This window comes from Rhagoletis zephyria, unplaced genomic scaffold (assembly GCF_001687245.7).
Source record: "Rhagoletis zephyria isolate East Lansing unplaced genomic scaffold, Rhagoletis_zephyria_1.1 Rzeph_scaffold_00510, whole genome shotgun sequence".
Lineage (NCBI taxonomy): Eukaryota > Metazoa > Arthropoda > Insecta > Diptera > Tephritidae > Rhagoletis > Rhagoletis zephyria.
This window is the reverse complement of record NW_016157594.1, coordinates 48165-120253: the sequence shown is the minus strand read 5'-3', so window position 1 is coordinate 120253 and position 72089 is coordinate 48165. Positions and strand designations below refer to the sequence as shown.

The following is a 72089-nucleotide window of genomic DNA, read 5'->3' as shown; positions in this document are numbered from 1 at the left end:
TTTCAGCGACTTTGGCGCCTTCTGTAGAGCTGCCACATCCTGTGATAATAACTCTGTAATTATAAGATAGTCAATGTCATTTCTAAGCATTACACACACCCTGGGCCTCTCAGTCGAGAGGTCCCATATTACCTTATTTCTGCTATAGTTGAGGACCCTTACCTGGCCTTGGTAGGTCTATGACTCTTGTGTCAGTACCGTGTTCAAGTCGTCCGTGGCAAACCTGCTGGCGATGACTGCAGATACAGGCACCGCGTGATGCAAGTTGACCTTGGCTGCTGCCAAACGCCGTGCTGTCATCGTTCGGCTCGTCTAGTTCGGAGAGCCTTAGATTGCTATCGCTCCTTTCCAGTCGCATTATGTCTAGCCCTTCTAATAGCTCCTTCGTGGAGGACCCGTACTCCGTCATACTTGCGTTACCTTGGTCAACCTGGATTTCCTGCGACTCTTCCGTCTTATTGCCCGTTGACTTCAGCCGCCATGGCCTAATCGTAACGAAGCTGAACCTATAGTTAATATTAAACCCTACCCTCTTGATACTGCGGTAGGATTCCTGATCTATGCATAAGTTTAACCTTGGGCCCGTTCCCTGACACTATTCGAGACTACTCGTTCTGCGCCTTGAGCAGCCGCAAAGCGTATTCTGCCGACTTGTCAGCACTCCTTGGTAGGAACACCGTGATGTTGTGCAACGGAGGAATTCCATCCCCCTTCTTGGCACACAACGAGGGTCCCTTCCAAACAATCAATCTTAGGTTTAACCCTTGTAAGCCGTTGCAAGTCACTTCTCCGCCGGTCGGCGGGGTGTGGGCTGGTGGTGTTTTCTGCTTGCTCTGCTACAGTGTGTCTTGCTCTTCCGCCCTTCGCCGGCTGCGATTTTTCATCTTGTGGCTCTGTTCTCCGGCCTGACTTCAGCCTTTCGCCGGCAAGAGTTCGATCTACATCTGGCATCTGGCCCTGCTAATGGTAGCGGATATACCATTTGGCTCTGAAACCAGTCAATCCAGTTCGGTTCTGGTTATCCCATGCACTTGGATGACCGAATGAAGACAGTGAGGAAGGTTTCGCCTTAATGTGCTTCCTGCGTGCTGTCTGCCGAACGACGCCCACTGGTGCTACTGCTGGAGGGCTGCCTGCCCTCTAAGCCGCGCTGACTACCAGAACGCTCATTCTCATGGTGTCTGTAAGTACAGACATAGTTAAATGGATTAGTGCCTTTACCTTGGTTGCTGCTTCCGCAGAAGGCTACGATCTGTCGCTGGTGTTACTGTTCCTGTTGTTGTTGCTTTTATTATTGTTGTTGTAGGCTCTGTGGTCGTTACTGCTGGGGTTTTGTGTTTTGTTTTTGGTTGCTGCTTATCTTGATTATACGACATCCTGCTCGTTGGGGCGATCACAGTGGTCTAAGGGGATCTCAAACGTCCGCCGCACCAGCTCCATATGTCGCAGTAAGGCCGCCGTTACTCCTCGAGGCGGCCCAGTATCGGGATGGCGCCGTTCTAATACAGCCGGTTTATACTCGCCTGGCTGCAAACCGCCCGATAGACACGGTGTCGCGTGACACCTTGGATTAGGTGGTGGCAGTTCGTGGTCGCTGTTCTCCAGCAGCTGTAAGCTAGAATGAGGGTAGCGAACGAACTGAAAGAGCGACTGCGTTGCCGATCAGCTAAGCCCGCGCACCAACGAGAGGTCTCCTGCCCTAGCGAGGTACATTTCTCCTTTACTCAGCATTGTTTCCATTTTTCGACGGCAAGGTTTCTTATGCGACATGCTCAGGCACTTCCAAGACTACTCGATATGTTTCTGTGTCGCGGCTCTGATACAAGGTTTGACTGGAACGGAGTACGCATTCTACTTTAATACAGTTCGATTGAATACAGGGTTAACTGAGGTGATATACGTATGTTTTTAAGCATCCACACTTTTCTCTGGATTTATATTTACTTAAGTTATCGAGAATAAAATATGTGAACATACATGCATATGTATGTATGCACACAAGTATATAGTAATCTTATTTGTGTATGGAAATGTATGCATAATGTTCACTAAATTTCTATTGTCAATGTTGCTTTTATTGTTGACGTCTCTTGAGAGCGAATAATAGAAGTGAAGGAGTGCAGTGATTTGCAAATGCAGCATGTGCGCTTAGTGGCAAACATACATACACATATGTACATATGTAAATTGTACTGAGGCGAATGCATGACATGGGGCTGCATGTATTATGTGTATTGATCAGATAATCGCATGTGTGTTTAGTGTTTGGGAATTTCAGCCGACTAACCAAAATTTTGTTGGTCGTCTTGTTAGAGTGTTCATCTGCTTTTTCAAGCTGCAACAAGGCAATCAAAAGATTTGCGAAGACCTTTCGATTTTTTTCTTCTCGAAATGTGCCAACAAATGTAGGAAGATATATGGACATATGTATATGTAGTACCATATGTAATTCTCTATATTTCAATCGACGCGCGCATATGTATGTCAGAGTGGCGACGTTAAAAATTTGCTCATAAGGAACATTTAAAAACCAAACAAGTTTCTGAAAGCCAGGGAGTGTTCGCCAGCCTGTTGATAAAGGAATACCATACGGTGGCAACTATGTATAATAAGCGCATCTGTGACTCGTGCCAACCCTCATACAACACGGTCACTACCACAGATATGACAGGATATTTTGTATAGGTACGAGTACTTTTTAATGTTTTTTTTTTCCACATTTTTTAAAGCAGACATCCTTTTTTGCTTAATTTTTCTTTTTCGGTATTTTTATTGACGTATGCCGCGCCTAGCGCATTTGAAGTTTTCATATTTGCATCTGTTTGTGTATATAAATATTAATGTTCACACATATGGGCAGAAAAAAGGATGAACTTGAATAAGAAAAAGCTATGAACATCGCTTATACCTACTTACATACAAGGATACATTTGTGTTTTCAAATATTGTATCGTTAAAAAATATCAGCAGCAGTTGAACTCCGTGTCCACTAAAGGTTCTCTGAATACATGGGCACCATGACAACGGCAATGTCGGGAAAGGGTTTTGGCCCAATCCCGAAAGCAAAATGGCGTGGTCCCGCGGCTAGCTTTTAACCATGGAAGCTGACAAGAAGCTTTTTTTTGGATTCTTGCGAGCCAGGATAAAAAATCAATTTTGGAAAGAGCATCCAGATATTTAAGCAAGTCCACCATTGTCTTAAGTGAGGCATTTGGAACTTCTTCTCGTGTACATTAAAGTGTTCAATGAATATGTTTTTAGTCAGCTGAATTTAAGAAAATTTGGTTAATGTACATAATTAATCGAGCAGCTGCGGAGGTACTAACGCATCCATCAACTCTTACATTTACATTGCACCTATACATAGATATGTAGTGTGGATGTAGATCTGTGCGCATGCGTGTATGCAATATTTCGGGACGCACCAACTTTCTTAATATCCAAAGTGTCAATGCCCTTTCTTCTCAGGGATCTCCTTTCAACGCTCACACATACGAACGGATATTAGTAAACAAAACCAAATGACAGGAAAACCAAACATTTCTGTGTCATTGACCTTTAAAAGGCTATCCCGCCAATGACCGCTGACGGTTTGTTTTCCTTGAAAGGCGAACAACGACCGAGAATCTACTAAAATTTCAATTGCGGTCACAGGCAACTCAGCAACAGGAGAGTTAGAATTTGTGATGTGAATCTAAATCTCATTGTTGATTCAGGTAAAAACAGTTGGCTAAATGGTCTCTATTGGAATAAACAAACATAGCAACAAAACGAAAGAGAGCAACGTTGATTTCATATTTTTTTATTTTATTTTTTCAATAGTCCATTAGGAGCTCAAGCCTCAATGAAAAAGGTTGCCTACCTTGGTTGGTCTTCGCATAGTGGCACGGATGCGGCTGCGACTGCGGGATAGAAAGAGCGGCTGCAACTGCCTGTTGCCCGTTGCCCGTTTCCAGGGTATGCACATCCCAGCCGCGTTGAGTTCAATCTAGCCAGGTGCGTGATGCGATTTGTTTAGCGGCTCTGCAATAAAAACTACGCAGATGCACTTCATGAGTGTGAATACCTGCATACTGCATAGGGATATATGGTTAGAGTAGATCATTGATGTCTCTGGGTCAGGAGTATAAATGAAGGGATGAAAGTGGCGCTAAAGTCAGCAAACTAATGGAAAATTTACAACCAAGTGCACAGCTGTTCCGAGGAACAAGACAACAAAAATTGTATAGACGAACAACGATGCCTCTTAGAAAATGTGCATTAGTTGTAACGATACATTAGGAGACATATGAAACGTCATTTAAAGCGCAATTCACAAAGGAACCCCGTGAAAGATGGTCAAACACTAAAAATGATAATTTTATGAATAATAATAGTCAGGGAACTAGAAATCGCACTAAAGGTATACAAAAGGCAGGAAAAAGTGAAAAATTGGCAAAAAGAGCTTCTTATTTTAAGAATGATTATTTTAAAAGAGAAACATAAAAAAATTATAAATTAATTTTATAACACCACAGTCAGTTTTACACACACAAAATCCATATATTCGCAAAATATCGTAAAACTGCGTTTTTAGTTATTCAATTTGATGTCATTATTTTTTTCAAAAGGAATAATTTTTGATTAATTCGAAAAATTTTGTAAAAAATTCAGTGCCATGTAAATATGGGTATCAAATAAAAGAGAAAATTCTGCAGAATTAAAAACAGATTATTATTATTTTTTATTCAAGGACGTATATGTATTGAAATGTCCATTTAAAATTTTAGCCTCGGATGCCCACGAAAACTTGCAACATTTATCTTTGAAAAATGATATGTTTACTACTAAATTCTGCTAATTTCCATTCAAATATTACACTTCTTATTTATGTACACTCTTTAGAAAAAAGTTGAGGGCGCAGTTTTTTAACCCATTAAATTTTTGTATAACAATGTGCAAGTCTGAGGTAACTAGAACTTACCATTGACTTTTGGCAATTTTTTTGTTGAAGGTGTCGCCATTTTCTCCATATAAAAGAATTTTCGATAATTTTTTATGTGGAAAAAATGAGCGACATCTATAACAAAAAAAATTGCCAGAAATCAATGGTAATTCATAGCTTGCTCAGACGTGCACTTTATTGCACTAAAATTGAATGGGCTAAAAGATTCATACTCAACCTTTTTCTAAAGAGTGTAAATAATAAGTGCAATATTTGAATGAAAATTATCAGAATTTTCCTCAATTTCGCACAAGGTTTGGAATTCTGATTTTTGGTGTTTTCATTGTAGATTTAACCATATTTTTATAAAAAGTTTGCGAAAAACAAAATATTTACTAAACAGTTGCCCATATTGTAAATGTACTTAAACTTCATAAGGATTCATATTCGAAAACTCCACTCTGCCACTCGACATCGATTTTTCGTTGGTATCGTCATTCATTTAGCAGTTTAATTTAACTAATCAGCTGTTAAACATTCGATTCCACTAAGCAACGCATTTTTTGCTTGTTGCACGACACCTGGCTTCACGTACTATTATTCTTTCACCCTTTTTTTTTGTTTATACGGGTAAATATATAGCTTAAGTGTTTTTTCCTGCAAATGACCAGGCGTTTCGTTGACTAAGAAAAAAAAACATGACACATTTTCAATATTTCACCACCCAACCGAAAATTGTGCTTCGTTTCTTTTATCATTTCAGAATGTCCTGCTGTGTACTTTCGGTGCAGGAAACGTAATTATGGAGTGGTTTCAATGTTTCTTTATTTTTCAGTTCCGTTAAAGGCAGCTTTCCATGGCGCACGCAACTTTTGTAGCGGCCTCTAACAGTAGTCGAATTGTGGATGTTTGTAAGTACATATGTTCATTACGGTGGTCCAAAATGCATGTGGAAAAGTTAGGTCGGAATTTGTTTGCTCTCAAAAATGCTAAATGCTGCTATAAATGCTGCTAAAAATGCGGAAAAATAATAAATCCTTGGTATTAAAAAATTGTTAAATAAACAATTAGGTATTGTTATTGGAAGTCTCCGGAAGAGACCGAAAAATAATTAGGGGATTCACAAGACGTGTTAACCGTCGTAAAATCTTAAGGTTAACATCTTTTTTAATTAAAATGGTTTTAGGGGATTTCTAACTAAACCGAAATTCTTTTAAACTGATAAAGAATATATAATTAGCCAACCCCCCAACCATTTTAACCGCTATTTTACATAAACAAGTGTTAAGCTTAAGATTTTACGACGGTTAACACGTCTTGTGAATCCCCTAATTGATTTTCAAGAATTCTATACCATTTATTCGAAAAGTTGGTTTCACCCATATAAAATACATAGAAAATTTTGAGCGCTGTGATTTCGAAGTAAAAAATAGGGGTACATTTTTTCGATATAGAACAATCTTAGGGGGTGAGAGCATTAAAATTCCGACTTTCCTTATTTTGGGCCACCCTAATGTACATACATACATGTATGTATGTATTTATGGACATATTTCCAGCCGGCTACTTAGGGGATGTGAAAGGTAAATAAATATAGGCGGTAATAAACTTAGATTACTAATGACGAAACCTGAGTCTTCAGCGAAGTGAATAATAACAATACCGTTATTAAGTAATAGAATTTCAACAACTTCCAACTGCACGAAACACACTATCTAAAAGCCATTAAAAGATAAAGTTTATGCTTTGTTTTATGTACTTGTACTTTATATCAAATCTAATTTTGTTAAATAAAATTCAAATATAAATAGATAAGCCCTTTAATGCAAAGTAAAGGCTGTTTTCATAGACAACTAATTACAGGCCTATTTTGCTTGTTGTGAACATTTTGACACCGGAAAATTTTGTTACCAAAAAATAACACCACTTCTTGTAACCGCAATTTTAAGTACCTTGCTAACAATTTAATCTATTCAGCTATGAAGTCTTGTATAAATTCTGGTGTTGCATACTTCACGTACAAATATTTTGTTACCTGTTTACGGCAAAAAGAGAGTAGGCTTCGGTGGAACCACCTCGACTTATTCGGTTTAAGGGCTAACTAAAGTCAGCATCACAGCACGTAAAATTCGGAAAAAGACACTCGATATGTAAATCGGCAAACACCATCTTTTTGTCGATTCTAAATTTTTTTGATAGCGTGAAGAGAGCTGTCTGCACGACGCTGTGTCTAAATTTGGGATCCCCGCAAAACTAATACGGCTATGTAGAGTGACGTTGAGCACAACTTTCAGCTCCGTCCAAATTTGGGAGGACTTCTCATGCGTTTCTTTTTTGTTCAAACTGATGCTGGAAAGCGTCATAAGAGCTGGCAATCTGAATCGCAGCGTCACCATATATAGCAAAAACACGATGCTGCTAGTAAAAAAGTGGTGGATTCAAAGGGGGGTGGGGGGTTGATTGGGGGGGTTAATTTCGGAAATCATCTAGAAGCGTTAAATTTTGAAAGACTTAGTGGGTAAATCTTAGAAAAACATTATTTAAAGAAATAATATCAATGGATTTTATTTCGCTTTTGAAAAGATAATAATGTCAATTGACTTTATTCCGCACCAGTATGCGAAATAGTGTCAATAGACCTTATTGCCGTTGATCTCGTTTCCTGTCACCAAAAGATTAAGTATGTTTAGTCTAGCAACTCGTACCAGTTTTACATTATGTTCCAAAAGAGCATAATAGGTGTTAACGTATTTTTTAAAGGAGAGTGCGAGTGAGCCTAATAACGCAAAACTGCGTGGTACTTGGAGGTAATGATGTGCCTCCTATGATACAACATTAAAAATTGAACTATCTGGCATAATTATGTCAGCGTCACGTCCCGTAGACATTACTGCGCTGCTGTCATTTAGGCGTCATTCTGAAAGTTGTTGTACACAGTCGCTCCCACGATGTCTCCTGCCACGTGCCACCATCATGGTTTGCGGGTGCAGGCATTTGCTGCCGCGGTAGTTTTGTGTTTTAGTTCACAACAACAGCACTTAACGAAAGGTGCAAAACTGGCAACAACAATAATGAGCCTACGAATTTAAAATGGAATATCGAAAACGCGAACCAAATTATAACGGCCTGGTTCCGTTTAAAGTTTATCCACAGTCTTAAGCATTCGATGTTGACGTCAAATGCTTTGGGGCTGCTGTAACGGCTGTTTTTGGCAACAATTGTGTCACGTAGTTGCCACAAATGCAGTACCTATTAATGGCGCTGATTGTTGTTTGTAAGTCGTGATTTCTCTGGGTTGTGGCAGCCACGGAAGAGACTACGAATGCAAGAGTTTCATCACAACGGCCAAAGGAGGAAAGGGCGCTGTAGCAAAACGAGATGCTACACACGTGCATACTTCCCACAATCTCGATTTTGAAACCATGAAATCTTAGGCGTTTAGCCAAATTTCTGAAACTTGCAACACGTCGCATAAGCCTATGGAATACAAAAAGCGTGCGAAAATTGCGGTTACGTTACTTTGAAGGATTAAATAGTAAAGAGATTTGCTATGCGAATCGCTTCCCACCGCCAAATCATACACAGATAATGCAGCAGACGCTAAAAGATACAGCTCAAATCCGCTTTACGGTTATATTTAGAGGTGACGCGCGACACTCCATCGCTGATAATTGTTTAACTAAATCGCCTTACGATATCCCCTCGGACTGATAACGAAACTAATGTTGCATAATGTAAAAGTCAACGTGATGCCGTTAAACGGCGGCATGCTGCATTCGGTCGTTTATCGCAGCACCCAGCAGCAACAAGCTAAGCTCTCACACCAATGCGCATAATCGTTCCGAACGAATTCGTTGTACATACATACATAGACACCCCTTATGGCCATAAGCTAATTTCGAAATCCCAATAAACAATTTGAGATGCATTTGAGAATCAGCTCTTTTCTCAAATCTCAAACGTTAGTTCTCAAATGCATCGGAAATAACCGTTGATAGCGTTCTCAAACTACAAACAGATTTTTACAAAGGAATTTTACTTTATTTTCAAACGGAGATATATTGAATTTTAAACTTTTTCTAAAATGTGAGAGGAGCGGAACGAAATGAAATCCAGTTACTCTCATTGAAATATTTGTATAGTGTTGCCAATGATTCATGTAAAAGAAACATAGAGTTTTTACAGAAAAAAAAATTTGTTGTTAGATTTATTGCATTTTTAATAGACAATAAGGGTTAGAATCATGGAGGTGGATAATTTCAGTTTGAAAAAGTTTTTAATCCATAATTGCAGTAAATTTACAATTTTATCTCACTTGCCGATTGATTTTTTTCCTTCGGGTTTAAGTTTTAATGGCCAGTCAGTAGCTTATGACGATCAATCACAAAATTATATAATCAACAAATTTTCACTCTAATCAAAAAATTTATTTTATTGCATTTGGCATTTCAATTCACTAGAACGAGCTAGAGCTTTTCCGTCCGACAAATTGCGAATAACAGCGGCCGCGTGATCGAGGAGCCATTTTGCGACTGATGTAGCAGACTACCAATAGACTTCGACATCTCTGCATTGTTGACACAGATGGAACCGCCCATCGACCAATTGCAAAATCACCTGTGTTACGGCACTCAAATTTTACAGAAGAGGAAAAACCACGGGTTTTATTTGAAGGCTTTGCCTTGAGAGGCGGCATTTTCTCTAGCTATTATTTTACATATATGTTGTATTAATAACGAATTTTATGCATAAATCTCGATGCCTGGAGTTCAGGATTACCAAATATCATTTTTTCTTTAAAGGCGGTTTTGCACCCGGACAGGAACCGTACCAGTTACAACTTTTATGACAAAAATCGTTCTTTAACAGTTTTTTTTTTACTTTTATTTAACTACTCCTTAAATAACAGTTATTTCTGATTTTTATTTTATAAATCCAAAATAACAATTATTTTTGATTTTACCTAGATAATCTGCAAATAACAGTTATTTTTGATTTTAAAATTAAATGTCTCACCTCTTATGGTTTTGAAGACTTTTATTTATAAAAGTCATAAACAAATATCAATCAGTGACTTTTACTTATAAAAGTCATTAATTTAAATCAGTGACTTATAAATGTCATTAATATAAATCAGTCACTGAATTTTGTTTTTTTAAATCATACTTATAAAAGTCATTTGTATAAGTCGTAGTAGTAAGTAGTAAACTTTTGTTTTCTCAACCGCGAAAAATGATAATGACTTTATACGTATGACTTCAAAAATAAAAGTCCCTGACTGATTTTTATTGATGACTTTTATAAATAAAATTCGGTTTTGCAAAAACATCGACGAAATGTCTCTCAAACCGTTCTTAGTTTGATAAACAATATCTGAGAAAATATTCAGTTTCAAATGATAAGCAATACTGAAAATCAAAAGATTTTCTCAAGCGCTTGAAAATTTGTGTTACAGTGTTTGTTGGGATGTATGGGTGGATGTGCGTGCATGTACCGAAAATAACTTGGAATTAATTGATCAGAAACCGAGATTGCAATTGACAACTGTTGGCGTTGGTCGAGATGACTCCGGACTACTGCTTCGATTTGTCATGCACCAATACAAATGTGGCTATGTACAGACGCACATACATACATATATTTACATAAGTATACACACACTTATATGTAATTGCGATTGTAAGAAATAATAAAGGCTCTAATCTACTCTGTTAAGGCTATTTCACAATTCGCTCTGGTTTCTCAGCGTGAAAAATGACAAGCGACCAGTGGCCAGCACACCGGTGGCCGCCCACACCAATCGGTCGAGAGGCTTATTGGACGATTGAATTTTGTGGCAGCCACATGCAGTGCCGTTGGGACACATTAATGTTGACAAATACTCTGGGTGGCTAATATCAAATGGCACTTGCGCTTGGCTGGCCAGTGGCAACAAACGATTTTCGGCATATTTTTGTGAGGGTAATGTAGGGGTGGTGGATAGTTTGATTTCCTGGCTCACTTTTGTATTTAGCCTACATTGTTGTTTACTGCCACAAACGTGTGTTTTAAGTATGTGCCACACTCGCGTCCGGATATGCTAATATGCTCTGGTTGCGGTGCTTATTTTAGAAAATATATGGCCACATGTCGGGAATGAGCTAACGCAGCCGTGCGTCTCATGCAGTTGCAGCGCATAGAATTTATCAAGTGTTTAACCAAGGTAGTCGTAGGTCACAAAAGCTACTACATGCTGTGAAAGTTTATTATACTTACTTATCAAGCCTTTGACGTGAACTCTGGTTCACGGTCTGGTAAAATAAATAAAAGTTTTATATTCCCCTTTGGTTTTTATTCTTAAAAGATGTTATGTAATGACGTAAATTATGTATGCACCAAATTAGTCGCAATAATGGTATATATATTTGGGTACGCAGAGACAGCTGCCCGAATTTACTCACACCAGACACATTCATTTTTCAAGTTTGAAAAAGTAGACGACTTCGTTTATTTGGGAACCAGCATTAACACCAATAATAATATCAGCCTTGAAATCCAACGGAGAATCACTCTTGCCAACAAGTGCTACTTTGGGCTGAGTAGGCAATTGAGAAGTAAAGTCCTCTCTCGTCGTACAAAGATCACACTCTATAAGTCACTCATCATGCCTGTGCTGGTGTATGGCGCGGAAGCATGGACAATGAAAGCATCTGATGAGGCGGCTCTTGGAGTTTTCGAGAGAAAGATTCTGCGAAAGATTTACGGACCTTTACGCGTTGGTGATGGCGAATATCGCAGACGATTTAACGATGAGCTGTATGAGCTTTACAACGATATAGACATAGTGCAGCGAATTAAAATTCAGCGGCTCCGCTGGCTTGGCCATGTCGTTCGGATGGACAGAAACGCTCCTGCTCTGAAAATATTCAACGCGGGCCGCGATGCTGGGAACAGAGGAAGAGGAAGGCCTCCTCTGCGTTGGAAAGACCAGGTGGAGAAGGACTTGGCTTCACTTGGCATTTTCAATTGGCGTCAGTTAGCACAGAAGAGAAATGACTGGCGTGCTGTTTTGGACTCGGCCAAAATCGCTTAGGCGGTTACAGCGCCAAATAAGAAGAAGAAGAAGAAGACACATTCAAGCACTTAAGGAACACCAACAATTCAGGGGCTAGATGTGGTAACTAATCCGTGCTCCGCTGGCTTGGCCATGTCGTTCGAATTGACTCCGATGCTCCAGCTTGTTTAGCCGATTTGATTTCGGCGAACGTCCTTGACTTTTTGTGCTATATAAAACGCTCTCGGTGGTTCAATTTCTAAGGGAGGGAAAGAAACCAATGGCGTCGGCCAGTGGTATCACAACGGGCTTTTGCAGCACACGTGTGCTAAGCGCTCTGCGTACGGGACAGTTTCATAGCAAAGGCTTTAGCCAAGGATCCAATGTAAATATATCCCCATAAACCGCAGAAAACAAACAAAAAATCATAAAAAGGACTATGTTCTCTTTGACGTATGTACGTCTAAGATAAAGCAGCAGTCCCCACATTGTTGGCTGGTTATATAAATACTTGAGGAATAACATGTTTAACGAGTTGATTTGTCTGACTTTTGATAGATTTTATTACACAAATGCTCTTATGCGCGTCGGTGCAAAAGCTTTACTAAGCCTTAAAAAGATCGATATTCTAACAGATAAATACCTTATAAATGCAACACTGAAGGGCACCTTTCACCAAAAGTTCAGCTTTTCAAAAAAAATTAAAACTGATATGAGTACTTAGTTATAACAATTGGCCAGCTGTATCCCTAACGGATAAACCGATAAATGAGAATGTAGTGCACCGATGGTTCAATCACTGAACAAAGTACAGGAATAGGACTGTGTTTATCCAGGGACTAAAAATAACTGTTATTTCGAATTTACAAATTGAGAACGTTGCCTGAATTCTGAAATTTAACGAAAAAGTTGTTTCATAACAGTTAATAGATGAGAAATATTTTTTCCGTTGCTGATAAGAGTTATTTCCCAACGTTTATTTTTTACGTTGCTTGATAACTGTTATTGCCCGACGTTTATTTTACGTTATCTGATAATAGTTATTTCACTCTCTCACTTTTATTTCATCATTTTTATCTTATTCACCATATCCATCTTCATCAATAACCAAATCTTACAACGTTTATCAGACAACGTAAAAAATAAACGTTGTAAAATAACTCTTATCCAGCAACGAAAAAAATAAACGTTGGGAAATAACTCTTATCAGCAACGGAAAAAATATTTCTCCTGCATAACAGTTATCAGGCAACGTAAAAAATAAACGTTGGGTTATAACTCTTATCGACGAAATAAAAAATATTTCTCATCTAATAACTGTTATGGAGCAACGTTTTTGCTATATAAAACTTGTAACTGTTATGTCCCTGTGTTTATCGAGATATTCGGAATCTACGGAAAATATATGCCCCTATGCAAAGCATTCTTGACCTCACCAGAGATTTCCTATAAACTTGCATAGAAAGTAGCTTCAATCCCTTTCACAGGACCTAGAGCTCTTCTTAGGCATGAGGAAGGGGCACTTTCTACCTCTACCTATCTAGAGAAAGAAGCTGGGCCAAATCCCTGGTTTAAAACATTCCAAGTCGCTTATAGCATTAGCTTATCCTAGAGTGGTTTAAGGATCACTGCGCGCCATATATTGGACCAATTAATAACGAAGGAGTGGTAAAATACTCTCTTTTATCTCGAATACTAGATCAATAGCCGTACTATAAATCCATGTACATCTGTTGCAGGGAAGTACACTGCGTAGAAATCGACCTGTTAGCTTGACAAGTAGAGAGTTTTTTTTCAAGAAAAAGAGTAATTACACAAGAAGAGATGGTAGGGAGAATGGAAGGGAGGGGTAATAAAGGCTTCTGCTTTAATGTCCGCCGGAGAGCGAGAAATAAATTTTTCCCTTATGTGCTTTGAATTAGGAAGCCAATTGAAAAGCTGAGCACTGTACCGCCCAAAGAAAATCGATTTGTGTACAAGAAAAATTCATCGCACAGAGATTAGAAGGCAGGCTTTGGGGGCTACCGAAAGAAACATTCTGTTCAAGATCTTTGGCTCTGTTGGTGCGGGAGATGGGTACCGATAGTTATGGAGTGAACACTGCAATTGTGAAGGTTTGGAGTTGTCGTACGTATAACAGATTCTTCGGCTCAGTTCACGGAAGAACGGATTGCACAAGTAGCACTCTACGTTTGTTATGACTAACTGGCGGTAATTCGCTTACCTCCAAACTGACAACCGGTTGTAGTGTCAAACAAAAAGTAGCAGAATTTCGTTACAAACGGGAGATCACAAACATGGAGCATACTTTATTATCAGACTAACGCAATACTATCAGTCGCTTTCATAAGTACTTTGCTTTATAGTATTTTCGCCAACACTCTTACCTCGGTTATGAGTCAAGCTACAAAAGCTTCCGGTTTCGAATTTTTGTGTCACATTTTATGGCTAAATATTTTGAAAATCCAGTTTAGCAGCCAAACCGACCAGTGGAAATAATAAATGCGCATATCCTGTCATATGAGTTGGTCCCTGCGCAGCCAGCTGGCAATTTAAAACATATTTAATGAGCAAAACACACTCACAAGGCACACAATATACGCTGGAAAACTGGTCACTCGCACCGTTGTTGTTGTTGCTGTAGTTGTTGGTGGCTTACACACGCGTGCGCACATTGCGTTGAAAATTAAGGCCATTATTACGTATCCTCGTACACACAAGCTCGGATGTTTGCATGAGTATGAGTGTATGTATGTATATTTGGGTGAACTGATAGCTATGCAGTCTTGAAAAGGATATTTTGTGGCAAACATGTTGTGCAAGAGCTCATTTACGTTGCACAGCGAGGGTGAAGCGGCGACGCGTGTCTCCAAATATATGACTGCATGGTTGCACGCTTCAAGGTAGTTAGGACGCGTGCCAACACCACCACCACCACCGCCACCACTGCCATTGCCACTGCCAACAGCAGCCGTAGGAGCAACAACCACTAACTGCTTCTCTCACTTGCTGCCACACCTTAACCAAGCTAGCTTTGCCATGTCATGCATTATGCTGCCTGTGTGTGTGCCTTGGCTCTGGCACGCTTGAGTGCCTTATGATCTTGTGCGCCTTGAGCAGCGTAGTGCTTCTGTTGCTAGATCCCACTTTTTTCAAGCTGCCTGCTTGCTACAAAATACATGCCGCTTGGCCATTGCGTTAACGAAGCGCGACGCTGCTGACCGTATTTTCACCTTTTTTTGTTTACTCGTATTTTAAACAAATTTCCTAAAATGTCTATTGTTTGGGAGTTTTACATATTTGTGTTTTTGTAATAATTTAATGCCACCCTTGTACGGGGTAAAAAAATATATTATTCTTAAAAGTTCTGGCAGCGGTCAACTCATATCATCTTCAGTCTAATATCTTTTCTACAAACCTTTGAAGACTGACGCGTGCCTTTCTAGTACGCTATGAGTATTTCCAGTGTTTAATGTAAATTTGAATGTTTTCATTGTTGTTGCAAAACTGCAATCGTTAAAAGTTGCCGTTCTTCAAGGTGATCGTTGAGTAGTTTATTGGTTGATAGTTGGAGGGGTTGCTCTATAGTTACATACATATGTATGTTTCATGGTTTCTTTAATCAGCGATAAGGCTTCAGGAATCCTCCTTTCAAGCAATTAATTCTATAGCAGATGGTAAATACGTTATTGTCAGATCCATATTTGAATTTAATTGCACGAAAACTCGACGTGCACTAATGCTCCGAATGTGGCATATGATGTGTTGTTTTATATGTACATATATACAAATGTAAGTTCGTATTAAAATAAATGTATTTTTATGCACAAACACATATATTTACATTTGCCATAATGTCCACTACTGATGACTTCAGTTAAAGACGTGTGCGGCTCTGAAAGGAACTGTAGACTAGTAAAGCTGTTGCTTTACGTTTTCGGAATGAATAGATATGTTTCTGTTTTAATGCGAGTAAGTGCAATCTGCCATTCAAGTATGACTTCGTTATCCGTTAAAAATTGCCTCAAAAATAGCTTTTGTCCATGGAAGAGTTAGCCGTTTTTTTATTCCCTGTCGCACGTTCATACATATGTATGTACGAATACATTTAAAAGATGATATAAAAACTAGCAAAAAAGCTTGCTTTGAGGAACTTTGTATAAAATTGATAAGTAGTGGTAATGAAAAACTTCGAAGGTAGCCAAATGCAGATGCCAACATGCCCGATGTTGCTTAAAGAAATGGTGTAGATACTTTTTCCACAACCGGCCAGTGTCAATAGATGCTCTGGCAAATGCCTGTATTCCTCCAGTAAATTGAAAGTGCGCCCAAACATTTAAAAACAACAAGGATAAGGGTTCTGATGGTATCCCAAATATTGCCATAAAAGCGGCAGTAGATACAAACCCATCAGCATATTCAAAAGTTTTTAAAAGATGTCTTCAAGATGCAAAAAAAAAATATATTGCGTAGTATTCCTAGAGGTAACCCTAAATGTTAAGAACGCGTTTAACTCCCTAGATTGATCGCATATTGTTTGTGCGCTGAAATCGATCAACATCTTAGGGTTCTTTCGTATAGTACTGCTGCAGGTGTGAAGGAATATATCGCTACCAGAGGTGTTCTTCAAGGGTTCTTCCTCGGTCGGTTGCTGTGGATCATCGCTTACGACGGAGTCTAACGGCTGACTGTTCCAAAAGGCCTTCAAATAATTGGCTATCCGGATGATATTGCGCTAGTTATCATAGCGAAAAATATTAAGAGCGTGCAGACGATCACCTCAAGTACTGCTAACATGGTCGATGAATGGCCCCAGATAATAGTTTACAGCTAGCTATCCTGAAAACATAGGTGTACTTATAACAAGAAGAAAGAAAGTACGACTTTTAATGTAAATGGGTATGTATTTGAGACCATTTCAGCTGTAAGACACTTAGGTGTGATGACAGACGCTGGGTTATTATAAAAAAGAATAAGCTTTGAAACAGTAAGTAAAAAATCGGCGTCAGTTCATAGTGCGTTAGCAAGATTATTGGCAAACGTAGGAGATCCTTGTCAGAATCAAAGGAAACTCATGAGTAAAGTAACACAATCGGTAGTTATGTATGCGGCTCCTGTTTGAGGCATGCAGCCAAATATAAATCGTACGCTAATAAATTAAACACGATTTTCCGGCTTAGTGCCCTACGTATATGTAGTGCTCTCCGGAGAATTTCGCTTGATGCGACCTGTCTGATAGTGGGTAGTGAAATCCAGCGCACCTATTTGACTTCCCGATCCAAAGGCAGATCCCTCTTTAAGCACGAGATCGCGGCCGAATGCCAAACAAAAAACCTCGCCCAATGGCCACAAAGGTGGTAAGCGTCTTCGGCGGCTCGAAGGAGACTCATACTCGTCCTGAGCACAGAAGCCTGGCTAAACAGATCACATGACGAAGTATATTTTTATATGACTCAACTTCTGATTGGACAGGGCTGTTTCAGACTTTGTTTTCAATATCATTTACAAAGATTATCCATGGTGCGAGTAGAGCCAACATAAAATATATTGGTGAAAAATCTTTAATGACTTTTCCGCCCGCATTTACATCATCCGAAGAAAGGAACATGTATATCCGCTGGTTGCAAGGAGAATTTACAATGTTATAGTTATGCGTGTACATCTTATTTAAAAATTTCATAATTTTTCATCAATACTGACAGTTGAAAGGGTCAAAGAGTGATTATCTTCTAGTTATTATAGCTAAGGTAAATAGAAAGAATTAAAATCATTGAGCCCCAAATGGATGCTATCTTAGCGCATTTTTCATAAAACTTAGGTAAAAAACGGTCAGCTGCCTGTTTTGCATACTCAACGCAAAAACAAAATTACTTTGTGAGTTGGAATCGTCATCAAGAATGAAGCGGTAAACTTTGTGACAAATGCCTGTAACGCTGCTTTACTGCCTTTTTCCCTGTGGCCGTCCAAATGGTAAAAAGAAGCCTCATTGGTAGAATCCTGAGATTTCAGCGCCGCAGAAAAACAACGGGGAAAGGAAGTTTTGGCAACCACACAAAGATGCACTCAAGACTTTCAAGCTGGTCATGCAGAGGCCGAGATGTGAATCTTGGGGAAACGTTTGTAGCGAACTGGCTAAAAAAAGCTATGGAAACAACCGAGACTGGTTATCATCAATAGCGAAATACTGGATAACATTATGAACACTCACATGCTCTGACGACACCTCCATAGCTTTGCTCAGTTCTATGACCTAATCTTTCCTAGACAACTCCGTAAGGGGTATCGTAAGTTACGATAGGGTGGAATATGCTACAGATACTGTTCTTACTAGCCTACTATTATCCGGAACTTTACGGACTCTTTCCCACGCAAATACAAGCAGCTAAGAATATACTGTGCCCTCTGCTCTGTCAGATCTATAAAGCCTGTGTAGCCCTAAATCATATCCCACTCGAGTGGACAAAAGTGAAGGTGACCTTTCTGCAAAACCGAGAGATTTTAGGCCCATACGAGTCACTTTATTTCTGCTAAACACTCTGAATACATATATTCGGCGGAATATAAAAAAAATGACAATCTATCTTCGAACCAAAGCGTATATCTAGGGGAAAATCCGTGTAGACAGCGTCTCATAAAATCGCATCAACGATTATAAAAGGACTCAGGCAGCACCCGCTTAAAGTTTTACTCAAAATCGAGAGAGCCTTCAAGAATGGCCATCCTGAATCTTAAGTCTCGCCTTAGGGTGCTGGTGTAACAAGGACTCATAGCTTTTGTTAAGCGCCTTCTGGAAAAGGAAACAATCCTTTCAGATCTGAGGATCGGTCTATAACTAAACACATGACCAGGGGCTCTCTCCAATGAGGTGTTCTCCTTCTTCTATTATGGAATACTTTTAAATCTACAGGGCACTGTTTGTCAAGTCATAGTGTATGCCGACGACATAGCAATCGTAACAACGAGTAAACATCTGTAGATCCTGAGTGAGTTGTTACACAGTTGCCTTGTAAACATTTGGTCCAAGGAATGTCGACAATCCTACAAATACTGAGATAGTACTCTTCACGAGGAAGAATAAAATTCCTCTATTCCAAATTCCTAGCCTAAATAGGGCACAACCTACGTTCTAAACCAGTGACTTATTCTGGACAGGAAATTTTACTAAATACGCCACCAAAATCAATACACCTGTTAGATGCCTATAGGAAAACATGGGGAATAAAATCTCATATAGTAAACTGAATGTACACCGCTGGGCTTTTCCACCGGTGGATCTGTACGGAAAATTTCTGGCCGGTTGTAGTAGTGCCAGGCTAAATACGATCCATCCGAAGAGAGACCTCAGATTTAGACACCCAAAAGTCCTTGAAACTATATTGGATAATCTACGACAACTAGATTATGCCATTCCTCTACTCTGTTTAGACAAAACATTCTCCATACGCATCCCCTAGAGGAACGAATCGGAAGGTGTCACTGACCTTACCCAGGGTGTGTGCCTATATATACAGAAGGTCCAAGCTAACCAAAAAATTGTATTTATTGAATTCACACCACACCCTAGCTCTACACCTCATTTTCCGGAAGATGTGGGCATACCTATAACCTCCTGAAAACCATCTAGTAGTTAAATACCATAAGTACTAGCGGGCAAATTTGGCCAGAGTTGATGTAAAGCGATCTATATCTTTCACTCGGCTTGATCGCGCGTGGTCAATGTGGCTCGTGTCAGATTTGGGCCATGGTCCGCCGTTTTCAAAATGTTCTAAGCTTGATGGCCTTCCTCCCAATTCCTCTTCTTATTATTTTACGCTGTAACCGCCAACGCGATTTTGGCCTAGCTCAACAAAAAACGCCAGTCGTCCAAGAAAGCCAAGTCCTACTCCACTTGATTCGCCCTGCACTATGTCCACGTAGTTGTAAAGCTGAAGGCGTAAAGGCCCGTAAATCTTCCGCAAAATCATTCTCTCGAATACTCCGAGAGCCGCCTCATCGGATGTTGTGCTGAAATCGAGCTTCAAAAATAACTACATTAAGCGGAAGCATTCCGGATACGACATTTACTGTTTTTATGCACGGAACATCTTCGGAAGCTCCGGCTGCACTTTCAAATAGAACCACCCCTGACTCTGGCTTTTATCGTCTTCTGGGCGATATAGCTATGAGTAGTTGAAATCGAATAGATAACATTTCTATGCTACCCACTGCCGCGTAATCGAGTTAATACTGTAGTGTGAGCCGTTTCTTCACACACACAAACACCTGCTTAAACCTATATTCAAATCGGAGCAAATATTGGAAAAATCCCGCTAGTTAGAGATAGAAAAAAAAGTAAATCAACATTGACGCGGATCTTTTGACTGTGCCATTGCACCGCCCTTAATTCGTTAGCTGTTTTATTTGGAGTTCGTCTAACTGCAACGCGGGCGTTTCGGTTGCGCCATCGTCAATAATTAATCTGAAAAATGCGTTCGAAATCAAACCTTTTAACGTAACAAAAGGCTAGCAAATGAATTTCGTTATTTGCCTTTTGAATAATTTATTGAAAAGCCCAGTCAGCTAGCAAACGAGCATTGGGGCGAGTAGAGACAGTCAGACACCAAAGGTGATACCGTCCGGTAGTAGAAAAGCGCGCGACAGGGAAGCATCGACTAAAGCACCTGCGAACAAAAAAAGTATCCAAAATGTAAAGGTACATACAAACGTATGGTAGGTACATAGTAGTATGTAGTATGAACACATGTAGAGTGCATTTGAAGGTGAGGAAAAGTGCTGAGCTTTACAATTGTTGTGTTGCACATTGCTGTTGCAATGCAACGGTTAAACAAGCAGAGAAGTACAAGTTTGGATGATTTGAATTTTTGAAACCAATGCTTGAAAAAAATACAGTTTTAGGTGTTCAGAATCCTCTTCAACCCAAAATTTTCATGCTTCACTCCCAAAAATCTCAATCTCAATCTCAATCTCAAAAATCTGCACGTATATATTTATAAGTCATTCCTTCGATGTAATCAGAAATTCACGGCATTTTTTCTCACTTGACGATTTTTACTAATATTTCGACTCCAGCGCCACCCAGTGGCTCTTTGTTGAATAGTATTGGCCTTACCGTTACCAATACATATCTCGAATATAGGCCAAATTAGATCATGAATACGATTTTTAATAATAACTCGACTCCAGCGCCACCTGTCGGGCCAGACCGTGAATCTAAACTTTCCCGAGACGCACTTAAAACTTGTTTACTCACAAACACATGTACAAAAGAATTATATACATACAAAGATAGGTAAAACTTTTAATATGTTAGGAAACGTATACGGATAGTGTTAAATTGAGAATAATTTTTTAAAATTAGTACGCGAAATTCGTAGAGTATGTTTAAACAGGCACCCAATGAGCTAATTGAGAGCATTTCAGCAATTAATCCCCTAATTGCAACAAAATTATCCTCTCCATTTAGTTCAGACGAAAATTTTCACAAACAAAATAAAAAACAGTATACGCTGTCAAACACTAATTGTTTCAACTTAATTGAATGTGTGCGAACACCGCCACTTCTTTTTTTATTACTAGTATTCTGACCAAAAAGATATCAAGGTCAAAATTCAATGGATATATTAAATCTACTGACCACACCCGCGCTTCTACATATGTGCGATTGTTAACAACAGTACAATTATTAAGTTAAAATGAAAAGAGATAATGAGAGTATAACAAGTAATTTTTAAGCAAAAAACACAACCGATTCATATAAAAATTTAGGAGTACCGTTAATTTATTCAAGATCCAATGATCGGATCTAAACCAAATTTGTATGTGTGGTGTACTTAACAACCGAGAGACGTCTTTCCTTATTGGGTGTCGGCAGCCAAAGAGGCCTTTATTATTTTTCACCTGTTGCAGCTACTCTCGAAACATACATATCGATATACAAGCAGTTATAATATGTAAAAGCAATGCTGCCTACTCAAACAATATTTATTCCCCTTAGCTCTAGTGTTACCAACATTACAGTATGAAACCACCCTTGAGGTACCACCTTTCCGATAAAGAAGTTATCGAAATCGGTTCGCGCAGTCCAAAGCTATGCGCTAACATACATAAAAAAAATATTCCGTCGAATTGGTAACCTTTTCCTAGTATTTCAAGTCGTTTAAAAATGAATCAAATTAGGAAATATACTTTTCGTCGGATCCACCCAGTGAATAAAATCCATCAGGTTTATGTCTCTCAATTTTGCTAGACCTACAAAATAGAGTATGTCCAGGAACCTAATTCAGGCATTAAATACAAATGACAAGGGGCCACAGAGCAAACACTGTACTGCTCCCTTCGCCTGCGGTGAATTGCAACTCTGACAGCAAATATTGTAGTCCACTCCCATTCTAGTTGCGTGAGTGCCCAAAGCCCAGTATCCTGTGAAAGCCGCACTAAGTCTAGACACGACCTTTCGCTGTTGATATATGCTAAGTCGACCTCTCCGACTTAAGGGACAATTTTCTCTTTTTCTCTTAATAAAAAAGAGAACGATTTTGAAATATGAGTGTTTTTACTCTCTAGAAGATAATTTATGTAACCTCACAAAAGCGGCTTTGCATTTTGGTGATACGCGGTTTTGTACTTTAAACGACGATATGTATGTACATCGCGTAAAATATCCTTCGACTTGGAGTTCTAGGAGGGCGTTGGACATGCATTTACTTGGCGTGAATAACACGCGAAGATAGGCAGTTTACGAGGGGTTTTGAGCCCGGTACAAGTTGTCCCAAAACTGTAGGCTGATACAAGTAGAGATATTAAAAATAAGAATAAACTCATTCTGTATTGTTTTTGTTCGCATATGAATATACATAAATACATTCAGACCAAAACGGTTGAACACTGCTAGTAAAACATTGCATTCACTGCGTTGGGTAAAAGTCTATGATACAACTAAAGGATATGGAAACATACAACTTTTAAAAAAGACGAATAAAAAACCAAAACAAATATACCATCGAAAATCAACAAATTGCAGTTGAGCGAATTGCACGAAATCATCAAAGCAAATTGACATGGCAGAGTTGTAGTAACGAACACACTTACACATTTCGTTGGTAGGCTCTGCAAAGTGGGTGAGTGGGAGAGACAAGGCAGTTGGCTGTTAGGCCACATGCATGCCATTTATAAAAACACACAGTGTCTGGCTCAACAGCGCAAAATTGCCAGAGGCGCTCATGGTTTTTATGTTTGTATGTTTGTATGTATGTATGTACATATGTATGTACTCGTGTAAATGTACATACATATGTACATATGTCAGTTGCTGTCGCCTGCCGTCGATACACCTCTATCCAATCGAAAGTTCATGTCTGCTGCACTCGTTAAAAATTGTTCTCTGCGCCAAAATCTAATTTGCCACTTTTTATTGTGATGTTGTTGTTTTTGCAATTATCGTACTTGTTGTTGTTGTTGCTGTAGCTGCTAGTATGTATTGCAGCAGTATTGTATACGACTTTAGCAAACTCGTTGAACGCTTTCGAATGGGCTTAAATGGTAAACCGTTTAAAATTTTCGCTAGTTGAACATTTTGTGAAGGCTAACGAGGTCAACTCACCAGCACCACATGGCACAGCCAGATTGCTCACTATGTATGCATGTATGCACATTTCGAAATTATATTTTGTAATGATGGATTTGCTTCCTTACACTGCACTAAGTAGTATTGCAACAAAATGGAACATAAGCATATACACACATACATATATGCAATGGTGTGCAGCATTTACTTTGGAAGCTTTAAATCAATTCTTCTCTGCAACTTGCTCTATACATTTCGAAGACATTATTGTTTTGGAAAGACAATTCTGTTAAAATAATAATCCCTGTCATCAGTACAATCATTAAAACAATAAAACGTTTAAAACTACCCAATAAATGTAGCCAGTTGTAGCTGACGTGTGAGGTGTACCCATGTCTTCAAGCACAGAGTTCTCGCATTCGCTATTCGCCACTCACGTCACTGTTGACAAGTATGATTTCTATTATTTAGGAACCAAAATTAACACCGATTTTAATGTCAGCATCGAGATCCAACGCAGGATCACTCTTGCCAACAAGTGCTACTTCGGATTGAGTAGGCAATTCAGAAGCGAGGTCCTCTCTCGACGTACGAAAGCCACATTATGTACTTGTAAGCCACTCAGCCTGCCCGTGCTGGTATACGGCACAGAAGCATGGATAATGACAACATCGGTTGAGGCGGCTCTTGGAGTATTCGAGAGAAAGATATTGCGGAATACTTACGGGCCTGTACGCGTTGGCGACGGCGAGTACCGCAGACGATGAGCTGTTTGAGTTTACAACGACATGGGCATAGTCCAGCGAACTAAAAAGGTATTCAACTCGGATTCCGCTGGTGATAGCAGAGGAAGAGGGATGCTCCCACTGTGATGGTAAGGTCGTGTGGAAAATAATTGGATTCAATTTACATTTCTAATTGGCGTCAGTTGGCACAGAAGAGAAACTATTCTCGTGCTTTTATGTCATCGGCCAGAATCGCTTAGGCGGTCCTACCGTCAAACCAGAAAAAGAGGAAGAGGGGGTCTGCATTAGGATTGTGTTAATAGTTAAGATTTGTCTGGCGTGTGGTCATATTCTACATTTTGGTGCAAGTTAAGAAAGTCCTCATTCCCGAAACGAGCAATGTTCATCTTGTGCTAGGATAATTTTTGCAGGCTGATCTGTTTGGAATCATCCATGCTGAGCCTACGAGAAAATTAAGAAAGAACATCGGAACAAATTTTTTTTTTGGAATAACCGCTAGGTATCACCAACATTCACACCGAAACAGAAAATCCTTTGAGCAAACTCTACACGACTGTATAACAAGAAGCCAGTTGAGAATGGCAGTTGTTGGGGAACCTTTAGTAAGACTAAGAGTCTAAAGACCAGATTCCATACGTTTAGTATTAAAGCGTTAGACAAAAGGATCGTGACGTCCAGTAATAGGGACATGGACCTATGCTGATTAATTAGCGAAAAGTTAGGCGTGCCCCATATAAGACTCTGCAGTGAAAGCCAATCTACACAAAAGTATTGAAAACCGTTCGTTCCTCTTTCTTCTTTGAGGATTTTCGAGAAAACTATTCTACGCAAGATCTATGGCACTGTTTGCTTGGGCCACGGGTACGAGGCTCCAGTAAAGATATTCCTTAGACTCGGCACCCAAAGGTGGACAACTAAAGAAGGGTGTCTACAATGGAAGGACCAATGGTTAAAGGATCTGTGTGCACTCGGGATATAAAAATAGCGCAACTTCGCAAAACAGAGTGGCTATTGGCGAAGTTTTTTGGTATCGGCCCAAACCGCCGAACTTGAAATCATCTCTATGTATTGCTTATGCGGCTTTTGAATTTGTTGCGCGTCGTCGGCGAAAACGCGACCATATTGTCAGCAACATTATGAGCTTTAAGTTCCACTGAACGGTCACGTGTCAGTGGAAGTGTAACGCTAAAGGACGCTGGACATGCCACTGTTGTGGTCAATTTTTATTTGGGCAAATTTTGGAGTGGGAATTGCTGTTTCAAAGCATACCTTTACCGACTTAAGTATGCCAGTGATCCGTATTGCGATTACTGTGGAAGTGCGGAAAATATACATTTAATTTATTTTTCAAATGCCCAAATTTCGATCAGTTCGACAGTGACACAATAGCTTCTATCTTCAAACACCTTCGGAAATTATGCTTGAGGGCAGTGTCGCGGGGATGGTCCTTGGTTAAAAAGGGTTTCATTCAATTTCGTATACTAATTTAGAGTCAAAAAGATTGCGCCGATTTGGTAAAGTAAAAAGCAGCGCCGTGTCTCGAATTACTAAAATCAGTTAAGCTTTTGGCCGAGCGCCAGACCAAGATAAAAAGTCTGCGGCAGCAACCAAATAAGCAAAAGACTCAAAGAGAAATAAGCCAAGATGATTTGATACCAAAACTGAGAGTTGACCAGCGCCGTTCCAATTCTTCAGCAACTGCAACTGGTTATGTAGTAGTACGCCTCTAAGTATGCATCGCTTTTGTAGCTCACAGCAAACGTGGCGTGGAAGGAGTCAATAGGTAAGTAATACCTTTATACATACGTATTATAGGCAGAAAGTAGTATATATATGCACATGCATGGAGATATGTATGTATATAGTAGCCATGCTGGCGACGACACCGACGGTCTGACTTGTGGAATAGTGAAAAGTTGACGGCAATATTGACGTCCTTCGACAAAGTGAAAGAACAACAAGAGACTGGCAAACTCGTGTATTGCTTTATGTATTTTCATTTATTTATTTATGACAGACCGTTTAACTTGTATGCACATTTATATTTATTTATTTGTTATTTTTTACTTTTCTATTTATCTGCTTTTTTGCAACTGAATCCCGCAGAACGAAAATTTGTTTGGAGCTACGAGGTGAATACAGCTTTCAAAATGAGCCTAGGTAGAGTAGAATGAGTTAGTACAAACATATGTATGTAAAAAGCCGGCTCAATTTTACTTCTTCTTCTTGTTCTTTTCAAAGCTACACGAAAAAGTTGCTTATTTCCATTGCATGTAGCCGTCCGTATATGTACACTTTTTATGTTGTTATTGGTGCTTTTAACTTGCGTTTTTTTTTCAAACAAAATTGCAATAATAAAAGTACACAATTTAATTTATGACATTTCCACAGCAGCACTCACACTACATTACTTATGTATGTATGTATGTATGTATGTATGTATGTATATAGTATCCGTGAAAAGCGGCATTTACTGGCCGATGTGCATTACTGCGAAATACGTGAAAATATGTACATACGTTTGTGTGTTGTGAGGGCCGGCGAAAAAAATGCCGCAATAAATTTACAATCCTTTTTCCAGCTGGAGTTTTCCAGCGGTAATTTTTATTGGCCCAGTTTGGCATTTGGCTGCCAAAAGTCTACAACTGCTGCTGTTGCTGCTACCATAACCACACTTCGCTACAGTTATGGTTTACGCTTTGTTGTTGTTATTACTGCTGCTGCGGATAAATTGATGTTTTGTTTTTTCCGTTATGGTGTTTTTACACATTTTGCTGCTGCCGCTGTTGAACAGGGGCATCAGGTGGTGAGTTGGGCATTACAACACTGTGTCGGAATGCTTGTGTGACCCTATCTCTGGCTTTGTGCAGTGTTTTTCTTGAACGCTGATTTGTCCATAAAATGTAGCGGGCAAATTGAAAAATTTTCACATCAAATAAAAATTAAAGGCAAAGAACTTTTTTCTCTGGGCTTATAATTTTTTAAATAGTTAATCACAATGTATTTCAATTTAAATTGTTTTCTGTTAATCTTGTAATTAAAAAACGTAGTAGAATACCTAAAGTGAAATTAACAAAACGCTGGCGATTTTTGCTAATGTCCATAAATCGTTTTGTGTATTGTGGAGTAGGTTAAAGATGTGTTTAAAATAGATTTGCGGGTCTCAGAAGCTTGAAAATTTATTTCGCAATTAGCATCGGTACGGCGAGTACCGGAGAGCTTCATCATAGTTCCCAGAATTAAGATACAGCGGCTGTGCTGGGATTTGAAGCAAATTATTTGTTAAAGAGTTTCGGTTAGGTTACCACATTATATAAATTCTCTGAACGGTAACTACTGGTTATCTGTGTTAAACCAGGAGAAGCGCTAGTTGTTCAAAACAAAGTTCCGTAGGCTGCTGATGTCCACTGCGGAGAGCCTTTCATGAGTTTCGATGAAATACGCACCGAGGTGTTTAAACCTTAGTCTAGTGAATGCCGGGCAGCTGAGGTGAAATTTCTGCGATGATTTCACCTCGTCTTCCAAATAGCTGCGTCAGTGAGGATCCGTGACAATATAAGTCGCACCGTGTGGTTTCCTAAAGGATAATGTCCCATTAGTACACCTGTAAGAATCGTGAGCTAGCACTTAGCCAGCTGCAAAAGCTGCCTTTACCGACTGCTGTCAATAACCGGCCAGATGGACTTTGTAACTTTGCATGTCGGGGTTTTCGCACTTCAACTTGAAACCATACCGATGTGGTGAAGAGAGAGCTCAGGCATTCCCCGACCAGTTCCAATGGTATCATTTGCAATTCTAGCGTTTTGGTTTATGCTTGACTATGAGAGTATATACCTACCCTCCTAGTTGGCAAAATATTGGTGTGTAGCTAATCGGCTGCCTCATTTACAGCGGAAAAATCTACAGTCTGAGCATAAGATTTATTGAGATGCCCTGGCAGTAGACACCTCATCCAACTCGCCCGTCCAGCTTCGATCCTTCCGTGAATATTTTTATTGGAACTCTACTACAGAGACTTGGAGACATGTGTGTGGAGAAACATCCGTTTGGGTCCAGGCTCGGAACACTCAGATCCATTTCTTCCGGTAAGTCGAAGCTTCTGAGAATTATCAAGTGCCCGTACGCTGGGTGAAAAAGGGAGCTCAGACCTTTAGAGCTGAGCGAACCGTCGCTTCTTTGTCTGAAATGTCAACTGGTTCGAAATAACATTTAGCGCTAGAGCATCAGTGGTCCGAAGCGCTCCGCCGATTCCAGCGAGGGCCGCCCTTTACACGCACTCTAGCTTCCTAAAAAGAGTAGATTTTTCCAGTGAATATCACCAGACAATAACCCGATATAACATTTTTGACGTGATTATGGTTTCATATAGACAGTATATCATATTTAGAGATGCGGCCCATCTCTTCCCCATGACACTTTTACAGCAGTGGAGAGCCATTGATGCCTTTTTACTACCTTCTTAGTATATGAGTAAGTGAAACACCCCCTATTGAGAGGAGCTGGGAAATGAGGCGTTTTGCATCTTCTGGTTAATATATAATAGGTAGTAAAGTCCGCAGCTGGCTGACCAATTTTCATAAGATCATACAAAGTTTCCAAGTACATTCCTTTGACGATGAGTGCCGTATAATTCGCATAGGCAACCACCTGGCATCCTCTCCTTTCCAAGTCTTCCAGAACGTCAAAGGGCGCCTTCCGGCGGGGTGACTCTGCTCACTTTGCTCTGGATAGAGACATTGTCCTATTCCACTGGGACGGTTCTGTCATGCAACATATAGAATATGTGCCTTACTATGTAGTCTCGACTTCGAGATCTTCAGGGATCTTAATATCGCCCCTGGAAACACATTATTGAAAGCCCCCTGGAACATTACTCTTAAAAAACTCCTCTACCACTTTGACAAGTGTGTGCAAGGCAACAGATGTACCCTTCCGGTAGGCATGCTGAGAGGGGCTCAATCTCTCTCGAGGAATCCTGTTTCGTAACATGTCTCTCAAAAGCTTTCCAAAAGCCTCAAAGCTCCCGAGATGTACCATCTTTCTAAGCAGTCCGCGTATATAGCAGCCTTTTACAACTGCGCAGGAAGGAGGCCCTTCTCCATTCCATTTAGGCGGATTACGTGAAGTAGGATGTCAAAAAAATTCAAGTTTTCATTACATGAAGTTTCTCTTGAGATTTATCTTCAATGAGAGCAAGTACCATAACAGATTTGATCATTTTGATTATCCATGCCGTTCAATGTGCCCAAGTAGAAATTAAAACGCGAAACATATTACGGGGTAGCGATATCTGTCAAATTCAAGCGAGTACTGCCGACGATATGTGCGCATCTTACCCCCATTCATGTAGATCAACAGCATGCTGAACGCACAAGAAGACGTCGAAATAGGTAAAAAGCCTTTGTGCTGGCTAGCGTCGTCAAGTTATTCCATAAAGAGTATTGCCAGAGTGATAAGAAGGGGTTACTGAAAAATTGTCTGAGCTTGCATAAGCATGCGCGTGCATTTAAATCAATTTTAACATCTTAGCCCTTATCGCATTTCTATTTACACTTAAAGCTATGCATTGCACAAAAACATAAAATCGTGCACATGCATTTATTGTGCAGCACAAGTATGTTTTGTGTAGTACATTGCAAGTATACACATATGTATGTATGTACATACATATCTACAAGTTCCGTCTCGATGCCACAGTTGCAATTTTATATTCAACGCTTATCTTTCGAAATCCTGGTGCATTAAGTATAATGAAATATTTCTTGCGAAAATCCATATTCAACATTCCCATGCATCAAGTAAGTAGCAGCATGAGCATACAATGTCAATCACTGCCATATCCGGCCGCAAACTTGAAACTCTTTCCTCAGCACTCGTATGCGCACAAAGGGCTGATGTGGCAAGAGTGTTGTGTGCAAACATATGCACATACATATATACACACATATTTTACCACAAGCAATCCGTAGACTAACTTACTTACATACATACATACATATGTACATATGCAGCAACAACGCTTTATAGCCGCTATTCTTCCCAAGCCACTGCGGGCTCTTTAGATGAAATGAAAAGATTTGTTTTTTTTTGGATAAGCCTCCCGGACTTAGCAGCGGCAGAAATTTTTCGTTGCTTCTGCTGCTGACAGCGGCAAATTTCAAGTTTTCGCACAACACAGCACGTTGTTACTACATCCTTGCGGTTGGCGCTGCAACAAACAAAGAAGCATCAATCCCTGATGCCTGTTGCCTTGAAGTTGCACTACCTTATAAACTTGCAAACTACATCCTTGCTGTTGTGCTAATGCTTTTGTTGTTGGCAAGTAAGTAAGTATGAAAGTAGTTCGTTGCAAATTTTTGCATGCAACAGTTTTGGCAACCTCAGCCGCCCACACACATATTTACATATGCCCATATTTATGTTTGTGTGTACATACATATGTATGCATGCACATGTGCGCTGCTTAGATGTTTTTATTCCCGAAAATTTTGCTGGTCCATTTGCCTTTTTGAAATGTTTATTCGCTTCATTATTTGTTGCTTCTTGCTTTTGAAGCCAATATTTGGTTCAATTGTGTGCAGAAATGCATTAAGGAGTACAGTAAAGCCACNAACTTTTAGAAAAATATTGAAAATTTTACCTTTGCTGCAAATTGATGCAGAAGAAAAACAGCTGTGCACGCGTCAAACGAAAACAAATTGCCAACATGCTGGCAAATTAATTTTAGGTGTCAAATGTTGCCACATTGGCGGTCAAATTAAATTAAGGCCGTTTTCACTTGGCTGTCATTTTATATGACCGTGCGTGGTCATATATGACAACGAACGCATTTGATGCCATATGACAACCCGTTTTCATTCAACTGACAACATTTGACGTCAAATATGACATAGTGAAAACCAAACATTAGTTTTTATTTACAACTTTCAGTGTTCCATTTCCGGTTTGCCGGCTATGTCTAATACGCGTTGGGGAAATTTTTTCGAAATTCGAGGAATAATTTTTTTTTTGGGAACAGTTTTATAAGTTCACACACGAGTGTGGGCTTCACACGTATTACATTACATAAGATGTTTGAGCGTTTTATTAAAATGTTAGCAAATACCCGGCCTGCTTCACTGCGCCTTAAAAGTTTTTTTGTGTTGTTTGTGACCCTCCTTAAAAATAATTATGGCAGCAAACTTTCCTAAACCTCTTCAACTTGATACCCATATTGCAATATTCAATTCACCTTTTCAATTACATATTTAAAATTAAAATTTTCAAACAAGTGGCAACCTTCTACAGAAATATTTTCGGCTGTAAGCCTTTTTCAACCCATTTTTTACAGCCATATTGCAATATTTACTTTATCCTATCAATTTACTTAAACTGCAATGTACAAACAGGTGGCAACTCTCTGTTTTTTTTTCTTTCTATTTTTTAAGCTGGACCTCTAGCAATATATCAGTGAAAACTGCATTCAATTTCATGCATTAGTTTTCGAGTGATGCACGTACAAACATACCGACAAACAGACGGCAAAAATTCTTAAAATTATTGATTTCGCTTCTGAGCTAAACATTTTTATGAAGATAGTAGTCACATTAATAGCTATTTTGGGCCTACAAAGTAAACTAAAAACTAACAACGGACACAAAGATGTCAGTTTATGTGATTTAGAATGAGCATACTAAACCCCTTCCCTGCAGTTATACATTCATACATTCATATTAAATGCAAGATGCAACAAGCAATCATCCGCTCTTGGAGCACTCCACTTTCGAATTTCTCCTACAGCCAACCAGCCGTTCCCAAAACATAGTTGTAGTACAAGCGAAATTGAAACACTCAGCATCTGTTTAACCCCAAGCCTGCAACAGGCCTATGCCTTGTCACGCAGATGAATGTGGCTCTCGTCGACATACTGAACGCAACAAATCGAAATATAACCCATTGTTGATCGCTGAAGCATGTGGCATGTGCCGCTGTCAAACAGGCACACACACACACTGACAGACATTTGGTGGTGGTGGTGGTGAAACAGTTAAGCAAACGAGAGCGGAACACCACTTCCTGATTGTTGCGCTGCGCGGTGCTGTTGCTGCTGCTGCCGCCGAAACTCCTGTTCCTGTTTCCACACAAAACTGCAGCTGCTCTTTCCGCCAATACTGGCTTGGTTGGCTGTTGCTTTAGCTGTTGCTGTTATAGCCACGTTCAACAATCATTCGGTTTACTTGCCAAGTTGAATCTCACAAGTGAGCGAGCGCACATACGACCGTTTGCCAACGTGTTCCTTCTTACGTTAGCGCCGCGCTCATCGTCCTTTCGTATGAATGCGAATCGGCTGTTATTTAGTTGTTGTTTACTTATTCGTGCGTTTCTTTTCCCATTCAACATGAAGCAACAGCTCAAAGGCACGAAGTCTTATACAGCTGAGAGCGCTAGATATTCTAATTGAATTTCGTTTCAACCTTTGTTCGCTTTGTTATTGCTCGTTGAGACCAATCAGCTGCCCTTCATCCCTTTGGCCCGGCTTTGTGTGGCTCGTCGAGCGCTAGGGGTTGCAAAAGCACCCCAACGACTGGGAACAGTTTCGTTCCGACATGCTCTTATTCAGTTTCGTTACGTTTCTTTGAGTTCCGCTCTGTCGGCCGTCAAAGCCGAGCGTGTGCGTATAAAAGCCGTTGTACGATGACCACGGGTTCTCATAAGCCTCCAAGGGTTGCTTACGTTCGGTTCGCATTTCTCTTCTCTCTTATATAATATTCTCTTGTACGGATCCTTAAGTTTTTTTCACCTCAATCAATTCTATGCATTGTTTTTTTTTATTAATCTGACAAACACTAAACTTTAACTTTCAACCTAATTTTTTAATAACAACAATAAAAAAGTCGCGAAATAACACAAAAACCAGTGATAAAAAAGTGTTAAATCCAAAATGGTATGTGATTGAGCAATAACGCGCGTGTATTTTGTTCGATATTATTACAATGAATATAAAACTGCTGAATTGCTAAAAATCTGAAATTTCAGCATCTCAAAATTTATACATACTTGATTTCGCATTTTTTTCGGCGACCGCTCTGATTACTAACAAACAAAAAAACTGAACAATTCACCCGCAGACGGGTGTCGAATGTGTGAACCATCGAGTGGCTGACTATTGAATCACGGATTAAAAATCGATACGCAGTCGAGGAAGAGTTGTACGCAAATCACAAGTCAACACAAAAGTGCAACAGTCAGAAATGAAAAAGCAAAAAGCAGCAATGAAAGCTACACGCACTTGTACTTGAAGGAAAAAAAGAAGCCATCAAACATCCAAAAAGAAAGGAAAGAGAAATATTTAAAAGCTCTATGCTTAAACCAGCCATGTGCTTGTGTATGTATGTATGTCTGTATGTACTGATGTACGTGGGGACTCTAATGAAGTAAAAACTTTGAAAAGCAATAAAATTAAGCAATTCCGTGTATTAGTAAATTAGGGTAAAAGCAATAAAGTAAAAACTAACTATCGAACTAACGAAAGTTGTAGTAATAAAAGCTGTAAAATCCTTTCAAAAGAAGACACTATTCGAATGGATTCAGTGGTGTGGCAAGTGTGGAATTTTGACTTGCCTAAAATGTGTAGCAGCGGCGATAAACAGAACTTAAAATTTAAATAAAAGTGGCATAACCCATCTGAGTTGACAGTCTATCTAATGTATTGGCCTTAGTTGTTTAACGCTATTGAATTTCGTCGAGCAAATTCTGCTACCAAATTGAAGAGCTACTGAACTATCATCAAATCAATTCAAGTTCTTTTACCAATTAGTAGCATTTTTTAAATGTTTTTTGCGGCAACAATATCCATTACCTCTACATACCTTTAAACTTAGCTCGTTCGAAATACCTATGTATCTCAATACTCTGGCAGCTTCAAGCTTAACTAAATTTAAAAACAAAATTACCAAAAGCGCAGGCTCATCCGTCGAATTTCAACGTTAGCCTGCCTTCTACTCGATTTGCCCAATTTTGTTTTAACTCCAACGATACAATACTTTAAACTTCTTTCGCTGCCCTACCATGCCCCGCTGTTTAATGGCTAAGAAATGGAAAGCATACCCTTGGCTCGATCGTGTTGACGATGCGCAAGCAGCCACAGCTGCGGCAACTAGTTTGAAGAAATCCCAAGAAACTGAAATCAACATCGAATTGGTGCAAAAGCGTAACGCCGCACGCTCGCCCAGCCCCAGCAGCACGCAACAATATAGACGAACATCAAAATCGCGCCGTTCCACTATAGACGATGATGAGGAGATCGATGTAGTGGGTGATAACGCAGCGGTAGCAGTGGCGGCTATTGCAGGCGTTGTGCCTACAGCGACAACCGTTGAAATCCAGCATAACAGTAAAGACGAGTCATTAGTGCAGCGCACAATCCCCTCGTCAAGTTCGTCTTGCAACAGCAATAGCAGCAGCAGCACCAGCAACGGTTCAACACCAACGGCCACGTGTTGGGGTCCTTCATCTCCGACGGCTGGTGCTACAGCGCCAAGTCCACCACCACACTCCCCAGAGGCGGCAACGCGTGGGACAACAACGCTGTATAACGGTAAGTTAAAGGTCTGTTTTTGAGAACGTGTTGTTAGAGAAATCATCTGGGCATGGGAAAATGAGTATGTTGGTCAGTTTTGTGGTTGTGTTGGTTATTAATTTAATGTCCTCAAGAGGCTATATGTTTTTTGTTGTATTTCTCGTAGGCAAACATACAACTATTCTATTATTTACTTAGTAGTCAATCTTAAAAATCCTTTAGACGTTATTTTGTATATTGTTTTCCAGATGACCTGGGGTCCAGCTCGCGATCATATTGGTGCCTATTTCTCACTGAAGCCATATTGTAATTGGACGAGGCTCATCATTTTTTTCTGTAGATGTCTTCCAGGCTGACCATTACAATTTTTTAGGCTTATTCTCAAGGAACTAACATTCAGGCAATCACAGGCAATGTCACTTTGAGTGGAGATTCTGATTTGGGAGTTCGTTTGGGCTCGAAAAAAGCACTGAGCCGTATTTGAAGTTACCGATATATACGGACCTATAAAATATTGTTAATATTACAAAATGGTTAAACAAACAATTGGATATTATTATTGGAAGTCTTCTGAAAAGAAACAGAGTTTTTCGATAAAAAAATTTTCAATATTTCTATACCATTTCCATGAAAACGTGTTTTCCCCATATAAAATATATGGGAAACTCCATGAGCTTTCAGGCAGTGCTTAATATAATTTTTATTAGCAAAAAATATATATGGGTATTTTCCCCCATTTCATCGCCTGGATAAAATATTGTCGTATGTTACTTTCGGCAGGTTTTGGGAAATCGCGATGGAAGTTTGGAATGCATTTTTAAAAAAACCCGACAATAGATTTTCTCCAAAGTCACGGAAAATGTTAATAAATAGATCTGAAGGCTTTTTTAGTAAAATTTTGTCGTATGCTACATTTGTTAAGAATTTGCAACCACTTTTTATAACATACGACAAAATTTGATACAATTTTTACTAAATTAACGATACTCTTTACTCATATTAACATTGGAAAAATACTAATTTCTTAACCTGTATGAACAACAAAGCTTCGAATTTAAGAATTGTAAATTTTTCAAGTCCGAAAGTAAAATGATACATATTTCTTATAAACTTAAGAAATATATTCAGGGTTCGAGAAAATCTCGTTTGGGGTTTTCTTTAATATATCCATTTATACCAAGGTCTAATTAGCAAATTTGAAATCTTCTACTCAAAGATTTTATCGTAACGCCATACTAAACTTTTCGTAAATTTATCGAAATTTTCTAAAGCAATGCCATAAATAATCAAATCTGAAATTGTTATGCTGAAATATTAAACTCAAACTTTAAACTTTCGGAGTTGTATTTGATGGGTTGTGGAGGTGCTGAAAATTATGCCAGTAGTTAAGTAGTGTTAACTAGGTTAACATCAGTAAGCAGTGAAAAAATTTAGGTGTCTAAAATGTATAGAGTATTTTCAGTGAGATTTTAAGAATACCTGATTAGAACTCGACTTATTAGAAAAATGAAATATGTAAGATTGTTTGTGCTTAGTAATAATTATCCACAAATTAATGACACAATTAATTAAATTCAAAGGGTTCTTGGACTTCTCACACCAAACAGACAGTCGATTGGAAAACTTTATAAAAAGATTTAACTTTTAATTGGATTCCAAGTACACTGGTTTGTTTGCCTATTGTATCTGAGATCTAAAAAAAGGTTGATTTTGAATTCTGAAAAAATACTAGTCTAGCAAGCACAGTGAAGCATCGTAATCAGTTTTGTCAAGGTTCCAAATCCATTATTCTTAGTTGGTTTTTTTTTCAGGATTTTTCATTGCACCAATAGTTTTTATGAGCGTCATTCATAAGTTTCCTGATGTACCAAATAGTTTCACTATACTCCCTCTCTCTCTCTAAAGACCCGTAATTCGCCACACGGCGCCCACATGAGTTATAGCTTTCCAGTCTAGCTTAGTTTTCAAAAAGAGTTAATGCATAGATAGACGACAGCGTTGATCCAGATCAACTCGTTAATTTGGAACTATCTCGTGAATTAACTGCAGCTAATCCCCAAAATTAAAGCAAGCGACTATGGCGTCCGCGGTAGCCGAGTAGTGAAAGCTGGGTATTAAAATTCCATGAGACCCAGGTTCGATACTCGGTTCAAGGGATTGCCAAAAATTTTTAATTATCATTTTTGTCCTTTTATTTGATTTATGTATATATTTTATTGGACTTAATTTCGTTTTATTTCGCAATATTTTTTTATTATCAGTTGATTATATTTTTAAGGTTTAATTTCATTAAAAAAGTTCGTGACAACGTATTAACAAAAACAACAAAAAATAAAGGTATTAGTTGAATGAATAAAAAAAAAATTTATGTAAATTCGACTAGCCACCATCTCGCGGCTAACTAATCCGCATTACTGCCATCTGTTAGGGTACAATTTCGATCAAATCAACTGTAACCTCAATCCGGATTAACGTTTCCATCTATGCCATTATATAGATAGCTGAGAAGCTTGGAGTGAGGTGTGGACTTAGGACCTTATGAGCCCTCTGTAGGGGGTTAATGTGCTCATGATGAAGCTACATGAAGTTAGCGGTCTTCTTACGTCTACTGGAGGTGGAATCGGTCTCTCTGTACGAGGCCTAAAAGCAACAAAAAATATTCGAATCATTCGATTATTCTTTTGTTAGTGCAGGCAACATTTCAAATCACTCAAACACATTGTAAAGATGCCTGTGGATGTTTTAGTTTCCCCTTTGGAAGGTTAGTTGGAGGATTAGGTCTATTCAAATTGTGTTGCTCCCTTATTTCGCTTTTCTGCTTCCTGAGTTCTTCTTTAATCGCATTTGAACCAACAAGAAGAATGTCGTAGGCCCATTTGCAGTTGTGGACGCTAATTCTCATACAAGGCTGGCTGGTGTCTCATTTCCAACCAAACCCTAGCACTTCAAGTATATATGTAAGTATAAGAAGTATTTCGTCGGCCGCTGTGGTGTAGTGGTAAGCAGTGCGCGCTTTCACTCATCAGCACCTGGGTTCAAGCCCTGGTCAAAGCAACATCGCAAAAAATATAGAAAAAGGTTTTTTCTTAGAAGCGGTCGTCCCTCGGCAGGCAATGGCAAACCTCCGAGTTTATTTCTGCCATGAAAAACAGCTTCTCATAAAAATACAATCGCCGTTCGCAGTCGGCGTAAAACTGTAGGTCCCTCCGCTTTGTGTGACAACATCAAGGCGCACGCCACAAAATCGGAGGAGAAGCTCGGCCAAACACTAACATATATGTAAGCGCCAATCTATTATTTTTAATATTATTATTATTATTATTGTTATTATTATTATTTTTATTATTATTATTATTATTATTATTATTATTATTATTATAAGTATTTCAATATGGCCTGGTACCCAAATAACTCCGATTGTGGAAAATTCCCTAGCCAATGTCGAGCAGTTTTACACAAATTCGACTGCTTCCTTAATGCCAGCTCTGCCTGGGAAGCAATGCAGTTATCTACGATGTCGTAAAAGAATCATTCACCGATACTTCCGTCAAGTTTCGACCCATCCGTGGAAAAATTCACTAAATGCAACTACAGCTTCCCGTTCGGTCATTCCCAAAGGAGTGGCTAAAGTCGCATAAAGTCGAAGCTTCGGAAACCTTTCTTTGTGTGTTTCTGACGAGGCTAAATAATTTTGAGAAAAAGCTAGAAGCTAAACATAACTTTTTTCGGCTAAAACAAAAAAAAAATCGAAAACCAGAAATTTAAAATGGCAACACTGATTACTATTAAAAAAAAAAAAATATATATATATATTTATATATTTGTGTGATTACAATAATACATACATACATATAAAAGAAATTATAAATTTACTAACAACGTCCCAAAATACCATTTCTTCAAATTAAATGCGCGGCTCAGGTTCATGTGAACTTATGCCTGTCCTTATACTCGTACGTATGTATGTTTGTACAATTTATTCACATACATACATATATAAAGCGTGCGCGTGCACTTGTTAATAAATAGTGCCCACACCAATGTTTATATATATATAAGTATGTAAACATATGTATTTGAATGTACATAGTTACTAAGGTAAGTTCAGTCAGCCCGCAACTCAGTGTGGCGGTGAGCAGAAAAAGTTCAAATTGGACGCCCCTTGAGACGTTTGACTCTTGGCCAAGTGTACAAACCACAGACAGGGAAGTCTGTCAGGAATTCAAATGCTCCACACCGTTGGCAGTTTTCACGAGTCATTGAAGCAGCTCCTGCCACAGTTTGCTGTCTCAGCAGCTGTTCATTAAAAAAAAAGCTAAAATTTAACATTTGATCCGCAAGCCGGCTAGTTTGTTGCAAGTGAGTTGACAGTAAAGTAAAATTTGTATTTTTGGTCATATTTACGTCATTTCCGCTCAAAGTTTTCCTAATGCGAAATGTTTACAACGTGGCGCATATTTTTTGGCCTTTGTTGTGGTTGTGGTATGAATATATAACGATTTTTTTCTCAAGTTTTTACATACTTTCAAAGCTGAGTTTTATTCGGGTATGAATTTCTGCGTGTTGTGCATCATCTCAAACTTTCAATCGTGCCCGCACCAGTGAAAGCTCCGACGGCTGTTTGATAAAATTGCAATTTGAGCGCGTTTGCCTTTGTTTTTATGTTTTTCTATTTTTTTTTCTAACATTTGTTTAGCTAATTTACTTAATTTCGCTTGTCATGTTTTATAAATTACGGCAGTTTTATGTTACTTATTCAAATACATACATACATACTGACTTTTTTAACAACCACTTTTGATAATTTTCTATTACCCTGATTTCCATCTGCTAGTTGTCTCGCCGTTTTTCTGTTTCTGTTTCTTCTGCTGACGCTTTACTTCCATTTGGATTTCGCTGTCTCAGTAAAACACGCATTTCCGTTTCCGTTTTGGCAACTTATGTTTTTGATTACAAGCGCTAACAGGCTCAGGCTTTGAGTCTGCTTCGCTCCATTTTTTTAACTTAATTCAGTTGCTTAGCCACATCCTGCGTTGGCTGGTTTATCCTTCTCGCACCAGCCGTGAGGATATGCATGAAAACATTGCTGGAATAAAAAAATAAAGCTCTTTTTTTCAAATAACGCAAAGCGTATGTATCAATTTTTTTTTATTTTTCTGTTCCCTATCTTATTTTCATGTTCGTGAGTCTGCTCTTTTTCTTCATTGTTGTGCAACTCAAAGTTTTTTTTTTTGCTTAACTAAATCGCTTTCGACTTTGCTGCTTTAAAGCCTCAAATCAACTTTCGAGTTCGTGAGCTAGCTCGAAGCTAATCGTTTGACAAATTTCAGCATTTTCTCGCAAATTGAAAATGTATGTTTTTTCGATTTTTATTGCTTGTTTTGCAATTGTTGTTGGTGGTGCGTTTTCCCCTGCGCAATTTTCCACGGAATCGTTCAAACATCGAATTGTGTATTTGAGCGAAATAATCCGTCGACAAATCAACTGGTGAAGTAAAATGAGCAAAAGCAGAATGCACAGACATGCAAGGGGCAACGCGACGGATAGAGAGCAGGACCGTAGCCATGTGATAGAAATAAAATTCGCAGCAAATTTAAGGGTCGCAGAATTTTGTCAGGTAGGGAGGGAAGCCGAAAAGCAGACAGGGGATAGCAATCGTCTGTTGTTTAGTAGTAACCAAGCGGCAAACGATAGACGGCAGACGGCGAGTGCCTTCTGTTGCATGAGGGATTTACGCCAAACGAAAAAAAGGGGTTGGCTTCGTTGTGAACTTTCAAGTGGCGTCGCGTCAAAGTGCGCCAGCTGAGTCGGGCTGGCTTGGCCGGTTCTTTGCTTTATCCTATTACCAGCTTCCGCTTTGGGTTTTGTCCTGCCGTCCCTGCCCGTCTGTGAGTGTGTGTGTGCATTCTCCTTGAGTCGGACTGAAAACTATTTCATTTTGTATTTTTTTCTGTTGCTTTTTGAACCGTTGTTTTGAAGCTTTTTTGTTTAAGATCAGAAGCCGTCAGTGACCCCGCTGTAGCTCAGCTGATAGAAACACATAGTATATGTATATTTCTACATGGCATTGATTATGAGTGCTTTACGCAGACGGACTGCCTGTGGTGTGTAGAATAAATTTCAAACTCCATTGCAATGGATTGTACAATGTTATGTATGTGGCCTTCATACTTAAGTGTGGGTATTTCATATATGTATGTATGCATGCGTTGGCAAAAGTAAGCATTTAATTTCATTAACGTGTGCATACTTACGTAAATATGTACATACATATACATAAGTAACAAATGCCTTTGTATATTGAGCTTTGACTTTATATTTGCCTTCCGTTTTGATTTGTATCAAGTTTCAGAAAAACGAATTAGCCTATTATTTATCAGATTTTAAGCATCGAATGATGTTTTAAAGCATATGTGTACATATATGAATTTCACTAAGCGACCCTTTAGATTGCATTTAATTAAAAACAGGTTTGTGTTTGACTTACTAGGTCCTTTGCGAGCACGCATCTAGAATACACGTAAAATGCAAAAGCATTCCTTACTTCACATTTAAGCTAAATTACCTCCCTGGGATAAGGTCGATTGTTTGGCTAAATTTCCTGAACTACGCATTTTTAGACAGCATCGAAACGGTACTGGGTGTGATAAACTACAAATATTTAATACGAAATATTGCTGCTTACCTATGGTAATTTATACATAATTGTAATAAAATTTTAACAGGCCAATGTCTGTACATTATAAATATTAAAGAAAAATTAATATAGGGTTTCTTTATTAGAGCAACAGAAGCCAAATAAAAATTTTTAGAATTGTTGTCTGTCCGTCTGTCTGTCTACCTGTCTGTCTGTCGAAAACTAATGCATGGAATTGAATGCAGTTTTCACCAGTGCATTGCTACAGTTCTAACTTAAAATATAGAGAAATAGGGGTTGCCACCTGCTTGAAAATTGAAGTTTAAGTAAATTGATTAGATAAAGTAAATATTACAATATGGCTGTCAAAAGAAAAAGGTTTAAGGAAAGTATTTTTGTTGAAGGTTGCCACCTTTTTGAAAATTTCAATTCAATTTAATTGCTAAGCTAAATAGAATATTGCGATATGGGTATTAAACTGATGAGGTTTAGAAAAATTTTGCAGAAAATATTTTATATATGAAATTTTTGTCCCTACTCCGCCTAATTCGTGACCTAGAGCGCGTTGAAAATACCTCTCACAATCACGTTTTTTTTCTTCTTTCAGCTAGAGTATTTTCTTCCATGTACTTAGATTATTTTTTATGTAACTTTCGGAAATGATTCAATTAATTTTTCATAAACTTCAGTAGCTTGGTCATATCGACGTCTCCAAACCATACCATGCTAAGTCAACCTAGACTTAAGGCTTAGTTATGCATACTTGGCATTGCATAAGAGTCATCACATAAGGAATCTGTTAAATGAGCTTTGTGTGTAAGCGGTTACCCAACGCACAGCATTACATATGTAGAAGTCTGTTGATTTTTGATTTCTGCGTAAAAGGGCATGCTATGCAGTGCAGTGCAAAGTATGCATAACCGAGCCTTAAGTCAGGCTTAGCATAGTACGGTAATTTCTGTAAAGCGATTTTGTTCTACAAGCGGCTTTCATGACATTGTTGAAATATTTTTAATAGTGCCGTTTTTCATTAACGAAAACTCCCATTCCAGTTCTTTAAATAGATGTTCTCCGAGAACACAAAATTGGAAAAATTTCAAAACACACGAAACAATCAATAAACTCACGAAACTACATTGAGGAAAAAAAATATTAAAATCAATTCGAAACGTAATTGATCCTACTATAAACGAAAGTATTGTATGTTGGTAAATATTCAGTTCAATTACGCGCATATTAAAACGACATTTAAAAATGATTTTTTATTTTGGCTCCAAAGGACGAATATGTTTTGAAAATGCCCTTTCAATTAATTCTTTGCATCATAAACTACTAATATCAGACGGACAAAATTCTAGGATGCATTTCGTGTTCATACATATTATCCTTAACATATAAATATTTCAAAAATAAGTATTCAAAATTTCCAAGGATATTTAAAGAAAAAAATTTAAAAAGAATATTTCAATGAACATTCGTCCTTGTCAACCAAATCAATTCTACTTTTATTTTATACCCATACTGTTATTCCACATTTCACCGAATTTTTATAATAATTTTTTGAATTAATCATATGCATCTATGAAATTTAAAAGTCGTTTAAAACAAACCTGACGTCAGAGGGAAAGACTGAAAACACAGCTTTGTTGTATTTGGCATCTAGTTTCGCGAGTATATTGATTTTTATGTGTGTGGAACAGCAATTCGAAACAAGATAAATGGAAGATGCCAGATCCTTCATTATTATTTTTTATTATTTAAAATTTATCTGAAAGACATGTGAATTTATCTTACTGATAGATTTCGTGACCCACGAGGCCCGCAGTATAATTCTAAAAAACGTCGAAATTTAGTTTCAAGTTTGGGCGGGATCGGGATTAAATATTTAGTCCTATGTCCATCCCTACTTCAAACCGAATAAATTCTGGGCATGAATCACGTTTGACGACAATCGTCTGGACGATATCGTGCTGACATTGTCTTGTTTCATGGAAACCAAAAACTGTTCGATCGACTGTTTGTGCGAAATCGTCCACACAATTGAAATTTTGCTTCACGTAACAGCAACGCAAATACATGAATCAGTGTTTAGATGACATCGTTTTGTCATTAAAGAGATGAAATGAAAAGTTGTGTAAAATTTTGTTGCAGCAAACACAAATATTTATAAAAAACTGCATTCAAACTTTTTGAATATAACCACAAATTTAAAAGTGAGCAATTTCGTTAAGATTTTTTGTTTGCAAAAACGTGCCAATAATAATGTACTTGTTTAGTCATAATTAATTTTTGCCACAAAAATTAGTCAAATTACTCATAGTGGATTGTAAGGAAATTGATTCCATCTGAACATTTGAAAACACATTGTTTTGGCTGTGGCTGAGTGCGCAGAGGCAGGCCCCAAGAGACCCTGGGTTCAATTATGGTCTGTCGCAATAAATAATTCTTCAAAGTAGTGACAGTTCGTTTTCAAAGTATGCTTCTTTAATTTGTGAACACGACCGACATTTTTTTAAGTTTACAAAGTACATAGATGTATGTATATCAGCTTAATATAATAACACTGGTGAAACCCCAAAAGTTATTCATGAAAAACATAATAGCTTAAGTCGATTTAACTGTACTGACTTTGCAGTATATGCAGTATATAAGTACACTTTTTGGAGTTCTACCCTTAGTCCTACTAGTCCTACTAGCAAATTACAGATTAAAGAAAATATATATATTACTTCAAAACACTAAAAAAAACATATTGATTCCTAAAAGCATTTTCAAGGTTTGGTTAAAAAAAAAAACGAATCTTTATGACTTTTTGAATTTAACACTTTGAATGACGGTTAATAAAATAGTCTGATCATAAAAAATGATATCTTTATGCGGACATAATCTGTCCATGCACTAATTAAAATTTTTAAAACTGTTTGAATAGGCTTTCGGTTTCAAAACTTCACTGAGCGCGAAATACGGTAAAAAAATTCAACGAAACTGATTTTCGCCTCTTTTGCGCAATTTTGTCATATATTCTTTTGGACATAAAGTAAAAATAAAAATTTGGTATGCATCATATATGTATATTATCATTATGTATATTAGACTTTTGAAAAAAGTCTCTCAGATGACAAGACGCTTTAAGGTTAAAAAATTTGCATAAGAAAATACTAAAAAAAAAATCAGCGGAATCATAATAATGAGATTTTCGATACTGTTTTTTGGGCTTTTTTCAAATATTGATTTAAGAAAAACTTGAAATTTTGCCGATTTAGACTTATGAGGTATCATTGAAGAGGTTTTTTTTCGCCCTTTTTACTACTTTACATTTGGAAAAAAATGGGACGTGAATGAGTTTCTTCGCAAAGAAATCAAAAGGGTGAGAAAATGCATTTCCACTGATACCTTATAAGTCTAAATTATTAAAGGTTTTCTTAAACCCGTCTTTGAAAAAAATTAAAAAACAGCATCGAAAATGTAATTTTTATAATTCCGTTGAATTTTTTTTTAGTATGTATGTTTATGCAGATTTTTTAAGCTTCAACTGTTTTGTCATCTGAGGGGATTTTTTTCAAAAACTCCTTTAAGAAACTATTCTTATTCATAAGAAAACTCCATTTTTGGAGGCATGTTCAAATCGGCCCAGATCACGTAAATCTTAATATTTTTCCGAAATATTTTGGTTGTAGTATTTTAATAAATAATACGATTTGTATCCCGTCGGAAAAACCGCAATTTTTTTGTTGGTGATGCAGTCTAATGTATGTACATATATGTATAGTATGTACATTGAAGCATGCAAAATTTGTTTGTTTTTTGTCCAACGTCATTACCATTCTATTTAGTTTTGTTGTTCTTGTATTCCTTACGGCTTTCTGCGTGGAAACTCAAGACGACAATTGCTATTGCTACTGGTCATATTAAAGTTTACTATACATTCGCTTATGTACACGAATGTACATATGTATGTGTGTAAAATATAATCACTAAAAGCGCACAAAGTAAACACAGATAAATGCAAATGTACTTATATATGTACATACATACATTTTTCGTTGCATACTTTTCAGCACTCAACCCTGTTGCTGAAATTTTTTGCATACAAAAAAACCAATTTGCCTGCACCTATCCACATGTGTGTGCTTGTGCTTGTGTTTGAATAGCACACATGTACAAACATATGCTCGAATATCGGTAGTCACATTTGTTGCGCTGCTGAAATATTTAATTTTAAGCCTGTCATGAGTTATGCGCATCGCATGTTGACCCAGAATGTGACACATGTCACTTGCATAAATCTTCATAACAACCCTGCAGTTGCTTAATTAAAGTTTAGCCAGACACACGCACGCATACAAGTGCACGAAAAATAAAAACAAAATAAAAACTTGTCTACACAAACACTGTGTGCATACATACATTCATTTGTATGTGTTAGCTAGACTAGTGCATATAACGGGTGATTTTTTTGAGGTTAGGATTTTCATGCATTAGTATTTGACAGATCACGTGGGATTTCAGACATGGTGTCAAAGAGAAAGATGCTCAGTATGCTTTGACATTTCATCATGAATAGACTTACTAACGAGCAACGCTTGCAAATCATTGAATTTTATTACCAAAATCAGTGTTCGGTTCGCTTTACGTCCGATTTATGGTCTACATAATCGACCAAGTGAGCAAACAATTAATGCGATTGTGACCAAGTTTCGCACTCAGTTTACTTTATTGGACATTAAACCAACCACACGAATGCGTACAGTGCGTACAGAAGAGAATATTGCGTCTGTTTCTGAGAGTGTTGCTGAAGACCGTGAAATGTCGATTCGTCGCCGTTCGCAGCAATTGGGTTTGCGAAACACATTTCGAACCGAACACTGATTTTGGTAATAAAATTCAATGATTTGCAAGCGTTGCTCGTTAGTAAGTCTATTCATGATGAAATGTCAAAGCATACTGAGCATCTTTCTCTTTGACACCATGTCTGAAATCCCACGTGATCTGTCAAATACTAATGAAAATCCTAACCTCAAAAAAATCACCCGTTACATATGTAAGTATCTATGCTCATATATATGTACGTCCAGGACGAATCTGTTAGACCTGTGCATTGCCATTCTTTGCAATCAGCAACAAAACTGTAAACTGACAGCAGACGCGGCTGATGTCTGGCCATCGGATATTTGCCTTCCGACGCTTTAATGTGCAAGTGAATTTGTATTCCCAAAGCCATTTTTTACAAATGAAAATCAGGATGTACTTTATGGTGTTACGGCGCATTAAGTTTGCCGCGGCGTGGCAAATCGCATTCCACACTTTAGCAACAACGATGAAACATTTTTCCTTCAACATTTATATATATAGCTAGGCATAATCGCCGCACATATATGTACAATATTGCATTGTACGTTGTATGTATGTATGTATATATATTATTCGGCTTTGCACGCCGTTAATCCCGTTTCAGTGAGGCTATCAGTGGCTTTCTTGCTCACAATGCTCGGAGTAGATGTACAATGTACATATCTGTGTCCTTTTCAGAGTTGTAGCTTTTGTTTTATGTTTTAGGCACAAACTAATTCAATACGCATGCATGCGCATACATACATGTGACTGTGTGTATGTTTGCAAATACGCATAGTGCGTGGTGTTTGTACATATATTCGTCAGCCACGCTTGTCGTATCTCTAATGGCACACGACTTATTTCCGGCTACTGGGCAGCTTAATATCTGGCCTTTGGTGAAAAGTTTTTAAAAATATCTATGCGATAAATTTACTTTCCGTTATCGAATTCGAGTTCAGAGTTTAACAACAGCGAAGAAAATTTAAGCATGCTCTTAAAATATTATTAAGAAACTTTGTAATCTTAAATTATGTCTCCACCCTAAGAATTATGGCAAATTGGATTGGAAATTGGATTTTAAATAGGCGCTGTTCAGTTTTCACATCCACAGTAGCTCCCTTTATGTATGTACATGCGAGAAAATCTAACGAGTGTTTTTTTAGTGTCACTACCTTCTCTCACATTTATTCCAGAAACAAGTACAATAAAATCAAGTGCTTTTTAGGAATTTTAGCCTTAAAATGTTTATTTGGACGAAAAAGTACCGAAATTCTTAGTTTTTTCATTGCTACTCAAAAATCTCATAATTGTTTTTTTTTCTTTATAACTAGGAAGTTTCCAACTAGAATGTTCATATTATAAGCAATGGACGTTGGCATCAAATACAACACATCTGTGAAGTTTCAAGAGTGTGCCACTAAATTAAAAATAAATGACAGTATGCAGAATATCTGTCGCAGATATATTATTGTAATTTTAAAAACTTCACGATTTTTAAAGCGTTCTTCTTGTCAAAGCGAACGAATCTAGTGTAATAAAACTAGTGTGTAGCCAAAGTAATAAAAAATTACATTGAGTAAAATGAGTTCAATTTTTAAAATTTGTATTGGCACACTCGAATTCAATTTCAAAAATTGTTATACATATACTACATGAGGAAAGTAATATATATGTATGTAATATAGAATACTGTGTAAAAATCTTCCACGCCAATATTTAATTACTTTTAAATTAAGGCGTGCAAGTAAACGTGTTAGATGACTGCGTCTGGTACTACGGGTCGTATACGTTACATTCGCAACTACAGGTATATGATCATGAGTGGTTATTTTTTACAATTTTTAGTTTATGTTTTAAGTTTTTATTTCAATAAAATTTCGCGATGGAATCTTGTTCTTTGTACAAAACTGAAGATAATGCATTTTCTATGACAGGTGCACCACCATTTTCGATCAAAAACAAGTATTTGTCGAAAAATGTAACAATTCGTGAGATTTGCTCATATATGAAAACCATATAGAGTTATTGAATTCCAGGAGCTCTATTAGTGCCGCGTCACTTCAGGCCAGCTGAGTCAAAACCTTGCAGGTTGGCCCTATACCAGGCACTATATAATAGCACTTTCAATCCAAGGAGGTTATCCATTGATTTTAAGGCCCTCGGCTGTGACGGTTTGTAATAATTTTTTATTTTGTTTTGTCAAAATAGAGAAGGGTACCAAATTACTATTTTGAAACTGACAACTCCTTCTTTTTCGAAATATTGATTGCTAGTCAGTGTCATAGCTTCCCAGAAGCAGTAATAAAATACACGTAAAATTTGTTTTTGCTCTAAAGCTACTACCTTTTCGATACGTCTTTTTATATACATAGATAATGTTTTGAATTAAATGTTGTCTAAATAGGCTTAATCTTCGTGAATACTCGTATAAGGTTGCCACCTATTCGAAATTTGTTATAAATTAAATAAAACATCATAATATGGGCATCAAGTGGAAGGTATTTAAACATCCCCAATTTATAAATATTAAAGAATAGGGTTGCCACCTACTTTGAATCGCATATTTATTTTATTTTTAGTTTAGAAAATAAAGGTGCAATGTTATTATTCATGGATACTAAAAAAAGACACTTAAAAAATGTTTTGCCTATATACTAATTGTTATACCTTAGGATATTAGTGTAAGGTTGCCACTTATTTTCGATTTTAGAAAATTTAACTAAAACAACAGAATGTGGATATCATGTGAAAGGTATTTGGAGAAGCTTGGACCGAAAAGATTTTCGATGTGGGTTGCCACGTTTTTTTACACAAATATGTATTTATTTTGTTAATCTCAGTAAGCGCTTTTTGTATGTTTACACAGCACATATACGCTAAACATGTGCACGAATTTCCAATAGGGTTGCCATCTAATTTTTAAAGTAAGAAATTTACTAATTTCACAAGATATCAAAAGCCATTTTTTTATTTAACTTTGCACAATAAAAGCCAAAAACGTATATGCACTACGAGCAAAGCTTGGCCAACCTGTTACTATGCTCTTAAATATGCGAAATCAATGAGTTTTATTTCAATCTCTTTTTTATTCAATAATATCAAAATAGTGTATAAAATTCCATGCATTTTTAAATTATCAACCAAAAACTATCTCTTCCATAGATCTTGTGGATCCAGTAAATAATACATACATCTTATATTAACACTTGTGGTATAGCCAGGGTTTCTAGACATTTGGCTTTTCATTTTTCTTTTTAACATATCTGTGTTCAACATTTGGTTTATTGGTAAAATTTGCCTTAATGTATCGCCAAGTCTGTTCGGATTTAATCAAATTCATGTCGTGTTTTTAATTTGTCATATAGTTTCTACGGTTTCATCGTCCAGCTGCTGTTTTCTATCAAATGCCTGACATCTCGTTGCTACTCACTTCCTTTTCGTCGAAAAAGTACGATATTGTTGTATGAAAAAAACTCTTATGTCAAATATATACAAAAACGAACAGAACTGCCAGATATGTATATGCAAAATAAGATTTTGCTTAGACTCGTCAGCACTGCTCATTAAATTGTCCGATTTTGGCGCTCTGCCATCTTCAGTGTAATTTTTCTGAATTTCTCTGAAAGCTCTTTCGATTGAAACCGTAGTACCATATGGAGTAAAGTCAATATGAAGGGTAAGTTTTGTTATATAAAAAAATCAAGCAGACTATCTTTCTTGCACTAGACTCATTCGATTTGGCAAGAAGAATATTTTCATCATTTAATTTTAACATTTTGAAGTATCTTAAATTTTGAAAAATAAAAAATTCGTAGAATTTCAAAAATTACAAAATAACTGGAATTAAGAAATATTTTTTCCAAAATAAATAACTTTGATCGATTAAAAGAGATTTTAGCGATATTATTACCTACCTAATGACTTAATTTCGTGGAGTACAAAACCAATTTGTTGGGTAGCGGTTTAGATTCTTTGAGGAGCTCTTAGATTTTAAAGTGGAATTCCTTACCAAATGACCAATTTCTGTGACTGTAAAAAGCTTTCGATATTCTGAAGACAAGCAGAGTATTTTTTTATCAAGGCTGGATATATGTATGTAGCACAAATTATGTCCGAGTCACGGCAGAATACACTTGTAGAGCAGTTGATCTGATTTTGTGCTTCCTTCAAAAGTTAATTCATCAACGATGCTTCTGTTTAGCCAAAAAATCAAGAATTTTATGACAGCATTAAATCATGCACGTTCACGGGATATAAGTTCTTTATGCTCATAACTGCTATAAAATCTGAGGAAAGGCTTGCCAAGCTTCTGACGCGATTTATTTTTTGGTCATTACTTCAGTGAATATATCTAAACCAGTGATGCTCAAAACAGCGCCCGCGGGCGGAACTTTCAAAGCTCTTTATAGATTTTATATGGGCCGCACTGACTTAAAGCTTTCTCTGAGCATCACTGATATAAACTTCAGTTTCTAGCTTTCAGTTGGAATTTGCCATCTGTAATATAATTTGTGGTACTATCAACTCAGCTGACCTTTGGTTGCCATCGCAAATTTAAAAGTTCGAATTTTCAAACTATCCTTTCCTATTTTAGATGTTATAATTTATTTCTCTTCCACCTCAAAACCCAACAAGCTGCTGCGTTAGACTATTTAGCCACTTATTTTTAACAAGATGAAATTTAGGTACAAAAAATGATCTGGTATCTTTCATATCACTATTTTTTCATGTTATTAATAAACAGGGAACGGATTTTATGGAAATTGCCTTTCTTTCTTTTGCATTTTTTAAAATATTTGCCTCTTTTTGCCTTTTCTACTTTAAAGGCCAATGTGCAGCTCTCAAGAAAAGCAAAAATTCCATATAAAATAACGTACAAGAAATGCCTAATAAATTTTCTTATCTAAAAGCAGTACGCAGTTCTTAAAAAGTTTTCTACCCTTTCTAGTACGGTTTTCTAAAGTTTTTTTTGAGCACAGGCAACCCATGCTTGCAACAGAAATCTATGCGCGTTCCATTATTTTTTGAGGAAAGAGTGATTCCACAGGATGTGAAGTACCAGATGTTAAAATTCCTTGGACACACACACGAAATAATGGCATTGTTTGTCTTGTCCTTTTTTTGAGAGCTGCATTTAGAGCGGCGTTTAGTTGTAAAGAGCAAGAAAAAAGCCCTTATTCCTGATAATATGAAAGTTTTAAACGTTCCTTATTTAAGTTGGGCGCCACTTGTTTCAAATCACGTGGAGCGCACGTTTAGTACATTCAATGGGTTTAAATATTCGCGAAAATGGATTGAAAATGCTGCCAGAAAACTTCAAAATGCATCTTGTGGTTCAATCTTACCACAACTATAGAGATTAAAGTTTTGTGAGTTAAGAACTCGAAAGGAGAAAATAGTTAAAGATTCAAAGTAGAAATTTTTCATATAATGAAACTAGTTCATAGTTTTTCTCTTTTTAATTGTAAAATAAATATTTCGAAAATTAATGTACTTTTTGATTATTTTTCGGATTTTGTCTTTTTTGCGTATTCTAGTGCTTTTCCTGCCTATTTTGCTATTTTATTTAGCCATTTCTAGACTATTTCGTTATTTTGCCTTTTTATTGGTTTTTAGGTCCTAAAAATCCGTTCCCTGTTAATAAATCTACATAAATAGTTTAAAGTTGACGCCCACCGTAGTCGAATGTTAAAGGTTGCAAATTATCACTCGATAGGACTTAAGCTGGATCGCCGGTCAGCACAACACTCAAATTAAAAAAAAAAATTTGTTTTTCCATCCAAACATTTCAATCTCCGTTGGAATTAAGGTTGTAGGTTCCTTCATTTAAAAGCGCTGAATATATATTTTTTAATTTAAAGTTATGTTTAATTTTTCTATTCCTTTCCGATATGCACACATATTCTTCAAAAGTATATTAATTCAAAATTTGTAAATTTTTACTTTATGCGCTAAAATGTCCTCAGTCCTTACACAAACTTCCCCGAAAAAAGCTGAAGCAAATTTTCTGTTGCAATTTGTTGAAAAAGTCTTAGTGAAGACTCTCTTTTCCATGTGATTAACAAGAGAACATAAATATTTGTTTGCTTTTTCTGCCAAAGGAGAAATTTTGAGTTACTAAGCATGTATGTACTTGTACATATGTACATACATACATATATATATAGGTGCTATATCACAAAAATTACGCAGTTCATGCATTTCGTTGCTTTTTTCGCCTTGCTATTTAAAAAATAAACAAAATTTGCCCGTATTTCTCCTTTCCCAAACAACTTTGTATAGCAAGGATGTGCCACTCATATTGCTGCTGAAATTTACTTGGCCCTTTGCCAATTACGAGAGATTTTTTGTACTAGTCTTTCATGTGTGTAGGCTCGTTCCCAGTCCATCTCTACTTACATACATATATTTGGCGTGCAGATTTTCCGAACTTGCAGTACTCGCCTTTGGGTTTATTGATTTTATGGCTGCAAGAGTAAAATTAAAAATTCCCTTTGCTCATCGCTACTCTCTTCTTGGCATTTGCAGGTTTTGGACATGACGCTTCACCCATGCACTACACAGCGTACCTGCCCAGAATGGAAAACGGCGAAGTTACTGTAATTACGAATGCGGCTAACGCCGTTGCGACGGCTGCTGCTGCTGCTGCTGCTGTCGCCACTGGCCATCACAACCTACCGTTACCGCATACGGCCCATCATTATTCCTCGTTCGTGCACACGCCGCCGCCCTCGACCGCCTCTTCGCCTTCAGCGTCTCCGTCGAGTTATTCCAGTGTGGTAACAGCGTCCAATAGTAGCAGTAGCGACCGCCTCAGTCCGCCCATCGTACGCATTAAGACAGAGTCACATAGCGATGACAACATACAGCACAACATCCAGATGAGCTCTGAGTCAAGCGCACTACGAAATAAATCACTGGCTATGTGCTTCACCAGCACTGGCGCTGCACTATCGCTCCCTCCAAAAAAGAAAGACATTTACCGGCCATATTCGCTCGATGATAGGCCAAGTGTGGAGCGTTTGCGTTCTCCATATGAGAGTTTGCGTATACCAGCTGAGGAGGATTTGCACGCCGCTCACGCCATACTCGATCTGAGTGCTTCCACAGCCTTCCACCCGCCAACACAGCCACATCAGCTCCAGCAGGTGCAGCAAGTACAGCACAATCCCACGCCGCCGTCACAACTGCACCCGTTACATCATCATCAACATCCGCTGCACCAAATAACTCATGCTATTCAATTGCAACAACAACAGGAGACCATCATACACCATAGTGGTCCATCCATCGCAGATTTGGCAGCGGCCGCTATTGTCGCAAACGAGCAGCGACCCAGAAGTACCGCTTCCCTGCACAGCGTTATGAGCGCATCAGATAGCGATCGGCAGCCGAGTTCGCCGGCAAGCAGCGTCCAAAATGAGAACAGCAACACAACCAACCAGCTGACGACTACCCAGTCAAACAAGACCGTGGCCTATACCTATGAGGCGTTCTTCGTTAGCGACGGCCGCTCGAAGCGCAAACATGTCACCGATCCCACGACCATAGTACAACAAGATCAACAGAAGGCCAAGTACACTTGCACCGAATGTGGCAAACAGTACGCCACGTCGAGCAATCTCTCGCGCCACAAACAAACGCACCGCTCGCTCGATTCGCAATCAGCGAAGAAGTGTCACACCTGCGGCAAAGCGTACGTGTCAATGCCGGCTCTGGCAATGCACTTGCTCACGCACAAACTCTCGCACAGTTGTGACGTTTGTGGCAAACTTTTCTCACGTCCTTGGCTCCTGCAGGGCCATTTGCGTTCGCACACTGGCGAAAAGCCATATGGCTGCGCACATTGCGGCAAAGCATTCGCAGACCGCTCCAATCTAAGAGCGCACATGCAGACGCACTCGATCGATAAAAATTTCGAATGCAAACGCTGCAATAAAACATTCGCGCTCAAGTCGTACCTCAACAAGCATCTAGAATCGGCGTGCCTCAAGGACGAGGCGGACATGCAGTTCGACAGCGCCAGCGATGCCAGCAACGGTATGGTGTCGCCACCACCCTCCATGGAAGATTATCCTTTGGCGCCGACGGCACAGCAGCAGCGGCGTTACATCAGCAATTCGCCAACACCGTCGGCGGTAAATATTGGCAGTATAAGTGCGCTTACGATACCAACACCAGCAGCAGCAGTCGCGGCGGCAGCAGCTGCGGCAGCCACAATGGTGAAGGTGGAAGCGACCTTCGTCGGCTAAAATCAACATTGAGATGAACAGAAGGAAAACAGAACACCAGAACACACAGCAGCAGTTAAGTGGCCCTTTGGTGCAATTGTAAGTAATAGTTAAGAGCAAGCAGGTAGTTAAGAGTGGAAAAGTTCGGAAAGTTGAAGTGCAAAAGTTACGGTTTTGTTGCAAGCGAATGTGTGGCATGTCGACTCGTTTATGTGCATAGTTAAAACCAGTGTAAATTAACCCTTACGGGGTTGGCAAAATTACCAGTGACAGTATGAATAGAATTAAAACTACTTAATATTATAATAATTTAATTAAATAGTTTAAATCTTACATATTTACTTACATAGATATTTTATGTTTTTCGTTCTTATGTTTTAGTAAATTTAGTATTTGTACAATTGAACACACGCTGAACACACGAGACATCACAAAACGTCCACAAAACATTAAGAATACTCGATAAATGCATATACAAAATGAAAATTAGAAATAATATGCAGATTTAAGGCAGTAGTAAGTTAAGTAGTTCTAGAAAAGCAAACTCGTAGTATTTAAGAGTTGGGAGATTCACAAAGCAACAACAACTTCAAATATGAGTAACAAAAAAAAAAAAAACAATTAAAAATACACCAGCATTCGAGCAACACTCGACCGTGAATACTCATACGCATACTGATACTCATATTCATCGCATACTCATACTCATACCAGTTTCAAAGAGCTGCAAGAGCTTTTTTAAATGGATTTTTTATTGAAATTTTCCGTACTCATTTCATTTGTAAATAAAACTTTGCTCAAAATATTCAACTAGTAGTTACGATTAGCGCTTTCCCACATTTCATTCACTAGAAAGTAGCAACAACGCGTCCTCTTGAGCTGCGGGCAATCTCAGAAGCGTTTCATAGCATTTTTCCAACGAAAACACATTCATACAACTCCATTCACAAAGCACCCTCATACTCAGCATGCACATTAAATTTGATTAAAAGCTTATAAAATAAGTAAACGCAAACGTGATTTACAAGGCAACGAATAAATAACATTTTGATGAAAACAAAGAGCAACGTTTCGCATACAACGAATTAGGCTATAAGGATTAGAGACAGATTTTTACAATTTTAAATGACTAATGCAATTTTAAACTTTAATAATACACATACATACACACATATATACTGAATATTTATAGACACACCAATAAAAAAAATATATACATATTTCGCTTATTAAGTAGAAAGAATGCAGAACCACATGCAATAATCACATCGTAGAAACAGTAAGCAATATTAAGCAACGAAAGATAACCACAAAAAGCAATAAAACTGTTATAAAGTTTCGTTCAGCAGCTATGTATGTAGTTAAGAGAGAAAATGCTAATAACAACAAATTCAAAGCAATTATGAAAAAATTGGAAAAGTTATAAAAGTTTACGAAAAATGCAAGCAATGATTCTCATTACGCTAGCTGAAGATTTGGGAATACCCAGCAAGCATTTTCAAAAAGAAGCGATTCGAGGTTAACTCTTTTTGGTGCGAAACTACATGAATTACTTGCGAGTCGTATGCGTTTCATATGGGAAAGAAAAAAATCTGCCACTAAGAATTCTGCTGTACAATATAAAAATCGAGTCGCAGCAATGTTCAAGAAACGACTCTTATCGAGTGGTGATTTTTTTTTTTGTGTACAATAAAGGTAGTCACAGTACGCCAAAGAGGAAATCTGTGTTTTCTCATTTCACTTCACATAGGAGATTGAAAAAGACAGCGCTCTTCCATTTCATCGCAAACAAACATGATATTCAAATTAGGGATGGGCTTCTTCTAGAATTGTAAAACACGTTTCATTGAATCAATGCGAAAAATCTTAATTTTGGAAATAATATTTTCTTTATAAGTTAATTTTTGCAACAGATTTAGGTAACATTTTTCTTAAAAAGGTAATTTTTCAGATACATATGTACATTAGGGCGGGTCAATTTGTATGGGATATTTTTTCTACTATGCGCGTATAGCACAGAAGGATTTTAAACGTAAATATAAGCAAATTTTCCGAAGAAGCCACGGGTCTAAAATCAATTTGGAGTTTGTCAAATTGCGAAAATAGGTTTCTTAGCATTTTTCTGTTGTGTCATTAGGAAGTGCTAAATTAAAGAAAAAACTTTCTATAAGCGGTTTTCTGGTCATTGAATCCGTTTTTGCACTTATATTTTTCTTAAAATTTCCACCAGAGGGCGCAACAGTGGAAAATTTCACATTTTCTTCGAAACGTTTTTTCGCAATTTGGCAAACTCCAAATTGATTTTAGACCCATTGTTTATTCGGTGAATTTGCTGGGAATTGCACATAGAGTCCTCCTATGCTATATGCGCATAGACGAAAAAAATTCACCCGCCTTAATGTACATGGTTTTGTTCCTGTTTTTATTCTGTAACACAGAGCTCTAAATTCATCTTTGCTTTATCTGCACTTTTCATACCTTGGCTCGCTACGACTGTATCTTTGAACACTCGTATTCGTTTACGGGAAAATTAAACGGACTTTAGTCTTAGTCTTTCTAAGTGATAGCTATCCGGTAACTAAGGCCCTCGGGCTTTTGGTGGTACGCTCCGGGGAGTGTCCTACATCCCTTTCAACCGCATCAGAACACTTCGCTATCAAGTTCATACGGCTTCGAGGCTATAGCGATATTGCAGGAACTGTACGGCCAGTGGTCATGGAAAATAGCGTCCTTTGACGAGTTATCGTGTTATGGTCGGGTAAGAAAGTGCAGGCACTCCATTCAAAGAACGTGTTTATGTATATCCCAATAAGCATCGTGGCAACGCTCGGAAATGACCTTCGATATCCAGTATGCATATCAAACTGAGAACGAAATCATAACTAACCTTAGTTTCCCAACCTTCATAGTATGCTGGAAATACACTCGAAATCGGTTCGAAAAAGAGATTTAACCACAGTAAATAACAAGAGAGAAACTTAGATCCAGCTCATTCTCGAATGGAAATTTCGAATTCATAACGAAGGGAAAATATGTACATTTGATAACGAAGGTTTCGCTTTGCTGGATAATGGCCTAGTTATCGAATCGAATACTAACCTATTCCACATTCATTTTCGGAGGTGAGACTTGAAAAAAGATTTGTTTTAAAGTCACTTTGGAATTGTTAACCAAGCACAATGTTTATTGGGATGCTATATTTGTAGCTATTCGATTAGCCCCGATTTTATATTTTCATAATATAAGGAGCTATAAATAGAAGTGAGCTTTTGAGAGATCGGATATTTCTTATAGTGATGCCCAATCGATACAATTTAAAAAAAAGCCCTTCTACATACATATGTGAGCCCCAAAAACCTCGAGTGTATTACTAGCCCCGAATTAACTTCCAAACACTAGCTGGGTAGATGAATATGAATGTGTGTGTGTGTGTGTGTGTGTGTGTGTGTGTGTGTGTGTGTGTGTGTGTGTGTGTGTGTGACTGGAACTACTAATTCTAAATCATCATTAGCCATAATTGTTATTAGCATCTACTAGCGCTTGCATACAAACATACATACATATTCGCTGTGTGTGCTTTGCAGGACGCAAGCACGCTCACAAAAACTGTCCCACACTCACCCCTCCCCCGCCAACGCAGCGTGAATATTCGGTGGCTATCCCATACGCAAACGCATACAACTGGCAGTTAGCTCGGTCATAAAGCATATTTGTAGTACTGGCAAAATGTGGTTGCTTTAAAATTTCACAAAAAAAAAATAATAGAAATGAAAAAACCAAAACCAAACATTTGGATTGAGTAGGGGGAGTCGGAGAAATGCTAACGAACGACGAAAACAAAAATGTGGCATACGTGCAACAAACGTTTTTGCGCTATTAATACGCAACGTACAAGTAATAAAAAATACGTTTTCGCCCAAAAGAGTATGGCGAACTGTGTCCAAATACAAAAACAAAACGCAAAACACAAAACGTAAAAAAAGAACTTCTAAATAACGGGGAGATGGGAAACGCTATCAACGACGACGCTGCTACTCTTTTAATGTCGAAACAGATTTACTTAATTGGCAGCACTGTCTAATTTGCATTTGCGAGCGTGACAAGGCAAGCAGAGGCGTGGTTGGTTGGTCGTTTGGTCGGTTGGCTGACTGGTTGGTTAAGTATTCAAATGGTGGAAAGCGAGGTGCTTAGTATGGAGCCATTAAGGGCACACTTGCGCTTGTACTCCCATATTCTCCCATATGTACATATGTATGTGAGTATGTGTGTATATTTGTGTACCTACATAAATATGTAAATATGTAAATATATATATATATAGTTACAGACATAGATACACACATACATAGATGTGCATAAATAATGTAGCTTGAGTTTTCAAGGGTATTGGTTTCACGCCTCAAACACCATCGCCACCGCCACCGCCACCGCCTCCGCCACCATTGCCACCAATGAAGTACTCCGCCTAACGCAAGCCAATGCGCCTTACTTTATGCAAAGTATCGCAGCAACTCGTAAATTTTGTGCTAATTAAATAATTTTCATGCTTTTCTCTACTTTCTTTTTAAGCAATTTTCATCATACATATGCACATGTATGTACATATGCAGATGTGTATCGTACTTTTTTTTTTTCTTCTTGCAATGAAAGTGGGATATGTGTTTGTTGTTGTATTTGGTTATTCCTTTGTTCTTGGTGGGCTCTTAGTCAGGATTTTGAAACATTGTCTAGTCAATTACCAAAATGTAGTTGAAGGTGTAGGTGTAAGTAAGTAAGGGTAGTTGTAGAGGTAGGAGTAAGTGTAGGATAAACTGCCAAGAACAAAGTAGTTAAGATCACATATTAAGTAGTCCTCCCCCAATTTATGTAAATGTTAGTTTTAGTACAATTAGCTTAGTAGTGTAAAATCTAGTCGCTGTTTGACAGCATTTTCACACTAAATACTTACTCTTTCTTCCTTTGTTACGGAGTTTCTCTCCTTTCTATTACTTAGTACTAAAAAAAAAGCTCTACTGTTCGCTTTGGACGTAAGTTATGTATATCACTCATTCCCTAGTAATAAATAATACAAATATTGTCCCTAATGTCAATTTAAAACAATAATATAAAAATAAAATATTATAATTAAATCAGATATTAGTCAATTAGCATATAGTTTGTGCAAAAAAGATTATCAGACTCGTTGAAGCAATTATTCCTCTGTACGTGTGTATGTGTGTAGGTGTGCGTGTATAGCTGATCCCCTTTTTACACCACTGCACAATAGGTTAAATGATCACTTTTCCTTACTTAATACGTAAACACTAATTATTAGTCCAATCGACTAACATATATTTAGCACTGATTCTTTTAGGTTTTAAATCATTAGTCGTCAAAAAATTGCAATTTCAAGAAATGCATTTACAAGAAAAAAAAACTAAACTTTGTTAGCTGAATCCGCTAACATTAGTGTTCTAGGGTTAAAGAAGGCTTCAAAATTATACTATTTGGACCAACAACTTTAAGGATAGCGTAAATAAGACTAACTACCGTAAATTAACCCTTTCACGACCAATTCGTTTAACCTTTGCACGACCTATAATGCAAACATGCGTTGTACTATTGAATCAACGAACTATTTGAAAAGTGTATTTAATTTTACTTCTCGCGTTCCTTCTTACTAACAAGCTTCAAAAAAACGACTTACATTAGCTTCTTAGAAAGAGCGGTATTATTCGTAATACTTAAAAACTCGTACATTAGTATAGAAAGAAGCACACGCTTAATAGATTAAAATATTAATTTTTTTACTTTAAGATGAACACTATTTTTAAAGCTTCCATAAAGTTAAATTTCTTAATTTAAGGCAATAATTCTTATATCGAATTACACATAAATATGCATTTTTTTCCAACAAAAAACGAAGTTTGTAAATTTTTTAATCAATGTCTTTTCGTACATGTTCAAGATGAGGCCCATTTCAAAGAGCGATCCTTCCGCTATAACAAAGGTATTTTTATTTATTTTACTCAACGCTCTGTTACGAGATATAAATATATGTATATGGAAGGACCTGGAGAATATGTCTGAAATTCAGATATTTTTTGCAAATAAAAAAAAAAACTTTTATAAACTTTTTGACGACAATCTTCTTAAATCGTGATTCTCTTTAAGATATAGTATATGCAATTTATACTATCTTTCAGATTTAAGGGATGTATAGGCCAAAAACAGCGATATTTCAAAACCGTTTTCAACTCTAAAACACAGCAGATTTACGACTAGGCGCTCATTTTGAAAACATATTAAAACCAGGTTTTAAAAGCCTACAAAAGGGATCATTTGACCGAATGTGCAGTGATTGTAGGGACATTCCAAAACATTCGAAGGAATACAATTTTGGAATAAATTGATTTAATCGCCCCAATCTGTAAATTAAACCAAGTAAATGCTGAAAAGTGTTATAGTTTAATGCAAGCCCATACTCTTTCTAACGGATAGCCCCAAAACTGTCTGTGTGAGACTTAAACCCATACTAAACCTTCTGGTCTTATGCACCGTTTCGCTCTTGAGTGCACTGCCCTGTATCTAATCGGGAGGTAGTTTGGGCACGAAGCGCTGCTTTAGTTCGTGTCTAGCAGCACACAATTAAAAATTGCATCTACTTGGCTCTATCCGCTGTATATTTGATTTTTTTTTTGCAAAAAACTTCCCATTGCTGCACTAGTACGTATGTACCTTGCTCATACTCGTTCCTTAATGTTTGATGTATGTCGGCTATTAGAATTCATACATTTCTGCTCTTCTATCGCCGTAAGGCGTGAACAAACCAAGTGGTTACATTTCCATATACGAGCGTACCAGTTCAGAGCCGAATTATCGAAACCGATGCGGCGCAAATATTTCCTGCAAACATCTATGGCCGTTTAGAAACGGAGTTCGGTGAAAATTTCTATAACCGTGTATTCGCAATTCACCCCAGATTCACACATTCCGCCATGTTTTGAAATGGAGAATAGGGCAACTTACCTTTTAAAGAGCTTTTCCTGCGCTGTAGTATTTCTAGAGATTCAGCGTTTTCATGTTCGAAAATTACCCCTGTATCAGCATTACAATGTTTTTTATGAGAGCAAATACTGGGTATTCCAACAGCCGAGATTTCAAATGTCCCATGGTAGTTCTATATGTGCAAATCTTAAACAAGATCACATAGGATCTCTACCTATAATATTTCTTATCGAATGACTTCTCTCAGACTTAGAATGCATAAAGTGGAGTGGGGGTGACAAATGTTGCCAGAAGGACGCGTTTGTTTCTCGCACACACGCTATGTTTTTTGTGTAAAGTGGTCCGCGTCCAGCATCGAGTATCGTTCCTAGATATTTATATTTAATCGAGAATTTTATAGCGTGTTTTTCAATAGTAAAGCATGTAAATTTAGGCTTTTTAGGCTACATACGAGGGTAGCAGTCGTTGAAAATTGCACAACTAAGTTGGCGAAAGTATCAAACACTTTCTTCACTAATTCGTAGAAAATTTCTTGAGCATACTTTTTGTAGATCATGAGGCAAATATTTATGAATTTCCCTTGAACTCTCCCCACTGGGAAAATAGGTAAGCACCTTGCGAGGTAAGCCATGTTTTCTTTCAGTTTTTAGTACACAAATTGTCATCATGGCCAATGTCATCTACTAGTAAAGGGCAAAATGAACACCTCCGAAGACACATTACGTTGTCAGTTGCAAAATAACGTGCAGCCGAAGTTATTTCCAAGCACCGAAATACTCCGAGCGACTGCTCTGCATTACTAGTAACTTACTTTGTAAAGCGGCTCAGAAGTATGTCTGATACCAAATGTACATTCTAAATTCCTACTTACATAAGGCGGCCATGCCTTTGTAAAAGTAAGGGACGTTCGGCAGGGAAATGGTAATGACTGCCAGGTGAAGAGTAAGTTGCTAATAAGGTATTATTACGTGCTCCTAATTCCCACTGGGTCTTTATCAACACGCACATATACATATATACATACACACATGTGTCGATCCAAAACAAAAATTATGATAATAAAAAAAAATTTCGTTCAACTTTTTCAAAATTTTTATTTCCACATTTATTTGTTTGGCTACCACTGCAAGTGCATATTTGCACTAAATGTGTGTAGACCAACAAAAATGGGATAAAGGTGCAATAAATTAGTAAATCATTAGTAAACACAACAAGCAAGAAGTTCGGTTAAAAAGATTGCATTTACCTAAATGAATTGGCAACGAAATTTTTGGCATACATTCTTCTCCCAATTGAGAATACATATACTTAAAACTAAAAAAGTATGTTAGTTTCAAAGCGAACATTCAATACCATCACCGCAAAGCGTATACATTTTCAATACTCTCCCTGTAGTTACTTGCAGCTGTTTGCTTAAAAAAAAAAAATAACAAAAAACAAAATCAATTAAATGCATCAATTAAAATAAAATTTTAGCAATTAAACAATCTAAGCAAACTGCATAGATATTTGTAGAATTACACTAAGTACTTAAAACTTCACTAGCACCTTTCGCATCTATTTAGACTATTATACTAAGAAAGTTGAAAGTTTGCATATAACTTCGGCAAGGACTTTCTACATACATACATATGTACATACATACTTATACCCAAAACTCTTGTAAATGCCTCTGCGGAGTTGTTTTCAAAATATAACACAAACACACACAGTCTCCAAGTGTTAACTCTGCACCCATTTGACTCTCTAAAATTTATGTTTTTGTACAAAAATTGCGTCAATTATTAAGTGATGAAAAAATTATATTATACACACATGCATTAAATACGTATGTATGTATGCGTAAATGATAAAAAAAATCTGAAATAATCATAATATATACTCGATTTTATAATTTGTTAGACTTCGGCTGTTAATCGAAAAATAGTTTCAATTACAAATAATCTGCCATAATCGGACATTCACATGAAATATTTCCACGCAGGAGTAGTTAAGAGTTAAATTTTTTAAATTTTCTAATTGCGCCAAACTCCATTACATACATACGAATTCCTTATTTATAAATGACTCCGTCGTTTACACGAGTATTAAGAAAAGCATGCATGAAAGAAATTTGCTTGGGTTATTTTAATTTTTATAATTTTCATTACAGCTTTCCTCTTACTTTATTTTTTTATTTTTATTTTTCTTGCATCAGTAGCGTTAGGCTCTGTGTGACATTTTTACTATTCACAGTATTCACGCATAAATCTCAGCTACGAACCATGAAGTTTTATAAATATTGGTTTGAGCATTTGTAAACTCGTCATTAGTTGATTTTGCAATAAAAAATTTTGTATATTAATATTTATTAGATTTTCACATATCCCTTACGCAATTACTTACATTAATACATACTTATACATATACACTAGGTGACAAATGAAAGTATACACCTTGTTTTAATATAATATTCAAAATTATGATCAAGAAAAATGGTTTGCAATCATTATTTATGAAAATATAATTCATTCTATAATATAAACCATATAAATCAAAGTTTCACACTTTATAAGTTCACAAAAATTCAATAAATGTTTATCAAAATTTTCAGCTTTTCAAACAGAATTTCTAGAAAGTTTTCAATTATTAAATTTTGTAGCCCATGCAATTTTGGTCTAATGAAATGCAAGTTTAAAACGGCTAAAAAATCCCGTTGATTTCTGAAAATTTTTTTTGCGAATTTTTGCCCGTTTTTCCGTATAAACAGTTAGCAACAAAATTTCAAAAATTCATCAGTTTTTGTAAATTGCACTTGTTATACATATATACCAAAAAAAAAAAAAACAAACGCAAAAGCAGTCTAAAAAAATTCTCAGAAATCAACGGGATGTTTAAGCCGTTCGAAACAAATTAAACTAAAATTGTATGGACTACAAAACTGCATACTCGAACATTTGCTAGAAATTCTTAATATAAAGTTGAAAATCTGTATGAAAATTGTTTGAATTTTTGTAAACTCTATATACGGTGTGAACTTTGATTTATGCGTTTTATATTATAGAATGAACTATGTTTTCATAAATAATTAATGCAAACAATTTTTCATTAAGATAATTCTGTATATTTTATTAATGTACAATTTCATTTGTCGCCTAGTGTGCATACACAAACTTGTGTATGTACTCAGATAAATTTTATGTTCAGCAATGTTTACTGTAAAAAAAATCCATTACCAGTTTTGTATTCTGCAAAATAACTGTCGGATCCTTCAAGCAACTCTTGCAGCATTTAATCGAGTGTTCTCTAGTCACTAGAACCTAGCGTACTGCTAAAAAAAAAAAACATAAATACGACCAATATAAGGTAAATAACAAGTAATTAAATAGTACTTATGTATTGTGCAAAGCCTAAGTAGATTCCAGTATGTATTCTTAATATCCCATTAGAGGTTTTGGTGGCATTTTGAAAAATGTGCATTTCAACTGCACAATACATAGGTAAGATTATTAAGGTTTTTAAAGGAGCATAATAGACTCTGGCAAAAAAAAAATGTATTCGTATTGTAAATATATGGTAATAATTAGTTGATGAAAAAGGAAGTATGTTGTAGGAAAATACATACATATTTACATATAAGAAACCGACAAATAATAAAATATTTAGGAAAATCAAAATCAGCTTCATAGCAGATCTCAAAAGCAGTTAGGCAGATTAGCATAGAAGACTGCAATAAACGCAGTTACTTAACCAAAGGCACACGAATACTTAAAAAACAAGCAAGTGGCGTCCGTAACTTTAGACCGCTGATTTCAATGACTTTTATGTAGTTTTTGAAAACTGAAATTATTAATACACTTATTTTGAGTAAAAAAATTTTAAAGGCAAGAAAGTGTAAATACTAGCAAATAACAGTATTAAGCATATAATATAATGAAACTTTGTGCAAAGTCAATAGAAAACTTTTTGAATAGCAATACAAAGAGACATCTAGCAAAGCAGAGCTTTTGACTGGCCCAACCAAGCCGCGGCTTGGGCTTGGGGGGGTGCGTCGTTAAGAGCTTTAGCGCGGCCATCGGCTAAAGTACCAAAGCAATACTCACTTTTAATTAAATAATGCGACTAATTCAATTATTACTAATTAACATGAAATGTTAATAAAAGTATGCCGTTGAGAAGTGGTTTATCTTAGCATTTGGTTAATTTATTTATTTAGGAGTTATTAAGATATGTATTTATGTATATATAAAGCATTTATTATCGAGTTATTCATTTACAGGCACTTGCTGCGTATATGCATTGCATGCCAAACACTGATGTTTGGATGTTGAAAATCAATTAAGCGATATTCATATACAAAACTTATATTGTTAAAAAATAATAATAACACACAGCAACAGTCATGTGAAATACATTAGTACTAAAAAAAATAAATTCTTAAGTATTTTTTTTTGCATAACCCTAAAGATTTAAGATCATTTAAGCAATAAACAGTACATACTTGCATACATTCATATATACACATATAATATACCAAATTTACACAAATTCATACACAGTACATAGATATATATAAGAAAAACAAAAAAAAAAACCCCAGTATATAAATTCATACGAACAAACATGTAAATACTCTTATAAAAAGCAAAAAATATTTTCATTATTACTATTGAATTATTTTTCAAAGTACATACATACATTTGTATTTAGCATAAAAAATTTAGTTCTGGCAACAAACAACCAAATGTATGTAGTCACAATTAATTTAGCAAGAGGAAAGTGAAGTTCGTAGTAAATATTTAGCACATCTTCACAAATATTTCAAAAATATACTAAACGCAAATTTTTACTTAAAACAATATTCAAAAAAAAAAACAAGAAAATAATTCAAAAACTATTTATAAATATATATATTTGATTGAAAATCATTTAAAATGAGAAACAATACAATACAATACTTTTTATTAACATTGTACTATTAAAACTATTAAATAATTATTATTTATCATAAAAATTAAGAGACTAAACACTACACAAAATTTAAATTAGCAATACAAAATGCATATACAAATACGATTACAAATATATTAAATACACGCAATCACTTTTTGAAAATACACAACATTTGTTTTATTTATAAAATCTTTACAAAATTATTGTTGTAACTATTATTTTTCAAAGATTTCTTTCTTTCTGCAAAGACCATCGATTCAATTTGGCTCTGTGTACGAATGTAGTCACATAAAATGAAAGATCCATCCATTGTTGTGCTATTTATGCCTGGAAAACACCAATTTTAATTTATTAGAAAGGGTTCAGTGCGTTCTCAAAAAAAAAAAAAAAAATGCCCACATCTAGTTGCCTTCTAAGCATTTAGTTTTCAAAAAATAATATGGCAATATTCATGCACACGTTAATGAGGTTTTTTGCAACATGAATTAAAACAGTTAATTTTTAGGTGCTTTTAAATGTTTAAATAATAATAGACTAGCTGTGCATAGTTTTATGATTTATAACTCTAAATGGCAAAATGGCCATACGCCATGGCATGACAATCGCAAAATTTCACTTTGTCGTAAGCACTTACGCTATTTTCCCGTAGAGGCTTACCATTTCCTGTCAAGAATTTTTTGCATTGGATAGGTAAGCAAAGCGACTATGCGACAATGGAAAACACTGAACTTCCTCTTGGATACATATGTACATATGTATGTATGGAATTGTGCATTGTGAGTACCAGCGTTCGGACTTTACTGCAATTCCAGTTATAATTTACCCGTATTTATTTTAAGGGTTATTTTTTTTGTATTTCTCCGTTTAATTCAAGACGAAAAACATTTTTCACCATCACTTGAATTGAATTGAATTTTTGAAAAAATATAAATTTGTCGCGGGAAGATATATTTTGAATCAGTAAAAGGTGTTTTTGCGATATGAAATATTGTTGTGTCATTTTTTTTTATTCCAAATGAGGAAGCATTGAAAGCCTTAACCCCAAAACAATCGGGGTTTTGCACATGTCCAAAGCGACAAAGGTACACTTTAACGCATCCGTGTCCACTGATGACTTGGGTCAAATACCAGTCGACTGTGCCGTATTGCCTGCTGAGAAAAGTGTCGTATTGTTGGTATGAGGCGGTAAGTCCACCTGCCTTTTGCTGTTCTGTCCCTCTGTATCTGCCATCGTGCTTCAGTGCGTATTGTGTGGGGTTGGTCTCGGTTCGCATTTCTTGTTTCGTAGAATTCTTGACCAACGAGATCTAGTAGGCATAATCCCGCGATGATAAAAGCGGCATCCATGGAAACGCTTCTGAAAGCTGAACCCACTCTAAGAGCAAGTAAGCATTAATGGCCGAGATGGAGGATGCCCATTTAAAAGCGTTGAGCCAAACTGTCGATCCATAGAGGAGTATTGATCGTAAATACTTGCCTAGACCGTTGTCTTGGTCCTCCGACGTTCGCCATTAGTCTGGATAGGACTGTTGTTGCCTTCGTTGCTTTCTTGTTGGTTTACACATAGTTATGTTTGAATATACATACATATGTACTTGTGTGTATAATATATTTTGTTAATAGTATAAAATGTACACACATATTTGTAAATTAAGAAAAGGACTAAACCCAAAAATCGTTGCGGTTTACTAATTTTTAAGTCCGAACTCTGGTGAGTGCCCTCTGCGAGAGAGTGTCCGTAGGAGACACAGTCACCAAACCTTTACAAGGAGAATAGGAATAGTGGATATTTAAGGCATTAACGTGTTGAAATTTATATCACAAAAGAAATAAAGGATGTCCAAGCCTTTCATCTCTATCCCTACAAACGGAGGGAAAAATTCCACCCCAGGAATTTAAGTCGTCTTGACTGCATTCATTCCCTCCATTTTCATAGCGACTGCTTTTGCAGAGAAAACTATTTGGTAATCGTCATCACTGGAGCATTAAAATGCAATGGCAGTATCCTGGAATGATGCTGATATGAACTGTTACTACAGATCTATTGAGTTTCTGGAAATTGTCTGAAACGTCCTCGTTTTGTTTTTAAATTTATTTGTAACTGCTGTAACGTAGTAGTTGATCAATCTAAGTGGTTTGTTTAATGGCATCTCAGAGCCTTACCTGGATATCTCATCAGCTGCCTCCTTTTCCTCTATATTTCTATGGGACAGCACGCGATCCCAGCAAAGAGTGAGAAGGCCAGTTATACCAACGTGACTTTTCACAGTTCTAGGAGACTTACAAGGGGGGTACTCGAAGTGATGCATACGATTTTCCGTCATCTCTTGTCAAATTTGGTATTGGAGACAAGCTGGTTCCGACGTTATGCCAACTTCAGTGCCATTTTTCGATCTCTCTGCATGGTAAAAAGAGGATTTTCTATGGGAAAGCCTTGCAATCCATACACCTTGCAAGAGCTCTGCAAGAATTCGAAGGCACCCATAATTTCTTCTCCATAGCATACGTCCTAGTTGCAAGTCGTCCGAGTAGAAGCCTCCAGTGCAGATGTCTTTCTTCTATAGTCGGAAACCGTATTAATATTCTTGTACCTAGCATAATAAGGTCAGTGCTGGTATCTAAGTTGTGTACCTGACTTTTTGTATTGACACCCAAATTCGCATAGGCTATATTATTCTGGACTGGTGTTACGATTTTTTAACCATGAAAATGTTTTTAGTTTTTAATAAAAAACTGTGGCTCATCATTAGAAAACCGGTGTGGGAAATTACTTATATTCCAGGCGTTGTTGTTCAAAACAGCTCGAGTGCGAGCTTATGTTCGAAGTTGGAACTTCAACTGCCAAACAAGCTAGCAATTAAGCCTATCCTATAATAGAGGTAAGCATAGCCAAAGTAGCAAAGAAAAAGTTACTTCGGGGTAATGAAACATTCAGCACGACTGCCAATTTTATGTTCTACCCGAATTGTTCAAATGCTATCAGCTATCTTCTCCTCCAAGTGTATATTTATTGTGGAGTATCGGAGAAAGTCTTTGGGGAAAATTGTCATACTCTGCGCCGCACAATCAAAATAGGACTGAGACAGAGTGACAGGGGCGGGCAGAGCAGCAATACCAAAGGCAATGTCTAAGCGGCAGCTGTAAACTAAATTAGAGGAAAAACTCCGCATAAACTCGCTTCTGGGTAACGATACATGAGCCGCGCATTCTCTGCGTACTTTTGCAGAACTATAGACAATGGGTATCTTACTCTTTCAGGGTTGCATTCGCAGTGATAGTTATTTACTAGCGAGGGTTTAGCTTTCGATTTTCATATTCACGGTACTTGGATCTTACTCTTTTAGTTACATAATTGTCTCTTTTAATGTTATGAAATGTTATGATTTGAAGGCGTAAAGAAAGCGTGAACATTTTACAGCAACATCCACTAAACATACATGCAAAAAATAGTTAATATTTATATAGCACTTTTTAACAATTCGTGTACATATACCTAAAGTACCTTTACATATTTATAACATATAATACATATACGATTTTTTAGATATACATAGCACTTTTATAAGTAACACAAGTACATAAATAATTCTTTTATAGCACAGGCATATCGTAGAAAAATATACATACATACATACATACATACGGAGAGCACAGATAAAATGTGTATGTAACCCACTTACAGCATATGCAACAGTATATAACGGTAATTTAGGAAAATCGTTCAACGGCAGGACGACATAGTCTGGAATCTTTGTGTAAATCAGTGTTCGATAACAACGACTTCGATTATTGTGATGAGTAAGATTAAATGGTTATACAAAACTATTTGTAAATCCCATACAGGCATACTTATGTAAGTATGTACATGCACATACATATGTATGTACATATAATTGAATTAATCGAACAATTACAACAATTTATTAGAAAACCTAATAATTTCATATATGTACATAGAAAAGTATGATGTGTGTAAACATCTCACAAAATTATTCCAAAAGCAATAAATACAAACAACGATAAATTTATATGGCTTAGATTTTCGTTTAAAACTGTAACCCTATTTTAGGCAATAATAAAAAACCAATATGCAATCTATTGTATTAAGTAGGTATTGAATTCCGACTGTAGCATTTTTAACGAAATGGTAATACTTGCATATAAAAAACATGTGAAGTAGCTCTCAAAATCCGGACAATGAAAAAAAGTCTAAGCAAAATCAGAACCATCGGATTCAATTAATATTCTAAAATAAACTCAAAATTTTAAAAAATTTGTTTAATATTATCCATAAATCATATGTAAATATATTTAGAAGAAAACTCAATATCTGCACGATTTCAAATTAATCTGTCGCGTAGTCAATTAAACAACTTTACTTTACGCCTAAAAGTAGACTACGGCGTAAAATGCGTGATTTACGTTCCACAAAACAAATCATAATATCATATACCCTGCTGGACACAACTGACCGAAACTGAATAAATTGGCAAAACTGGTTTTCTAACTGCCAGTTTCGCGAAATTTGTGAAACAGAAATTTCAATTTTAATTTTGACTTGATTATAACTTAAATTTTCCCCTCTTTTGTTGATCATCATATTCAATTCAAATTTAAATACACTAACGCAGGCGTTCTTACGACAATTAAATAAAAATCTGAAACATAAGCACAAAGAGTTACTATAAATCAGTGATTTGTTATTTGTATCTAAGAATTCCAAGACATTTTTTTTATTTAAAATGGCCTTGACCCCATGCGCCTAATTACGGGTTAAAATAGCCATTTGTTCAGTGATGCCTTATTGAAAACTGTTTCTCGAGTTTGGATACAGGAAATACTCGAATTGGACTAAATCGGGAGACCATTCAGGACTGGAAAGCAGCGCGTAGCCCAAGTTATGGATTATGGACGAGGTTAACTTTTTTAAAATTTCGTGGGCATTTATGTTGTGGTCTACATTCAATGATGTCAAAGATAATGTATGTATGTACATGAGAAATTAAAAAATCAAAAAAAAAAGACCAACGGTATTTAATTGGTTTCAATCACATACAGAAGATGCAAATTTTGCCAACATTAATTATGAAATGTTGAGTAAGAGCCAAACTTTGAACCACTAGCTAATAGTATTCCACTGAAGGCCGAACCGAACGTTCGATTTTGAAACCCAAATTTCCCGATTACCAATGACTTACTTTAAAATAAAATAAATGGATTTCTCAAAGAAAAAGCGCTATCTATGTTTGCTTCTTTAATCCTCTGCCACCGACGTGGCCGAAGTGTCCCCATTTTACTGACGTGTAGTCTCTCAGACATCAATTTTCCAGATCAAAATATATATGCTAGATATATATTAATAAACTTTTTTCGATTTAAACTGAAATTTATGCAAATATTTTAAATACTCATTAATGATATAGTCTCATAAATAAACTATGTGTCAAAAGAGGTGTTTTTAGTAACCGAAGCTCAGGAAAAATCTGAATCTTCTGTGTCTGTCACGCTACCACATCATTCGCAGAGGGTTAAGCGTAATTAAAGTGCAAAATAGATAAAAAAAACACTTTCCTAAACAAATCACAATCCATTTTCTATGCGAAGTCATTGTTATGCGATCGCTGGTGCGTCGAGCAGAAAGATAC

The 72089-nt window shown here is 37.1% G+C and overlaps 1 protein-coding gene across 1 annotated transcript; it reads left to right on the top strand.

The window, feature by feature from the left end:
* The first annotated feature begins 32973 nt into the window (after nt 1–32973).
* LOC108360050 (serendipity locus protein H-1-like) lies at nt 32974–56515 on the top strand. Its single transcript, XM_017612188.1, has 2 exons — nt 32974–34842; nt 52823–56515. The coding sequence occupies exons 1-2, from the start codon at nt 34314–34316 to the stop codon at nt 54544–54546; spliced, it is 2253 nt and encodes a 750-aa protein (XP_017467677.1). The 5' UTR covers nt 32974–34313; the 3' UTR covers nt 54547–56515.
* Nucleotides 56516–72089: the final 15574 nt, after the last annotated feature.

What these genes read in the sequence shown, in the direction of transcription:
- LOC108360050 (XM_017612188.1), top strand. Translation starts at nt 34,314, where the DNA reads ATGCCCCGCTGTTTAATGGCTAAGAAATGGAAAGCATACCCTTGGCTC. An exon ending in GACAACAACGCTGTATAACG is followed by an intron (nt 34,843 to 52,822) that starts GTAAGTTAAAGG and finishes TGGCATTTGCAG; the next exon opens with GTTTTGGACATGACGCTTCA.